The sequence below is a fragment of the Lonchura striata genome, chromosome 4, assembly GCF_046129695.1.
Source record: "Lonchura striata isolate bLonStr1 chromosome 4, bLonStr1.mat, whole genome shotgun sequence".
Taxonomy (NCBI): domain Eukaryota; kingdom Metazoa; phylum Chordata; class Aves; order Passeriformes; family Estrildidae; genus Lonchura; species Lonchura striata.
The window spans coordinates 53,983,637-54,053,982 of NC_134606.1; positions in this window are offsets into that span (position 1 = coordinate 53,983,637).

Genomic DNA, 70,346 nt, shown 5'->3' on the forward strand with positions numbered 1-70,346 from the left:
AAAACTTCGGTGTGGGGTCCATCCTTCGATATAAGGATTTTTTGCATTCAGGTCCCAGCCCAGTGCCAGGGTCCCCAGGGCACAACCTTTGGCTATTTTCCCTGGGAAAGAAAACTCAGCAGTCCAGGTTCCGGATGTCACTTTGTAGGGCTCCCTTGGGTCTATCAGGGCAGCACAAGTTTGAGGTGGGGACAACTTCGGTGTGGGGTCCATCCTTCGATATAAGGATTTTTAGCAGTCAGGTCCCAGCCCAGTGCAAGGGTCCCCAGGGCACATCCTTTGGCCATTTTCCCTGGAAAAGAAAACTCACCAGTCCAGGTTCCTGATGTCAGTTTGTAGGGCTCCCTTGGGTCTATCTGGGCCGCAGAAATTTGAGGAGCGGACAATTTTGGTCTGTTATCCATCCTTCGATAGAGGGATTCTTTTCAGTCAGGTCCCAGCCGAGTGCCAGGGGCCCCAGGGAACATCCTTTGGCCATTTTCCCTGGGAAAGAAAATTCACCAGTCCAGGTTGCTGATGTCAGTTTGTAGGGCTCCCTTGGGTCTATCAGGGCAGCACAAGTATGAGATGGGGACAACTTCAGTCTGGTGTCCATCCTTCGATATAAGGATTCTTTGAAGTCAAGGCCCAGCCGAGAGCCATGGGCCCATGAGCACATTCTTTGGCCATTTTCCCTGGGAAAGAACACTCACCAGTCCAGGTTCCTGATGTCAGTTTGTAGGGCTCCCTAAGGTCTATCAGGGCAGCACAAGTTTGAGGTGGGGACAACTTCGGAGTGGGGCCATCATTCGATATAAGGATTCTTTGCAGTGAGGACCCTGCCCAGGGCCAGGGGCCCCTGGGGACCTTCTTTGGCCATTATCCCTGGGAAAGAACACTCACCAGTCCAGGATCCTGATGTCAGTTTGTAGGGCTCCCTTAGGTCTATCAGGGCAGCACAAGTTTGAGGTGGGGACAACTTCGGTGTGGGGTCCATCCTTCGATATAAGGATTTTTTGCAGTGAGGACCCTGCCCAGGGCCAGGGGCCCCTGGGAACATCCTTTTTCCATTTTCCCTGGGAAAGAAACTCAGCAGTCCAGGTTGCTGATGTCAGTTTGTAGGGCTCCGTTGGGTCTATCAGGGCAGCACAAGTTTGAGGTGGGGACAACTTCGGTGTGGGGTCCATCCTTCGATATAAGGATTCTTTATAGTGAGGACCCTGCCCAGGGCCAGGGGCCCCTGGGCACATCATTTTCCATTTTCCCTGGGAAAGAACACTCACCAGTCCAGGTTGCTGATGTCAGTTTGTAGGGCTCCCTTAGGTCTATCAGGGCAGCACAAGTTTGAGGTGGGTAAAACTTCGGTGTGGGGTCCATCCTTCGATATAAGGATTTTTAGCAGTCACTTCGCAGCTCAGTGCCAGGGTCCCCAGGGCACAACCTTTGGCTATTTTCCCTGGGAAAGAAAACTCAGCAGTCCAGGTTCCGGATGTCACTTTGTAGGGCTCCCTTGGGTCTATCAGGGCAGCACAACTTTGAGGTGGGGACAACTTCGGTGTGGGGTCCATCCTTCGATATAAGGATTTTTAGCAGTCAGGTCCCAGCCCAGTGCAAGGGTCCCCAGGGCACATCCTTTGGCCATTTTCCCTGGAAAAGAAAACTCACCAGTCCAGGTTCCTGATGTCAGTTTGTAGGGCTCCCTTGGGTCTATCTGGGCCGCAGAAATTTGAGGAGCGGACAATTTTGGTCTGTTATCCATCCTTCGATAGAGGGATTCTTTTCAGTCAGGTCCCAGCCGAGTGCCAGGGTCCCCAGGGAACATCCTTTGGCCATTTTCCCTGGGAAAGAAAATTCACCAGTCCAGGTTGCTGATGTCAGTTTGTAGGGCTCCCTTGGGTCTATCAGGGCAGCACAAGTATGAGATGGGGACAACTTCAGTCTGGTGTCCATCCTTCGATATAAGGATTCTTTGAAGTCAAGGCCCAGCCGAGAGCCATGGGCCCCTGAGCACATTCTTTGGCCATTTTCCCTGGGAAAGAACACTCACCAGTCCAGGTTCCTGATGTCAGTTTGTAGGGCTCCCTTAGGTCTATCAGGGCAGCACAAGTTTGAGGTGGGGACAACTTCGGAGTGGGGCCATCATTCGATATAAGGATTCTTTGCAGTGAGGACCCTGCCCAGGGCCAGGGGCCCCTGGGGACATTCTTTGGCCATTTTCCCTGGGAAAGAACACTCACCAGTCCAGGATCCTGATGTCAGTTTGTAGGGCTCCCTTGGGTCTATCAGGGCACCACAAGTTTGAGGTAGGGACAACTTCGGTGTGGGGTGCATCCTTCGATATAAGGATTCTTTGCAGTGAGGACCCTGCCCAGGGCCAGGGGCCCCTGGGGACGTTCTTTGGCCATTTTCCCTGGGAAAGTACACTCGCCAGTCCAGGTTCCTGATGTCAGTTTGTAGGGCTCCCTTGGGTCTATCAGGGCAGCACAAGTTTGAGGTGGGGACAACTTCAGTCTGGTGTCCATCCTTCGATATAAGGATTCTTTGAAGTCAAGGCCCAGCCGAGAGCCATGGGCCCCTGAGCACATTCTTTGGCCATTTTCCCTGGGAAAGAACACTCACCAGTCCAGGTTCCTGATGTCAGTTTGTAGGGCTCCCTTGGGTCTATCAGGGCACCACAAGTTTGAGGTGGGGACAACTTCGGTGTGGGGTGCATCCTTCGATATAAGGATTCTTTGCAGTGAGGACCCTGCCCAGGGCCAGGGGCCCCTGGGGACGTTCTTTGGCCTTTTTCCCTGGGAAAGTACACTCACCAGTCCAGGTTCCTGATGTCAGTTTGTAGGGCTCCCTTAGGTCTATCAGGGCAGCACAAGTTTGAGGTGGGGACAACTTCGGTGTGGGGTCCATCCTTCGATATAAGGATTTTTTGCAGTGAGGACCCTGCCCAGGGCCAGGGGCCCCTGGGCACATCCTTTTTCCATTTTCCCTGGGAAAGAAACTCAGCAGTCCAGGTTGCTGATGTCAATTTGTAGGGCTCCGTTGGGTCTATCAGGGCAGCACAAGTTTGAGGTGGGGACAATTTCGGTGTGGGGTCCATCCTTCGATATAAGGATTCTTTACAGTGAGGACCCTGCCCAGGGCCAGGGGCCCCTGGGCACATCATTTTCCATTTTCCCTGGGAAAGAACACTCACCAGTCCAGGTTGCTGATGTCAGTTTGTAGGGCTCCCTTAGGTCTATCAGGGCAGCACAAGTTTGAGGTGGGGAAAACTTCGGTGTGGGGTCCATCCTTCGATATAAGGATTTTTAGCAGTCACTTCACAGCTCAGTGCCAGGGTCCCCAGGGCACAACCTTTGGCTATTTTCCCTGGGAAAGAAAACTCAGCAGTCCAGGTTCCGGATGTCACTTTGTAGGGCTCCCTTGGGTCTATCAGGGCAGCACAAGTTTGAGGTGGGGACAACTTCGGTGTGGGGTCCATCTTTCGATATAAGGATTTTTTGCATTCAGGTCCCAGCCCAGTGCCAGGGTCCCGAGGGCACATCCTTTGGCCATTTTCCCTGGAAAAGAAATCTCACCAGTCCAGGTTGCTGATGTCAGTTTGTAGGGCTCCCTTGGGTCTATCTGGGCAGCAGAAATTTGAGGAGCAAAAAATTTTGGTCTGCGATCCATCCTTCGATATTGGGATTATGTGCAGTCAGGTGTCAGCCGAGTGCCAGGGGCCCCTGGGCACATCCTTTGGCCATTTTCCCTGGGAAAGAAAATTCACCAGTCCAGGTTGCTGATGTCAGTTTGTAGGGCTCTCTTGGGTCTATCAGGGCAGCACAAGTATGAGATGGGGACAACTTCAGTCTGGTGTCCATCCTTCGATATAAGGATTCTTTGAAGTCAAGGCCCAGCCGAGAGCCATGGGCCCCTGGGCACATTCTTTGGCCATTTTCCCTGGGAAAGAACACTCACCAGTCCAGGTTCCTGATGTCAGTTTGTAGGGCTCCCTTAGGTCTATCAGGGCAGCACAAGTTTGAGGTGGGGACAACTTCGGTGTGGGGTCCATCCTTCGATATAAGGATTTTTTGCAGTGAGGACCCTGCCCAGGGCCAGGGGCCCCTGGGCACATCCTTTTTCCATTTTCCCTGGGAAAGAAAACTCAGCAGTCCAGGTTCCTGATGTCAGTTTGTAGGGCTCCCTTGGGTCTATCAGGGCACCACAAGTTTGAGGTGGGGACAACTTCGGTGTGGGGTCCCTCCTTCGATATAAGGATTCTTTGCAGTGAGGACCCTGCCAGGGCCAGGGGCCCCTGGGCACATCCTTTTTCCATTTTCCCTGGGAAAGAAAACTCAGCAGTCCAGGTTCCTGATGTCAGTTTGTAGGGCTCCCTTGGGTCTATCAGGGCACCACAAGTTTGAGGTGGGGACAACTTCGGTGTGGGGTGCATCCTTCGATATAAGGATTTTTTTCAGTGAGGACCCTGCCCAGGGCCAGGGGCCCCTGGGCACATCCTTTTTCCATTTTCCCTGGGAAAGAAAACTCAGCAGTCCAGGTTGCTGATGTCAGTTTGTAGGGCTCCCTTGGGTCTATCAGGGCAGCACAAGTTTGAGGTGGAGACAACTTCGGTGTGGGTCCATCCTTCGATATAAGGATTTTTTGCAGTCAGGGCCAGGGTCCCCTGGGCACATCCTTTGGCCATTTTCCCTGGGAAAGAAAATTCACCAGTCCAGGTTGCTGATGTCAGTTTGTAGGGCTCCCTTGGGTCTATCAGGGCAGGAAAAGTATGAGATGGGGACAACTTCAGTCTGGTGTCCATCCTTCGATATAAGGATTCTTTGAAGTCAAGGCCCAGCCGAGAGCCATGGGCCCCTGAGCACATTCTTTGGCCATTTTCCCTGGGAAAGAACACTCACCAGTCCAGGTTCCTGATGTCAGTTTGTAGGGCTCCCTTGGGTCTATCAGGGCACCACAAGATTGAGGTGGGGACAACTTCGGTGTGGGGTGCATCCTTCGATATAAGGATTCTTTGCAGTGAGGACCCTGCCCAGGGCCAGGGGCCCCTGGGGACGTTCTTTGGCCATTTTCCCTGGGAAAGTACACTCACCAGTCCAGGTTCCTGATGTCAGTTTGTAGGGCTCCCTTAGGTCTATCAGGGCACCACAAGTTTGAGGTGGGGACAACTTCGGTGTGGGGTCCATCCTTCGATATAAGGATTTTTTGCAGTGAGGACCCTGCCCAGGGCCAGGGGCCCCTGGGCACATCCTTTTTCCATTTTCCCTGGGAAAGAAACTCAGCAGTCCAGGTTGCTGATGTCAGTTTGTAGGGCTCCCTTGGGTCTATCAGGGCAGCACAAGTTTGAGGTGGGGACAACTTCGGTGTGGGGTCCATCCTTCGATATAAGTATTCTTTACAGTGAGGACCCTGCCCAGGGCCAGGGGCCCCTGGGCACATCATTTTCCTTTTTCCCTGGGAAAGAACACTCACCAGTCCAGGTTCCTGATGTCAGTTTGTAGGGCTCCCTTAGGTCTATCAGGGCAGCACAAGTTTGAGGTGGGGACAACTTCGGTGTGGGGTCCATCCTTCGATATAAGGATTTTTAGCAGTCAGGTCCCAGCCCAGTGCAAGGGTCCCCAGGGCACATCCTTTGGCCATTTTCCCTGGAAAAGAAAACTCACCAGTCCAGGTTCCTGATGTCAGTTTGTAGGGCTCCCTTGGGTCTATCTGGGCCGCAGAAATTTGAGGAGCGGACAATTTTGGTCTGTTATCCATCCTTCGATAGAGGGATTCTTTTCAGTCAGGTCCCAGCCGAGTGCCAGGGTCCCCAGGGAACATCCTTTGGCCATTTTCCCTGGGAAAGAAAATTCACCAGTCCAGGTTGCTGATGTCAGTTTGTAGGGCTCCCTTGGGTCTATCAGGGCAGCACAAGTATGAGATGGGGACAACTTCAGTCTGGTGTCCATCCTTCGATATAAGGATTCTTTGAAGTCAAGGCCCAGCCGAGAGCCATGGGCCCCTGAGCACATTCTTTGGCCATTTTCCCTGGGAAAGAACACTCACCAATCCAGGTTCCTGATGTCAGTTTGTAGGGCTCCCTTAGGTCTATCAGGGCAGCACAAGTTTGAGGTGGGGACAACTTCGGTGTGGGGCCATCATTCGATATAAGGATTCTTTGCAGTGAGGACCCTGCCCAGGGCCAGGGGCCCCTGGGGATATTCTTTGGCCATTTTCCCTGGGAAAGAACACTCACCAGTCCAGGATCCTGATGTCAGTTTGTAGGGCTCCCTTGGGTCTATCAGGGCACCACAAGTTTGAGGTGGGGAAGACTTCGGTGTGGGGTCTATCCTTCGATATAAGGATTCTTTGCAGTGAGGACCCTGCCCAGGGCCAGGGGCCCCTGGGGACGTTCTTTGGCCATTTTCCCTGGGAAAGTACACTCGCCAGTCCAGGTTCCTGATGTCAGTTTGTACGGCTCCCTTGGGTCTATCAGGGCAGCACAAGTTTGAGGTGGGGACAACTTCGGTGTGGGGTGCATCCTTCGATATAAGGATTTTTTTCAGTGAGGACCCTGCCCAGGGCCAGGGGCCCCTGGGCACATCCTTTTTCCATTTCCCTGGGAAAGAAAACTCACCAGTCCAGGTTCCTGATGTCAGTTTGTAGGGCTCCCTTGGGTCTATCAGGGCAGCACAAGTTTGAGGTGGGGACAACTTCGGTGTGGGGTCCATCCTTCGATATAAGGATTTTTTGCAGTGAGGACCCTGCCGAGGGCCTGGGGCCCCTGGGCACATCCTTTGGCCATTTTTCCTAGGAAAGAAAATTCACCAGTCCAGGTTCCTGATGTTAGTTTGCAGGGCTCCCTTGGGTCTATCAGGGCAGCACAAGTATGAGATCGGTACAACTTCGGTGTGGGGTCCATCCTTCGATATAAGGATTTTTTGCAGTCCTGGCCCAGCCCAGGGCCAGGGGCCCCTGGGCACATCCTTTGGCCATTTTCCCTGGGAAAGAAAACTCACCAGTCCAGGTTCCTGAGGTCAGTTTGTAGGGCTCCCTTGGGTCTACCTGGGCAGCACAACTTTGAGGAGGGGACAATTTTGGTCTGTAATCCAGCCTTCGATATAGGGATTCTTTACAGTCAGGCCCCAGCCAGGGGCCAGGGGCCCCTGGGCACACCCTTTGGCCATTTTCCCTGGGAAAGAAAACTCAGCAGTCCAGGTTCCGGATGTCACTTTGTAGGGCTCCCTTGGGTCTATCAGGGCAGCACAAGTTTGAGGTGGAGACAACTTCGGTGTGGGGTCCATCCTTCGATATAAGGATTTTTAGCAGTCAGGTCCCAGCCCAGTGCAAGGGTCCCCAGGGCACATCCTTTGGCCATTTTCCCTGGAAAAGAAAACTCACCAGTCCAGGTTCCTGATGTCAGTTTGTAGGGCTCCCTTGGATCTATCTGGGCCGCAGAAATTTGAGGAGCGGACAATTTTGGTCTGTTATCCATCCTTCGATAGAGGGATTCTTTTCAGTCAGGACCCAGCCGAGTGCCAGGGGCCCCAGGGAACATCCTTTGGCCATTTTCCCTGGGAAAGAAAATTCACCAGTCCAGGTTGCTGATGTCAGTTTGTAGGGCTCCCTTGGGTCTATCAGGGCAGCACAAGTATGAGATGGGGACAACTTCAGTCTGGTGTCCATCCTTCGATATAAGGATTCTTTGAAGTCAAGGCCCAGCCGAGAGCCATGGGCCCCTGAGCACATTCTTTGGCCATTTTCCCTGGGAAAGAAAATTCACCAGTCCAGGTTCCTGATGTCAGTTTGTAGGGCTCCCTTGGGTCTATCAGGGCAGCACAAGTTTGAGGTGGGGACAACTTCGGTGTGGGGTCCATCCTTCGATATAAGGATTCTTTGAAGTCAAGGCCCAGCCGAGAGCCATGGGCCCCTGGGCACATTCTGTGGCCATTTTCCCTGGGAAAGAAAACTCACCAGTCCAGGTTCCTGATGTCAGTTTGTAGGGCTCCCTTGGGTCTATCAGGGCAGCACAAGTTTGAGGTGGGGACAACTTCGGTGTGGGGTCCCTCCTTCGATATAACGATTCTTTGCAGTGAGGACCCTGCCCAGGGCCAGGGGCCTCTGGGCACAACCTTTTTCCATTTTCCCTGGGAGAGAAAACTCACCAGTCCAGGTTGCTGATGTCAGTTTGTAGGGCTCCCTTGGGTCTATCAGGGCACCACAAGTTTGAGGTGGGGACAACTTCGGTGTGGGGTCCATCCTTCGATATAAGGATTTTTTGCAGTCAGGGCCAGGGTACCCTGGGCACATCCTTTGGCCATTTTCCCTGGGAAAGAAAACTCACCAGTCCAGGTTCCTGATGTCAGTTTGTAGGGCTCCCTTGGGTCTATCAGGGCAGCACAAGTTTGAGGTGGGGACAACTTCGGTGTGGGGTCCAGCCTTCGATATAAGGATTTTTTGAAGTCAGGGCCAGGGGCCCCCGGGCACATCCTTTGGCCATTTTCCCTGGGAAAGAAAACTCACCAGTCCAGGTTGCTGATGTCAGTTTGTAGGGCTCCCTTGGGTCTATCTGGGCAGCACAAGTTTGAGGTGGGGACAATTTCGGTGTGGGGTCCAGCCTTCGATATAAGGATTTTTAGCAGTCAGGTCCCAGCCCAGTGCCAGGGTTCCCAGGGCACATCCTTTGGCCATTTTCCCTGGAAAAGAATACTCACCAGTCCAGGTTCCTGATGTCAGTTTGTAGGGCTCCCTTGGGTCTATCTGGGCAGCAGAAATTTGAGGAGCAAACAATTTTGGTCTGTTATCCATCCTTCGATATAAGGATTCTTTTCAGTCAGGTCCCAGCCGAGTGCCAGGGGCCCCAGGGAACATGCTTTGACCATTTTCCCTGGGAAAGAAAACTCACCAGTCCAGGTTCCTGATGTCAGTTTGTAGGGCTCCCTTGGGTCTATCAGGGCAGCACAAGTTTGAGGTGGGGACAACTTCGGTGTGGGGTCCATCCTTCGATATAAGGATTCTTTGAAGTCAAGGCCCAGCCGAGAGCCATGGGCCCCTGGGCACATTCTGTGGCCATTTTCCCTGGGAAAGAAAACTCACCAGTCCAGGTTCCTGATGTCAGTTTGTAGGGCTCCCTTGGGTCTATCAGGGCAGCACAAGTTTGAGGTGGGGACAACTTCGGTGTGGGGTCCATCCTTCGATATAAGGATTTTTTGCAGTGAGGACCGTGCCCAGGGCCAGGGGCCCCTGGGCACAAACTTTTTCCATTTTCCCTGGGAAAGAAAACTCAGCAGTCCAGGTTCCTGATGTCAGTTTGTAGGGCTCCCTTGGGTCTATCAGGGCACCACAAGTTTGAGGTAGGGACAACTTCGGTGTGGGGTCCATCCTTCGATATAAGGATTCTTTGCAGTGAGGACCCTGCCCAGGGCGAGGGGCCCCTGGGCACATCCTTTTTCCATTTTCCCTGGGAAAGAAAACTCAGCAGTCCAGGTTCCTGATGTCAGTTTGTAGGGCTCCCTTGGATCTATCAGGGCACCACAAGTTTGAGGTTGGGACAACTTCGGTGTGGGGTGCATCCTTCGATATAAGGATTTTTTTCAGTGAGGACCCTGCCCAGGGCCAGGGGCCCCTGGGCACATCCTTTTTCCGTTTTCCCTGGGAAAGAAAGCTCAGCAGTCCATGTTGATGATGTCAGTTTGTAGGGCTCCCTTGGGTCTATCAGGGCAGCACAAGTTTGAGGTGGGGACAACTTCGGTGTGGGGTCCATCCTTCGATATAAGGATTTTTTGCAGTCAGGGCCAGGGGCCCCCAGGCACATCCTTTGGCCATTTTCCCTGGGAAAGAAAACTCACCAGTCCAGGTTCCTGATGTCAGTTTGTAGGGCTCCCTTGGGTCTATCAGGGCAGCACAAGTTTGAGGTGGGGACAACTTCGGTGTGCGGTCCATCCTTCGATATAAGGATTTTTTGCAGTCAGGGCCAGGGGCCCCCAGGCACATCCTTTGGCCATTTTCCCTGGGAAAGAAAACTCAGCAGTCCAGGTTGCTGATGTCAGTTTGTAGGGCTCCCTTGGGTCTATCAGGGCAGCACAAATTTGAGGTGGGGACAACTTCGGTGTGGAGTCCATCCTTCGATATAAGGAATTTTTGCATTCAGGTCCCAGCCCAGTGCCAGGGTCCCGAGGGCACATCTTTGGCCATTTTCCCTGGAAAAGAAAACTTACCAGTCCAGGATCCTGATGTCAGTTTGTAGGGCTCAACTTGGGTATATCTGGGCAGCAGAAATTTGAGGAGCAAACAATTTTGGTCTGTAATCCAGCCTTCGATATAGGGATTCTTTGCAGTCAGGTCCCAGCCGAGTGCCAGGGTCCCCAGGGAACATCCTTTGGCCATTTTCCTTGGGAAAGAAAATTCACCAGTCCAGGTTGCTGATGTCAGTTTGTAGGGCTCCCTTGGGTCTATCAGGGCAGCACAAGTATGAGATGGGGACAACTTCAGTCTGGTGTCCATCCTTCGATATAAGGATTCTTTGCAGTCAGGTCCTAGCACAGTGCCAGGGGCCCCAGGGCAAACCCTTTGGCCATTTTCCCTGGGAAAGAAAACTCACCAGTCCAGGTTGCTGATGTCAGTTTGTAGGGCTCCCTTGGGTCTAACAGGGCAGCACATATTTTATTTCGGGACAACTTCGGTCTGGGGTCCATCGTTCAATATAAGGAGTCTTTGAAATCAGGGCCCAGCCCAGAGCCAGGGGCCCCTGGGCACATCCTTTGGCCATTTTCCCTGGGAAAGGATACTCACCAGTCCAGGTTCCTGATGTCAGTTTGTAGGGCTCCCTTGGGTCTATCTGGGCAGCACAATATGAGGAGGGGATAACTTCAGTTTAGGGTCCAAACGTCGATATAAATATTCTTTGCAGTCAGGTCCCAGATCTGTGCCCGGGGCCCCTGGGCACATCCTTTGGCCATTTTCCCTGGGAAAGAAAACTCACCAGTCCAGGTTGCTGATGTCAGTTTGTAGGGCTCCCTTGGGTCTATCTGGGCAGCACAATATGAGGAGGGGATAACTTCAGTTTGGGGTCCAAACGTCGATATAAATATTCTTTGCAGTCAGGTCCCAGATCTGTGCCCGGGGCCCCTGGGCACATCCTTTGGCCATTTTCCCTGGGAAAGAAAATTCACCAGTCCAGGTTCCTGATATCAGTTTGTAGGGCTCCCTTGGGTCTATCTGGGCAGCAGAAATTTGAGGAGAGGACAAATTTTGTCTGCGATCCATCCTTCGATGTAAGGATATTTTGCAGTCAGGCCCCAGCCCAGGGGCCACGGGCTTAGGGCACAACCTTTGGCCATTTTCCCTGGGAAACAAAACTCAGCAGTCCAGGTTCCTGATGTCAGTTTGTATGGATCACTTGGGCCTATCTGGGCAGCAGAAATTTGAGGAGGGGACAACTTTAGTCTGCGATCCATCCTTCAATATAAGGATTATTTGGATTCAGGCCCCAGCCCAGTGCCAGGGGCCCCAGGGCACATCCTTTGGCCATTTTCCCTGGAAAAGAAAACTCACCAGTCCAGGTTGCTGATGTCAGTTTGTAGGGCTCCCTTGGGTCTATCTGGGCAGCAGAAATTTGAGGAGCAAACAATTTTGGTCTGTTATCCATCCTTCAATATAGGGATTCTTTGCAGTCAGGTGTCAGCCGAGTGCCAGGGGCCCCAGGGAACATCCTTTGGCCATTTTCCCTGGGAAAGAAAATTCACCAGTCCAGGTTCCTGATGTCAGTTTGTAGGGCTCCCTTGGGTCTATCAGGGCAGCACAAGTATGAGATGGGGACAACTTCGGTGTGGGGTCCATCCTTCGATATAAGGATTTTTTGCAGTGAGGACCCTGCCCAGGGCCAGGGGCCCCTGGGCACATCCTTTTTCCATTTTCCCTGGGAAAGAAAACTCAGCAGTCCAGGTTCCTGATGTCAGTTTGTAGGGCTCCCTTGGGTCTATCAGGGCAGCACAAGTTTGAGGTGGGGACAACTTCGGTGTGGGGTCCCTCCTTCGATATAAGGATTCTTTGCAGTGAGGACCCTACCCAGGGCTAGGGGCCCCTGGGCACAACCTTTTTCCATTTTCCCTGGGAAAGAAAACTCACCAGTCCAGGTTGCTGATGTCAGTTTGTAGGGCTCCCTTGGGTCTATCAGGGCACCACAAGTTTGAGGTGGGGACAACTTCGGTGTGGGGTCCATCCTTCGATATAATGATTTTTTGCAGTCAGGGCCAGGGTACCCTGGGCACATCCTTTGGCCATTTTCCCTGGGAAAGAAAACTCAGCAGTCCAGGTTCCTGATGTCAGTTTGTAGGGCTCCCTTGGGTCTATCAGGGCAGCACAAGTTTGAGGTGGGGACAACTTCGGTGTGGGGTCCAGCCTTCGATATAAGGATTTTTTGAAGTCAGGGCCAGGGGCCCCCGGGCACATCCTTTGGCCATTTTCCCTGGGAAAGAAAACTCACCAGTCCAGGTTGCTGATGTCAGTTTGTAGGGCTCCCTTGGGTCTATCTGGGCAGCACAAGTTTGAGGTGGGGACAATTTCGGTGTGGGGTCCAGCCTTCGATATAAGGATTTTTAGCAGTCAGGTCCCAGCCCAGTGCCAGGGTTCCCAGGGCACATCCTTTGGCCATTTTCCCTGGAAAAGAATACTCACCAGTCCAGGTTCCTGATGTCAGTTTGTAGGGCTCCCTTGGGTCTATCTGGGCAGCAGAAATTTGAGGAGCGGACAATTTTGGTCTGTTATCCATCCTTCGATATAAGGATTCTTTTCAGTCAGGTCCCAGCCGAGTGCCAGGGGCCCCAGGGAACATGCTTTGACCATTTTCCCTGGGAAAGAAAACTCACCAGTCCAGGTTCCTGATGTCAGTTTGTAGGGCTCCCTTGGGTCTATCAGGGCAGCACAAGTTTGAGGTGGGGACAACTTCGGTGTGGGGTCCATCCTTCGATATAAGGATTCTTTGAAGTCAAGGCCCAGCCGAGAGCCATGGGCCCCTGGGCACATTCTGTGGCCATTTTCCCTGGGAAAGAAAACTCACCAGTCCAGGTTCCTGATGTCAGTTTGTAGGGCTCCCTTGGGTCTATCAGGGCAGCACAAGTTTGAGGTGGGGACAACTTCGGTGTGGGGTCCATCCTTCGATATAAGGATTTTTTGCAGTGAGGACCCTGCCGAGGGCCTGGGGCCCCTGGGCACATCCTTTGGCCATTTTTCCTAGGAAAGAAAATTCACCAGTCCAGGTTCCTGATGTTAGTTTGCAGGGCTCCCTTGGGTCTATCAGGGCAGCACAAGTATGAGATCGGTACAACTTCGGTGTGGGGTCCATCCTTCGATATAAGGATTTTTTGCAGTCCTGGCCCAGCCCAGGGCCAGGGGCCCCTGGGCACATCCTTTGGCCATTTTCCCTGGGAAAGAAAACTCACCAGTCCAGGTTCCTGAGGTCAGTTTGTAGGGCTCCCTTGGGTCTACCTGGGCAGCACAACTTTGAGGAGGGGACAATTTTGGTCTGTAATCCAGCCTTCGATATAGGGATTCTTTACAGTCAGGCCCCAGCCAGGGGCCAGGGGCCCCTGGGCACACCCTTTGGCCATTTTCCCTGGGAAAGAAAACTCAGCAGTCCAGGTTCCGGATGTCACTTTGTAGGGCTCCCTTGGGTCTATCAGGGCAGCACAAGTTTGAGGTGGGGACAACTTCGGTGTGGGGTCCATCCTTCGATATAAGGATTTTTAGCAGTCAGGTCCCAGCCCAGTGCAAGGGTCCCCAGGGCACATCCTTTGGCCATTTTCCCTGGAAAAGAAAACTCACCAGTCCAGGTTCCTGATGTCAGTTTGTAGGGCTCCCTTGGATCTATCTGGGCCGCAGAAATTTGAGGAGCGGACAATTTTGGTCTGTTATCCATCCTTCGATAGAGGGATTCTTTTCAGTCAGGACCCAGCCGAGTGCCAGGGGCCCCAGGGAACATCCTTTGGCCATTTTCCCTGGGAAAGAAAATTCACCAGTCCAGGTTGCTGATGTCAGTTTGTAGGGCTCCCTTGGGTCTATCAGGGCAGCACAAGTATGAGATGGGGACAACTTCAGTCTGGTGTCCATCCTTCGATATAAGGATTCTTTGAAGTCAAGGCCCAGCCGAGAGCCATGGGCCCCTGAGCACATTCTTTGGCCATTTTCCCTGGGAAAGAAAATTCACCAGTCCAGGTTCCTGATGTCAGTTTGTAGGGCTCCCTTGGGTCTATCAGGGCAGCACAAGTTTGAGGTGGGGACAACTTCGGTGTGGGGTCCATCCTTCGATATAAGGATTCTTTGAAGTCAAGGCCCAGCCGAGAGCCATGGGCCCCTGGGCACATTCTGTGGCCATTTTCCCTGGGAAAGAAAACTCACCAGTCCAGGTTCCTGATGTCAGTTTGTAGGGCTCCCTTGGGTCTATCAGGGCAGCACAAGTTTGAGGTGGGGACAACTTCGGTGTGGGGTCCCTCCTTCGATATAACGATTCTTTGCAGTGAGGACCCTGCCCAGGGCCAGGGGCCCCTGGGCACAAACTTTTTCCATTTTCCCTGGGAGAGAAAACTCACCAGTCCAGGTTGCTGATGTCAGTTTGTAGGGCTCCCTTGGGTCTATCAGGGCACCACAAGTTTGAGGTGGGGACAACTTCGGTGTGGGGTCCATCCTTCGATATAAGGATTTTTTGCAGTCAGGGCCAGGGTACCCTGGGCACATCCTTTGGCCATTTTCCCTGGGAAAGAAAACTCACCAGTCCAGGTTCCTGATGTCAGTTTGTAGGGCTCCCTTGGGTCTATCAGGGCAGCACAAGTTTGAGGTGGGGACAACTTCGGTGTGGGGTCCAGCCTTCGATATAAGGATTTTTTGAAGTCAGGGCCAGGGGCCCCCGGGCACATCCTTTGGCCATTTTCCCTGGGAAAGAAAACTCACCAGTCCAGGTTGCTGATGTCAGTTTGTAGGGCTCCCTTGGGTCTATCTGGGCAGCACAAGTTTGAGGTGGGGACAATTTCGGTGTGGGGTCCAGCCTTCGATATAAGGATTTTTAGCAGTCAGGTCCCAGCCCAGTGCCAGGGTTCCCAGGGCACATCCTTTGGCCATTTTCCCTGGAAAAGAATACTCACCAGTCCAGGTTCCTGATGTCAGTTTGTAGGGCTCCCTTGGGTCTATCTGGGCAGCAGAAATTTGAGGAGCGGACAATTTTGGTCTGTTATCCATCCTTCGATATAAGGATTCTTTTCAGTCAGGTCCCAGCCGAGTGCCAGGGGCCCCAGGGAACATGCTTTGACCATTTTCCCTGGGAAAGAAAACTCACCAGTCCAGGTTCCTGATGTCAGTTTGTAGGGCTCCCTTGGGTCTATCAGGGCAGCACAAGTTTGAGGTGGGGACAACTTCGGTGTGGGGTCCATCCTTCGATATAAGGATTCTTTGAAGTCAAGGCCCAGCCGAGAGCCATGGGCCCCTGGGCACATTCTGTGGCCATTTTCCCTGGGAAAGAAAACTCACCAGTCCAGGTTCCTGATGTCAGTTTGTAGGGCTCCCTTGGGTCTATCAGGGCAGCACAAGTTTGAGGTGGGGACAACTTCGGTGTGGGGTCCATCCTTCGATATAAGGATTTTTTGCAGTGAGGACCGTGCCCAGGGCCAGGGGCCCCTGGGCACAAACTTTTTCCATTTTCCCTGGGAAAGAAAACTCAGCAGTCCAGGTTCCTGATGTCAGTTTGTAGGGCTCCCTTGGGTCTATCAGGGCACCACAAGTTTGAGGTAGGGACAACTTCGGTGTGGGGTCCATCCTTCGATATAAGGATTCTTTGCAGTGAGGACCCTGCCCAGGGCGAGGGGCCCCTGGGCACATCCTTTTTCCATTTTCCCTGGGAAAGAAAACTCAGCAGTCCAGGTTCCTGATGTCAGTTTGTAGGGCTCCCTTGGATCTATCAGGGCACCACAAGTTTGAGGTTGGGACAACTTCGGTGTGGGGTGCATCCTTCGATATAAGGATTTTTTTCAGTGAGGACCCTGCCCAGGGCCAGGGGCCCCTGGGCACATCCTTTTTCCGTTTTCCCTGGGAAAGAAAGCTCAGCAGTCCATGTTGATGATGTCAGTTTGTAGGGCTCCCTTGGGTCTATCAGGGCAGCACAAGTTTGAGGTGGGGACAACTTCGGTGTGGGGTCCATCCTTCGATATAAGGATTTTTTGCAGTCAGGGCCAGGGGCCCCCAGGCACATCCTTTGGCCATTTTCCCTGGGAAAGAAAACTCACCAGTCCAGGTTCCTGATGTCAGTTTGTAGGGCTCCCTTGGGTCTATCAGGGCAGCACAAGTTTGAGGTGGGGACAACTTCGGTGTGCGGTCCATCCTTCGATATAAGGATTTTTTGCAGTCAGGGCCAGGGGCCCCCAGGCACATCCTTTGGCCATTTTCCCTGGGAAAGAAAACTCAGCAGTCCAGGTTGCTGATGTCAGTTTGTAGGGCTCCCTTGGGTCTATCAGGGCAGCACAAATTTGAGGTGGGGACAACTTCGGTGTGGAGTCCATCCTTCGATATAAGGAATTTTTGCATTCAGGTCCCAGCCCAGTGCCAGGGTCCCGAGGGCACATCTTTGGCCATTTTCCCTGGAAAAGAAAACTTACCAGTCCAGGATCCTGATGTCAGTTTGTAGGGCTCAACTTGGGTATATCTGGGCAGCAGAAATTTGAGGAGCAAACAATTTTGGTCTGTAATCCAGCCTTCGATATAGGGATTCTTTGCAGTCAGGTCCCAGCCGAGTGCCAGGGTCCCCAGGGAACATCCTTTGGCCATTTTCCTTGGGAAAGAAAATTCACCAGTCCAGGTTGCTGATGTCAGTTTGTAGGGCTCCCTTGGGTCTATCAGGGCAGCACAAGTATGAGATGGGGACAACTTCAGTCTGGTGTCCATCCTTCGATATAAGGATTCTTTGCAGTCAGGTCCTAGCACAGTGCCAGGGGCCCCAGGGCAAACCCTTTGGCCATTTTCCCTGGGAAAGAAAACTCACCAGTCCAGGTTGCTGATGTCAGTTTGTAGGGCTCCCTTGGGTCTATCAGGGCAGCACATATTTTATTTCGGGACAACTTCGGTCTGGGGTCCATCGTTCAATATAAGGAGTCTTTGAAATCAGGGCCCAGCCCAGAGCCAGGGGCCCCTGGGCACATCCTTTGGCCATTTTCCCTGGGAAAGGATACTCACCAGTCCAGGTTCCTGATGTCAGTTTGTAGGGCTCCCTTGGGTCTATCTGGGCAGCACAATATGAGGAGGGGATAACTTCAGTTTAGGGTCCAAACGTCGATATAAATATTCTTTGCAGTCAGGTCCCAGATCTGTGCCCGGGGCCCCTGGGCACATCCTTTGGCCATTTTCCCTGGGAAAGAAAACTCACCAGTCCAGGTTGCTGATGTCAGTTTGTAGGGCTCCCTTGGGTCTATCTGGGCAGCACAATATGAGGAGGGGATAACTTCAGTTTGGGGTCCAAACGTCGATATAAATATTCTTTGCAGTCAGGTCCCAGATCTGTGCCCGGGGCCCCTGGGCACATCCTTTGGCCATTTTCCCTGGGAAAGAAAATTCACCAGTCCAGGTTCCTGATATCAGTTTGTAGGGCTCCCTTGGGTCTATCTGGGCAGCAGAAATTTGAGGAGAGGACAAATTTTGTCTGCGATCCATCCTTCGATGTAAGGATATTTTGCAGTCAGGCCCCAGCCCAGGGGCCACGGGCTTAGGGCACAACCTTTGGCCATTTTCCCTGGGAAACAAAACTCAGCAGTCCAGGTTCCTGATGTCAGTTTGTATGGATCACTTGGGCCTATCTGGGCAGCAGAAATTTGAGGAGGGGACAACTTTAGTCTGCGATCCATCCTTCAATATAAGGATTATTTGGATTCAGGCCCCAGCCCAGTGCCAGGGGCCCCAGGGCACATCCTTTGGCCATTTTCCCTGGAAAAGAAAACTCACCAGTCCAGGTTGCTGATGTCAGTTTGTAGGGCTCCCTTGGGTCTATCTGGGCAGCAGAAATTTGAGGAGCAAACAATTTTGGTCTGTTATCCATCCTTCAATATAGGGATTCTTTGCAGTCAGGTGTCAGCCGAGTGCCAGGGGCCCCAGGGAACATCCTTTGGCCATTTTCCCTGGGAAAGAAAATTCACCAGTCCAGGTTCCTGATGTCAGTTTGTAGGGCTCCCTTGGGTCTATCAGGGCAGCACAAGTATGAGATGGGGACAACTTCGGTGTGGGGTCCATCCTTCGATATAAGGATTTTTTGCAGTGAGGACCCTGCCCAGGGCCAGGGGCCCCTGGGCACATCCTTTTTCCATTTTCCCTGGGAAAGAAAACTCAGCAGTCCAGGTTCCTGATGTCAGTTTGTAGGGCTCCCTTGGGTCTATCAGGGCAGCACAAGTTTGAGGTGGGGACAACTTCGGTGTGGGGTCCCTCCTTCGATATAAGGATTCTTTGCAGTGAGGACCCTACCCAGGGCTAGGGGCCCCTGGGCACAACCTTTTTCCATTTTCCCTGGGAAAGAAAACTCACCAGTCCAGGTTGCTGATGTCAGTTTGTAGGGCTCCCTTGGGTCTATCAGGGCACCACAAGTTTGAGGTGGGGACAACTTCGGTGTGGGGTCCATCCTTCGATATAATGATTTTTTGCAGTCAGGGCCAGGGTACCCTGGGCACATCCTTTGGCCATTTTCCCTGGGAAAGAAAACTCAGCAGTCCAGGTTCCTGATGTCAGTTTGTAGGGCTCCCTTGGGTCTATCAGGGCAGCACAAGTTTGAGGTGGGGACAACTTCGGTGTGGGGTCCAGCCTTCGATATAAGGATTTTTTGAAGTCAGGGCCAGGGGCCCCCGGGCACATCCTTTGGCCATTTTCCCTGGGAAAGAAAACTCACCAGTCCAGGTTGCTGATGTCAGTTTGTAGGGCTCCCTTGGGTCTATCTGGGCAGCACAAGTTTGAGGTGGGGACAATTTCGGTGTGGGGTCCAGCCTTCGATATAAGGATTTTTAGCAGTCAGGTCCCAGCCCAGTGCCAGGGTTCCCAGGGCACATCCTTTGGCCATTTTCCCTGGAAAAGAAAACTCACCAGTCCAGGTTGCTGATGTCAGTTTGTAGGGCTCCCTTGGGTCTATCTGGGCAGCAGAAATTTGAGGAGCGGACAATTTTGGTCTGTTATCCATCCTTCGATATAAGGATTCTTTTCAGTCAGGTCCCAGCCGAGTGCCAGGGGCCCCAGGGAACATGCTTTGACCATTTTCCCTGGGAAAGAAAACTCACCAGTCCAGGTTCCTGATGTCAGTTTGTAGGGCTCCCTTGGGTCTATCAGGGCAGCACAAGTTTGAGGTGGGGACAACTTCGGTGTGGGGTCCATCCTTCGATATAAGGATTCTTTGAAGTCAAGGCCCAGCCGAGAGCCATGGGCCCCTGGGCACATTCTGTGGCCATTTTCCCTGGGAAAGAAAACTCACCAGTCCAGGTTCCTGATGTCAGTTTGTAGGGCTCCCTTGGGTCTATCAGGGCAGCACAAGTTTGAGGTGGGGACAACTTCGGTGTGGGGTCCATCCTTCGATATAAGGATTTTTTGCAGTGAGGACCGTGCCCAGGGCCAGGGGCCCCTGGGCACAAACTTTTTCCATTTTCCCTGGGAAAGAAAACTCAGCAGTCCAGGTTCCTGATGTCAGTTTGTAGGGCTCCCTTGGGTCTATCAGGGCACCACAAGTTTGAGGTGGGGACAACTTCGGTGTGGGGTCCATCCTTCGATATAAGGATTCTTTGCAGTGAGGACCCTGCCCAGGGCGAGGGGCCCCTGGGCACATCCTTTTTCCATTTTCCCTGGGAAAGAAAACTCAGCAGTCCAGGTTCCTGATGTCAGTTTGTAGGGCTCCCTTGGATCTATCAGGGCACCACAAGTTTGAGGTTGGGACAACTTCGGTGTGGGGTGCATCCTTCGATATAAGGATTTTTTTCAGTGAGGACCCTGCCCAGGGCCAGGGGCCCCTGGGCACATCCTTTTTCCGTTTTCCCTGGGAAAGAAAGCTCAGCAGTCCATGTTGATGATGTCAGTTTGTAGGGCTCCCTTGGGTCTATCAGGGCAGCACAAGTTTGAGGTGGGGACAACTTCGGTGTGGGGTCCATCCTTCGATATAAGGATTTTTTGCAGTCAGGGCCAGGGGCCCCCAGGCACATCCTTTGGCCATTTTCCCTGGGAAAGAAAACTCACCAGTCCAGGTTCCTGATGTCAGTTTGTAGGGCTCCCTTGGGTCTATCAGGGCAGCACAAGTTTGAGGTGGGGACAACTTCGGTGTGGGGTCCATCCTTCGATATAAGGATTTTTTGCAGTCAGGGCCAGGGACCCCCAGGCACATCCTTTGGCCATTTTCCCTGGGAAAGAAAACTCAGCAGTCCAGGTTGCTGATGTCAGTTTGTAGGGCTCCCTTGGGTCTATCAGGGCAGCACAAATTTGAGGTGGGGACAACTTCGGTGTGGAGTCCATCCTTCGATATAAGGAATTTTTGCATTCAGGTCCCAGCCCAGTGCCAGGGTCCCGAGGGCACATCTTTGGCCATTTTCCCTGGAAAAGAAAACTTACCAGTCCAGGATCCTGATGTCAGTTTGTAGGGCTCAACTTGGGTATATCTGGGCAGCAGAAATTTGAGGAGCAAACAATTTTGGTCTGTAATCCAGCCTTCGATATAGGGATTCTTTGCAGTCAGGTCCCAGCCGAGTGCCAGGGTCCCCAGGGAACATCCTTTGGCCATTTTCCTTGGGAAAGAAAATTCACCAGTCCAGGTTGCTGATGTCAGTTTGTAGGGCTCCCTTGGGTCTATCAGGGCAGCACAAGTATGAGATGGGGACAACTTCAGTCTGGTGTCCATCCTTCGATATAAGGATTCTTTGCAGTCAGGTCCTAGCACAGTGCCAGGGGCCCCAGGGCAAACCCTTTGGCCATTTTCCCTGGGAAAGAAAACTCACCAGTCCAGGTTCCTGAGGTCAGTTTGTAGGGCTCCCTTGGGTCTACCTGGGCAGCACAACTTGGAGGAGGGGACAATTTTGGTCTGTAATCCAGCCTTCGATATAGGGATTCTTTACAGTCAGGCCCCAGCCAGGGGCCAGGGGCCCCTGGGCACACCCTTTGGCCATTTTCCCTGGGAAAGAAAACTCAGCAGTCCAGGTTCCGGATGTCACTTTGTAGGGCTCCCTTGGGTCTATCAGGGCAGCACAAGTTTGAGGTGGGGACAACTTCGGTGTGGGGTCCATCCTTCGATATAAGGATTTTTAGCAGTCAGGTCCCAGCCCAGTGCAAGGGTCCCCAGGGCACATCCTTTGGCCATTTTCCCTGGAAAAGAAAACTCACCAGTCCAGGTTCCTGATGTCAGTTTGTAGGGCTCCCTTGGATCTATCTGGGCCGCAGAAATTTGAGGAGCGGACAATTTTGGTCTGTTATCCATCCTTCGATAGAGGGATTCTTTTCAGTCAGGACCCAGCCGAGTGCCAGGGGCCCCAGGGAACATCCTTTGGCCATTTTCCCTGGGAAAGAAAATTCACCAGTCCAGGTTGCTGATGTCAGTTTGTAGGGCTCCCTTGGGTCTATCAGGGCAGCACAAGTATGAGATGGGGACAACTTCAGTCTGGTGTCCATCCTTCGATATAATGATTCTTTGAAGTCAAGGCCCAGCCGAGAGCCATGGGCCCCTGAGCACATTCTTTGGCCATTTTCCCTGGGAAAGAACACTCACCAGTCCAGGTTCCTGATGTCAGTTTGTAGGGCTCCCTTAGGTCTATCAGGGCAGCAGAAGTTTGAGGTGGGGACAACTTCGGTGTGGGGTCCATCCTTCGATATAAGGATTTTTTGCAGTGAGGACCCTGCCCAGGGCCAGGGGCCCCTGGGCACATCCTTTTTCCATTTTCCCAGGGAAAGAAACTCAGCAGTCCAGGTTGCTGATGTCAGTTTGTAGGGCTCCCTTGGGTCTATCAGGGCAGCACAAGTTTGAGGTGCGGACAACTTCGGTGTGGGGTCCATCCTTCGATATAAGGATTCTTTACAGTGAGGACCCTGCCCAGGGCCAGGGGCCCCTGGGCACATCATTTTCCATTTTGCCTGGGAAAGAACACTCACCAGTCCAGGTTCCTGATGTCAGTTTGTAGGGCTCCCTTAGGTCTATCAGGGCAGCACAAGTTTGAGGTGGGGAAAACTTCGGTGTTGGGTCCATCCTTCGATATAAGGATTTTTAGCAGTCACTTCGCAGCTCAGTGCCAGGGTCCCCAGGGCACAACCTTTGGCTATTTTCCCTGGGAAAGAAAACTCAGCAGTCCAGGTTCTGGATGTCAGTTTGTAGGGCTCCCTTGGGTCTATCAGGGCAGCACAAGTTTGAGGTGGGGACAACTTCGGTGTGGGGTCCATCCTTCGATATAAGGATTTTTAGCAGTCAGGTCCCAGCCCAGTGCAAGGGTCCCCAGGGCACATCCTTTGGCCATTTTCCCTGGAAAAGAAAACTCACCAGTCCAGGTTCCTGATGTCAGTTTGTAGGGCTCCCTTGGGTCTATCTGGGCCGCAGAAATTTGAGGAGCGGACAATTTTGGTCTGTTATCCATCCTTCGATAGAGGGATTCTTTTCAGTCAGGTCCCAGCCGAGTGCCAGGGGCCCCAGGGAACATCCTTTGGCCATTTTCCCTGGGAAAGAAAATTCACCAGTCCAGGTTGCTGATGTCAGTTTGTAGGGCTCCCTTGGGTCTATCAGGGCAGCACAAGTATGAGATGGGGACAACTTCAGTCTGGTGTCCATCCTTCGATATAAGGATTCTTTGAAGTCAAGGCCCAGCCGAGAGCCATGGGCCCCTGAGCACATTCTTTGGCCATTTTCCCTGGGAAAGAACACTCACCAGTCCAGGTTCCTGATGTCAGTTTGTAGGGCTCCCTTAGGTCTATCAGGGCAGCACAAGTTTGAGGTGGGGACAACTTCGGAGTGGGGCCATCATTCGATATAAGGATTCTTTGCAGTGAGGACCCTGCCCAGGGCCAGGGGCCCCTGGGGACATTCTTTGGCCATTTTCCCTGGGAAAGAACACTCACCAGTCCAGGATCCTGATGTCAGTTTGTAGGGCTCCCTTGGGTCTATCAGGGCACCACAAGTTTGAGGTAGGGACAACTTCGGTGTGGGGTGCATCCTTCGATATAAGGATTCTTTGCAGTGAGGACCCTGCCCAGGGCCAGGGGCCCCTGGGGACGTTCTTTGGCCATTTTCCCTGGGAAAGTACACTCGCCAGTCCAGGTTCCTGATGTCAGTTTGTAGGGCTCCCTTGGGTCTATCAGGGCAGCACAAGTTTGAGGTGGGGACAACTTCAGTCTGGTGTCCATCCTTCGATATAAGGATTCTTTGAAGTCAAGGCCCAGCCGAGAGCCATGGGCCCCTGAGCACATTCTTTGGCCATTTTCCCTGGGAAAGAACACTCACCAGTCCAGGTTCCTGATGTCAGTTTGTAGGGCTCCCTTGGGTCTATCAGGGCAGCACAAGTTTGAGGTGGGGACAACTTCGGTGTGCGGTCCATCCTTCAATATAAGGATTTTTAGCAGTCTCGTCCCAGCCCAGTGCCAGCGTCCCCAGGGCACATCCTTTGGCCATTTTCCCTGGAAAAGAAAACTCACCAGTCCAGGTTCCTGATGTCAGTTTGTAGGGCTCCCTTGGGTCTATCTGGGCAGCAGAAATTTGAGGAGCAGACAATTTTGGTCTGTTATCCATCCTTCGATAGAGGGATTCTTTTCAGTCAGCTCCCAGCCGAGTGCCAGGGGCCCCAGGGAACATCCTTTGGCCATTTTCCCTGGGAAAGAAAACTCACCAGTCCAGGTTGCTGATGTCAGTTTGTAGGGCTCCCTTGGGTCTATCAGGGCAGCACAAATTTGAGGTGGGGACAACTTCGGTGTGGGGTCCATCTTTCGATATAAGGATTTTTTGCATTCAGGTCCCAGCCCAGTGCCAGGGTCCCGAGGGCACATCCTTTGGCCATTTTCCCTGGAAAAGAAATCTCACCAGTCCAGGTTGCTGATGTCAGTTTGTAGGGCTCCCTTGGGTCTATCTGGGCAGCAGAAATTTGAGGAGCAAAAAATTTTGGTCTGCGATCCATCCTTCGATATTGGGATTATTTGCAGTCAGGTGTCAGCCGAGTGCCAGGGGCCCCAGGGAACATCCTTTGGCCATTTTCCCTGGGAAAGAAAATTCACCAGTCCAGGTTGCTGATGTCAGTTTGTAGGGCTCTCTTGGGTCTATCAGGGCAGCACAAGTATGAGATGGGGACAACTTCAGTCTGGTGTCCATCCTTCGATATAAGGATTCTTTGAAGTCAAAGCCCAGCCGAGAGCCATGGGCCCCTGGGCACATTCTTTGGTCATTTTCCCTGGGAAAGAACACTCACCAGTCCAGGTTCCTGATGTCAGTTTGTAGGGCTCCCTTAGGTCTATCAGGGCAGCACAAGTTTGAGGTGGGGACAACTTCGGTGTGGGGTCCATCCTTCGATATAAGGATTTTTTGCAGTGAGGACCCTGCCCAGGGCCAGGGGCCCCTGGGCACATCCTTTTTCCATTTTCCCTGGGAAAGAAAACTCAGCAGTCCAGGTTCCTGATGTCAGTTTCTAGGGCTCCCTTGGGTCTATCAGGGCACCACAAGTTTGAGGTGGGGACAACTTCGGTGTGGGGTCCCTCCTTCGATATAAGGATTCTTTGCAGTGAGGACCCTGCCCAGGGCCAGGGGCCCCTGGGCACATCCTTTTTCCATTTTCCCTGGGAAAGAAAACTCAGCAGTCCAGGTTCCTGATGTCAGTTTGTAGGGCTCCCTTGGGTCTATCAGGGCACCACAAGTTTGAGGTGGGGACAACTTCGGTGTGGGGTGCATCCTTCGATATAAGGATTTTTTTCAGTGAGGACCCTGCCCAGGGCCAGGGGCCCCTGGGCACATCCTTTTTCCATTTTCCCTGGGAAAGAAAACTCAGCAGTCCAGGTTGCTGATGTCAGTTTGTAGGGCTCCCTTGGGTCTATCAGGGCAGCACAAGTTTGAGGTGGAGACAACTTCGGTGTGGGTCCATCCTTCGATATAAGGATTTTTTGCAGTCAGGGCCAGGGTCCCCTGGGCACATCCTTTGGCCATTTTCCCTGGGAAAGAAAATTCACCAGTCCAGGTTGCTGATGTCAGTTTGTAGGGCTCCCTTGGGTCTATCAGGGCAGCACAAGTATGAGATGGGGACAACTTCAGTCTGGTGTCCATCCTTCGATATAAGGATTCTTTGAAGTCAAGGCCCAGCCGAGAGCCATGGGCCCCTGAGCACATTCTTTGGCCATTTTCCCTGGGAAAGAACACTCACCAGTCCAGGTTCCTGATGTCAGTTTGTAGGGCTCCCTTGGGTCTATCAGGGCACCACAAGATTGAGGTGGGGACAACTTCGGTGTGGGGTGCATCCTTCGATATAAGGATTCTTTGCAGTGAGGACCCTGCCCAGGGCCAGGGGCCCCTGGGGACGTTCTTTGGCCTTTTTCCCTGGGAAAGTACACTCACCAGTCCAGGTTCCTGATGTCAGTTTGTAGGGCTCCCTTAGGTCTATCAGGGCAGCACAAGTTTGAGGTGGGGACAACTTCGGTGTGGGGTCCATCCTTCGATATAAGGATTTTTTGCAGTGAGGACCCTGCCCAGGGCCAGGGGCCCCTGGGCACATCCTTTTTCCATTTTCCCTGGGAAAGAAAACTCAGCAGTCCAGGTTGCTGATGTCAGTTTGTAGGGCTCCCTTGGGCCTATCAGGGCAGCACAAGTTTGAGGTGGGGACAACTTCGGTGTGGGGTCCATCCTTCGATATAAGTATTCTTTACAGTGAGGACCCTGCCCAGGGCCAGGGGCCCCTGGGCACATCATTTTCCTTTTTCCCTGGGAAAGAACACTCACCAGTCCAGGTTCCTGATGTCAGTTTGTAGGGCTCCCTTAGGTCTATCAGGGCAGCACAAGTTTGAGGTGGGGACAACTTCGGTGTGGGGTCCATCCTTCGATATAAGGATTTTTAGCAGTCAGGTCCCAGCCCAGTGCAAGGGTCCCCAGGGCACATCCTTTGGCCATTTTCCCTGGGAAAGAAAACTCACCAGTCCAGGTTCCTGATGTCAGTTTGTAGGGCTCCCTTGGGTCTATCTGGGCCGCAGAAATTTGAGGAGCGGACAATTTTGGTCTGTTATCCATCCTTCGATAGAGGGATTCTTTGCAGTCAGGTCCCAGCCGAGTGCCAGGGGCCCCAGGGAACATCCTTTGGCCATTTTCCCTGGGAAAGAAAATTCACCAGTCCAGGTTGCTGATGTCAGTTTGTAGGGCTCCCTTGGGTCTATCAGGGCAGCACAAGTATGAGATGGGGACAACTTCAGTCTGGTGTCCATCCTTCGATATAAGGATTCTTTGAAGTCAAGGCCCAGCCGAGAGCCATGGGCCCCTGAGCACATTCTTTGGCCATTTTCCCTGGGAAAGAACACTCACCAGTCCAGGTTCCTGATGTCAGTTTGTAGGGCTCCCTTGGGTCTATCAGGGCAGCACAAGTATGAGATCGGTACAACTTCGGTGTGGGGTCCATCCTTCGATATAAGGATTTTTTGCAGTCCTGGCCCAGCCCAGGGCCAGGGGCCCCTGGGCACATCCTTTGGCCATTTTCCCTCGGAAAGAAAACTCACCAGTCCAGGTTCCTGAGGTCAGTTTGTAGGGCTCCCTTGGGTCTACCTGGGCAGCACAACTTTGAGGAGGGGACAATTTTGGTCTGTAATCCAGCCTTCGATATAGGGATTCTTTACAGTCAGGCCCCAGCCAGGGGCCAGGGGCCCCTGGGCACACCCTTTGGCCATTTTCCCTGGGAAAGAAAACTCAGCAGTCCAGGTTCCGGATGTCACTTTGTAGGGCTCCCTTGGGTCTATCAGGGCAGCACAAGTTTGAGGTGGGGACAACTTCGGTGTGGGGTCCATCCTTCGATATAAGGATTTTTAGCAGTCAGGTCCCAGCCCAGTGCAAGGGTCCCCAGGGCACATCCTTTGGCCATTTTCCCTGGAAAAGAAAACTCACCAGTCCAGGTTCCTGATGTCAGTTTGTAGGGCTCCCTTGGATCTATCTGGGCCGCAGAAATTTGAGGAGCGGACAATTTTGGTCTGTTATCCATCCTTCGATAGAGGGATTCTTTTCAGTCAGGACCCAGCCGAGTGCCAGGGGCCCCAGGGAACATCCTTTGGCCATTTTCCCTGGGAAAGAAAATTCACCAGTCCAGGTTGCTGATGTCAGTTTGTAGGGCTCCCTTGGGTCTATCAGGGCAGCACAAGTATGAGATGGGGACAACTTCAGTCTGGTGTCCATCCTTCGATATAAGGATTCTTTGAAGTCAAGGCCCAGCCGAGAGCCATGGGCCCCTGAGCACATTCTTTGGCCATTTTCCCTGGGAAAGAACACTCACCAGTCCAGGTTCCTGATGTCAGTTTGTAGGGCTCCCTTGGGTCTATCAGGGCACCACAAGTTTGAGGTGGGGACAACTTCGGTGTGGGGTGCATCCTTCGATATAAGGATTCTTTGCAGTGAGGACCCTGCCCAGGGCCAGGGGCCCCTGGGGATGTTCTTTGGCCATTTTCCCTGGGAAAGAACACTCACCAGTCCAGGTTCCTGATGTCAGTTTGTAGGGCTCCCTTGGGTCTATCAGGGCACCACAAGTTTGAGGTGGGGACAACTTCGGTGTGGGGTGCATCCTTCGATATAAGGATTCTTTGCAGTGAGGACCCTGCCCAGGGCCAGGGGCCCCTGGGGATGTTCTTTGGCCTTTTTCCCTGGGAAAGTACACTCAGCAGTCCAGGTTCCTGATGTCAGTTTGTAGGGCTCCCTTAGGTCTATCAGGGCAGCACAAGTTTGAGGTGGGGACAACTTCGGTGTGGGGTCCATCCTTCGATATAAGGATTTTTTGCAGTGAGGACCCTGCCCAGGGCCAGGGGCCCCTGGGCACATCCTTTTTCCATTTTCCCTGGGAAAGAAACTCAGCAGTCCAGGTTGCTGATGTCAGTTTGTAGGGCTCCGTTGGGTCTATCAGGGCAGCACAAGTTTGAGGTGGGGACAACTTCGGTGTGGGGTCCATCCTTCGATATAAGGATTCTTTACAGTGAGGACCCTGCCCAGGGCCAGGGGCCCCTGGGCACATCATTTTCCATTTTGCCTGGGAAAGAACACTCACCAGTCCAGGTTCCTGATGTCAGTTTGTAGGGCTCCCTTAGGTCTATCAGGGCAGCACAAGTTTGAGGTGGGGAAAACTTCGGTGTTGGGTCCATCCTTCGATATAAGGATTTTTAGCAGTCACTTCGCAGCTCAGTGCCAGGGTCCCCAGGGCACAACCTTTGGCTATTTTCCCTGGGAAAGAAAACTCAGCAGTCCAGGTTCCGGATGTCACTTTGTAGGGCTCCCTTGGGTCTATCAGGGCAGCACAAGTTTGAGGTGGGGACAACTTCGGTGTGGGGTCCATCCTTCGATATAAGGATTTTTAGCAGTCAGGTCCCAGCCCAGTGCAAGGGTCCCCAGGGCACATCCTTTGGCCATTTTCCCTGGAAAAGAAAACTCACCAGTCCAGGTTCCTGATGTCAGTTTGTAGGGCTCCCTTGGGTCTATCTGGGCCGCAGAAATTTGAGGAGCGGACAATTTTGGTCTGTTATCCATCCTTCGATAGAGGGATTCTTTTCAGTCAGGTCCCAGCCGAGTGCCAGGGGCCCCAGGGAACATCCTTTGGCCATTTTCCCTGGAAAAGAACACTCACCAGTCCAGGATCCTGATGTCAGTTTGTAGGGCTCCCTTGGGTCTATCAGGGCAGCACAAGTATGAGATGGGGACAACTTCAGTCTGGTGTCCATCCTTCGATATAAGGATTCTTTGAAGTCATGGCCCAGCCGAGAGCCATGGGCCCCTGAGCACATTCTTTGGCCATTTTCCCTGGGAAAGAACACTCACCAGTCCAGGTTCCTGATGTCAGTTTGTAGGGCTCCCTTGGGTCTATCAGGGCACCACAAGTTTGAGGTAGGGACAACTTCGGTGTGGGGTGCATCCTTCGATATAAGGATTCTTTGCAGTGAGGACACTGCCCAGGGCCAGGGGCCCCTGGGGACATTCTTTGGCCATTTTCCCTGGGAAAGAACACTCACCAGTCCAGGATCCTGATGTCAGTTTGTAGGGCTCCCTTGGGTCTATCAGGGCACCACAAGTTTGAGGTAGGGACAACTTCGGTGTGGGGTGCATCCTTCGATATAAGGATTCTTTGCAGTGAGGACACTGCCCAGGGCCAGGGGCCCCTGGGGACGTTCTTTGGCCATTTTCCCTGGGAAAGTACACTCGCCAGTCCAGGTTCCTGATGTCAGTTTGTAGGGCTCCCTTGGGTCTATCAGGGCAGCACAAGTTTGAGGTGGGGACAACTTCAGTCTGGTGTCCATCCTTCGATATAAGGATTCTTTGAAGTCAAGGCCCAGCCGAGAGCCATGGGCCCCTGAGCACATTCTTTGGCCATTTTCCCTGGGAAAGAACACTCACCAGTCCAGGTTCCTGATGTCAGTTTGTAGGGCTCCCTTGGGTCTATCAGGGCACCACAAGTTTGAGGTGGGGACAACTTCGGTGTGGGGTGCATCCTTCGATATAAGGATTCTTTGCAGTGAGGACCCTGCCCAGGGCCAGGGGCCCCTGGGGACGTTCTTTGGCCTTTTTCCCTGGGAAAGTACACTCAGCAGTCCAGGTTCCTGATGTCAGTTTGTAGGGCTCCCTTAGGTCTATCAGGGCAGCACAAGTTTGAGGTGGGGACAACTTCGGTGTGGGGTCCATCCTTCGATATAAGGATTTTTTGCAGTGAGGACCCTGCCCAGGGCCAGGGGCCCCTGGGCACATCCTTTTTCCATTTTCCCTGGGAAAGAAACTCAGCAGTCCAGGTTGCTGATGTCAGTTTGTAGGGCTCCGTTGGGTCTATCAGGGCAGCACAAGTTTGAGGTGGGGACAACTTCGGTGTGGGGTCCATCCTTCGATATAAGGATTCTTTACAGTGAGGACCCTGCCCAGGGCCAGGGGCCCCTGGGCACATCATTTTCCATTTCCCCTGGGAAAGAACACTCACCAGTCCAGGTTGCTGATGTCAGTTTGTAGGGCTCCCTTGGGTCTATCAGGGCAGCACAAGTTTGAGGTGGGGAAAACTTCGGTGTGGGGTCCATCCTTCGATATAAGGATTTTTTGCATTCAGGTCCCAGCCCAGTGCCAGGGTCCCCAGGGCACAACCTTTGGCTATTTTCCCTGGGAAAGAAAACTCAGCAGTCCAGGTTCCGGATGTCACTTTGTAGGGCTCCCTTGGGTCTATCAGGGCAGCACAACTTTGAGGTGGGGACAACTTCGGTGTGGGGTCCATCCTTCGATATAAGGATTTTTAGCAGTCAGGTCCCAGCCCAGTGCAAGGGTCCCCAGGGCACATCCTTTGGCCATTTTCCCTGGAAAAGAAAACTCACCAGTCCAGGTTCCTGATGTCAGTTTGTAGGGCTCCCTTGGGTCTATCTGGGCCGCAGAAATTTGAGGAGCGGACAATTTTGGTCTGTTATCCATCCTTCGATAGAGGGATTCTTTTCAGTCAGGTCCCAGCCGAGTGCCAGGGGCCCCAGGGAACATCCTTTGGCCATTTTCCCTGGGAAAGAAAATTCACCAGTCCAGGTTGCTGATGTCAGTTTGTAGGGCTCCCTTGGGTCTATCAGGGCAGCACAAGTATGAGATGGGGACAACTTCAGTCTGGTGTCCATCCTTCGATATAAGGATTCTTTGAAGTCAAGGCCCAGCCGAGAGCCATGGGCCCCTGAGCACATTCTTTGGCCATTTTCCCTGGGAAAGAACACTCACCAGTCCAGGTTCCTGATGTCAGTTTGTAGGGCTCCCTAAGGTCTATCAGGGCAGCACAAGTTTGAGGTGGGGACAACTTCGGAGTGGGGCCATCATTCGATATAAGGATTCTTTGCAGTGAGGACCCTGCCCAGGGCCAGGGGCCCCTGGGGACCTTCTTTGGCCATTATCCCTGGGAAAGAACACTCACCAGTCCAGGATCCTGATGTCAGTTTGTAGGGCTCCCTTAGGTCTATCAGGGCAGCACAAGTTTGAGGTGGGGACAACTTCGGTGTGGGGTCCATCCTTCGATATAAGGATTTTTTGCAGTGAGGACCCTGCCCAGGGCCAGGGGCCCCTGGGCACATCCTTTTTCCATTTTCCCTGGGAAAGAAACTCAGCAGTCCAGGTTGCTGATGTCAGTTTGTAGGGCTCCGTTGGGTCTATCAGGGCAGCACAAGTTTGAGGTGGGGACAACTTCGGTGTGGGGTCCATCCTTCGATATAAGGATTCTTTATAGTGAGGACCCTGCCCAGGGCCAGGGGCCCCTGGGCACATCATTTTCCATTTTCCCTTGGAAAGAACACTCACCAGTCCAGGTTGCTGATGTCAGTTTGTAGGGCTCCCTTAGGTCTATCAGGGCAGCACAAGTTTGAGGTGGGGAAAACTTCGGTGTGGGGTCCATCCTTCGATATAAGGATTTTTAGCAGTCACTTCGCAGCTCAGTGCCAGGGTCCCCAGGGCACAACCTTTGGCTATTTTCCCTGGGAAAGAAAACTCAGCAGTCCAGGTTCCGGATGTCACTTTGTAGGGCTCCCTTGGGTCTATCAGGGCAGCACAAGTATGAGATGGGGACAACTTCAGTCTGGTGTCCATCCTTCGATATAAGGATTCTTTGAAGTCAAGGCCCAGCCGAGAGCCATGGGCCCCTGAGCACATTCTTTGGCCATTTTCCCTGGGAAAGAACACTCACCAGTCCAGGTTCCTGATGTCAGTTTGTAGGGCTCCCTAAGGTCTATCAGGGCAGCACAAGTTTGAGGTGGGGACAACTTCGGAGTGGGGCCATCATTCGATATAAGGATTCTTTGCAGTGAGGACCCTGCCCAGGGCCAGGGGCCCCTGGGGACCTTCTTTGGCCATTATCCCTGGGAAAGAACACTCACCAGTCCAGGATCCTGATGTCAGTTTGTAGGGCTCCCTTAGGTCTATCAGGGCAGCACAAGTTTGAGGTGGGGACAACTTCGGTGTGGGGTCCATCCTTCGATATAAGGATTTTTTGCAGTGAGGACCCTGCCCAGGGCCAGGGGCCCCTGGGCACATCCTTTTTCCATTTTCCCTGGGAAAGAAACTCAGCAGTCCAGGTTGCTGATGTCAGTTTGTAGGGCTCCGTTGGGTCTATCAGGGCAGCACAAGTTTGAGGTGGGGACAACTTCGGTGTGGGGTCCATCCTTCGATATAAGGATTCTTTATAGTGAGGACCCTGCCCAGGGCCAGGGGCCCCTGGGCACATCATTTTCCATTTTCCCTTGGAAAGAACACTCACCAGTCCAGGTTGCTGATGTCAGTTTGTAGGGCTCCCTTAGGTCTATCAGGGCAGCACAAGTTTGAGGTGGGGAAAACTTCGGTGTGGGGTCCATCCTTCGATATAAGGATTTTTAGCAGTCACTTCGCAGCTCAGTGCCAGGGTCCCCAGGGCACAACCTTTGGCTATTTTCCCTGGGAAAGAAAACTCAGCAGTCCAGGTTCCGGATGTCACTTTGTAGGGCTCCCTTGGGTCTATCAGGGCAGCACAACTTTGAGGTGGGGACAACTTCGGTGTGGGGTCCATCCTTCGATATAAGGATTTTTAGCAGTCAGGTCCCAGCCCAGTGCAAGGGTCCCCAGGGCACATCCTTTGGCCATTTTCCCTGGAAAAGAAAACTCACCAGTCCAGGTTCCTGATGTCAGTTTGTAGGGCTCCCTTGGGTCTATCTGGGCCGCAGAAATTTGAGGAGCGGACAATTTTGGTCTGTTATCCATCCTTCGATAGAGGGATTCTTTTCAGTCAGGTCCCAGCCGAGTGCCAGGGGCCCCAGGGAACATCCTTTGGCCATTTTCCCTGGGAAAGAAAATTCACCAGTCCAGGTTGCTGATGTCAGTTTGTAGGGCTCCCTTGGGTCTATCAGGGCAGCACAAGTATGAGATGGGGACAACTTCAGTCTGGTGTCCATCCTTCGATATAAGGATTCTTTGAAGTCAAGGCCCAGCCGAGAGCCATGGGCCCCTGAGCACATTCTTTGGCCATTTTCCCTGGGAAAGAACACTCACCAGTCCAGGTTCCTGATGTCAGTTTGTAGGGCTCCCTTAGGTCTATCAGGGCAGCACAAGTTTGAGGTGGGGACAACTTCGGAGTGGGGCCATCATTCGATATAAGGATTCTTTGCAGTGAGGACCCTGCCCAGGGCCAGGGGCCCCTGGGGACATTCTTTGGCCATTTTCCCTGGGAAAGAACACTCACCAGTCCAGGATCCTGATGTCAGTTTGTAGGGCTCCCTTGGGTCTATCAGGGCACCACAAGTTTGAGGTAGGGACAACTTCGGTGTGGGGTGCATCCTTCGATATAAGGATTCTTTGCAGTGAGGACCCTGCCCAGGGCCAGGGGCCCCTGGGGACGTTCTTTGGCCATTTTCCCTGGGAAAGTACACTCGCCAGTCCAGGTTCCTGATGTCAGTTTGTAGGGCTCCCTTGGGTCTATCAGGGCAGCACAAGTTTGAGGTGGGGACAACTTCAGTCTGGTGTCCATCCTTCGATATAAGGATTCTTTGAAGTCAAGGCCCAGCCGAGAGCCATGGGCCCCTGAGCACATTCTTTGGCCATTTTCCCTGGGAAAGAACACTCACCAGTCCAGGTTCCTGATGTCAGTTTGTAGGGCTCCCTTGGGTCTATCAGGGCACCACAAGTTTGAGGTGGGGACAACTTCGGTGTGGGGTGCATCCTTCGATATAAGGATTCTTTGCAGTGAGGACCCTGCCCAGGGCCAGGGGCCCCTGGGGACGTTCTTTGGCCTTTTTCCCTGGGAAAGTACACTCACCAGTCCAGGTTCCTGATGTCAGTTTGTAGGGCTCCCTTAGGTCTATCAGGGCAGCACAAGTTTGAGGTGGGGACAACTTCGGTGTGGGGTCCATCCTTCGATATAAGGATTTTTTGCAGTGAGGACCCTGCCCAGGGCCAGGGGCCCCTGGGCACATCCTTTTTCCATTTTCCCTGGGAAAGAAACTCAGCAGTCCAGGTTGCTGATGTCAGTTTGTAGGGCTCCGTTGGGTCTATCAGGGCAGCACAAGTTTGAGGTGGGGACAATTTCGGTGTGGGGTCCATCCTTCGATATAAGGATTCTTTACAGTGAGGACCCTGCCCAGGGCCAGGGGCCCCTGGGCACATCATTTTCCATTTTCCCTGGGAAAGAACACTCACCAGTCCAGGTTGCTGATGTCAGTTTGTAGGGCTCCCTTAGGTCTATCAGGGCAGCACAAGTTTGAGGTGGGGAAAACTTCGGTGTGGGGTCCATCCTTCGATATAAGGATTTTTAGCAGTCACTTCGCAGCTCAGTGCCAGGGTCCCCAGGGCACAACCTTTGGCTATTTTCCCTGGGAAAGAAAACTCAGCAGTCCAGGTTCCGGATGTCACTTTGTAGGGCTCCCTTGGGTCTATCAGGGCAGCACAAGTTTGAGGTGGGGACAACTTCGGTGTGGGGTCCATCTTTCGATATAAGGATTTTTTGCATTCAGGTCCCAGCCCAGTGCCAGGGTCCCGAGGGCACATCCTTTGGCCATTTTCCCTGGAAAAGAAATCTCACCAGTCCAGGTTGCTGATGTCAGTTTGTAGGGCTCCCTTGGGTCTATCTGGGCAGCAGAAATTTGAGGAGCAAAAAATTTTGGTCTGCGATCCATCCTTCGATATTGGGATTATGTGCAGTCAGGTGTCAGCCGAGTGCCAGGGGCCCCTGGGCACATCCTTTGGCCATTTTCCCTGGGAAAGAAAATTCACCAGTCCAGGTTGCTGATGTCAGTTTGTAGGGCTCTCTTGGGTCTATCAGGGCAGCACAAGTATGAGATGGGGACAACTTCAGTCTGGTGTCCATCCTTCGATATAAGGATTCTTTGAAGTCAAGGCCCAGCCGAGAGCCATGGGCCCCTGGGCACATTCTTTGGCCATTTTCCCTGGGAAAGAACACTCACCAGTCCAGGTTCCTGATGTCAGTTTGTAGGGCTCCCTTAGGTCTATCAGGGCAGCACAAGTTTGAGGTGGGGACAACTTCGGTGTGGGGTCCATCCTTCGATATAAGGATTTTTTGCAGTGAGGACCCTGCCCAGGGCCAGGGGCCCCTGGGCACATCCTTTTTCCATTTTCCCTGGGAAAGAAAACTCAGCAGTCCAGGTTCCTGATGTCAGTTTGTAGGGCTCCCTTGGGTCTATCAGGGCACCACAAGTTTGAGGTGGGGACAACTTCGGTGTGGGGTCCCTCCTTCGATATAAGGATTCTTTGCAGTGAGGACCCTGCCAGGGCCAGGGGCCCCTGGGCACATCCTTTTTCCATTTTCCCTGGGAAAGAAAACTCAGCAGTCCAGGTTCCTGATGTCAGTTTGTAGGGCTCCCTTGGGTCTATCAGGGCACCACAAGTTTGAGGTGGGGACAACTTCGGTGTGGGGTGCATCCTTCGATATAAGGATTTTTTTCAGTGAGGACCCTGCCCAGGGCCAGGGGCCCCTGGGCACATCCTTTTTCCATTTTCCCTGGGAAAGAAAACTCAGCAGTCCAGGTTGCTGATGTCAGTTTGTAGGGCTCCCTTGGGTCTATCAGGGCAGCACAAGTTTGAGGTGGAGACAACTTCGGTGTGGGTCCATCCTTCGATATAAGGATTTTTTGCAGTCAGGGCCAGGGTCCCCAGGGAACATCCTTTGGCCATTTTCCCTGGGAAAGAAAATTCACCAGTCCAGGTTGCTGATGTCAGTTTGTAGGGCTCCCTTGGGTCTATCAGGGCAGGAAAAGTATGAGATGGGGACAACTTCAGTCTGGTGTCCATCCTTCGATATAAGGATTCTTTGAAGTCAAGGCCCAGCCGAGAGCCATGGGCCCCTGAGCACATTCTTTGGCCATTTTCCCTGGGAAAGAACACTCACCAGTCCAGGTTCCTGATGTCAGTTTGTAGGGCTCCCTTGGGTCTATCAGGGCACCACAAGATTGAGGTGGGGACAACTTCGGTGTGGGGTGCATCCTTCGATATAAGGATTCTTTGCAGTGAGGACCCTGCCCAGGGCCAGGGGCCCCTGGGGACGTTCTTTGGCCTTTTTCCCTGGGAAAGTACACTCACCAGTCCAGGTTCCTGATGTCAGTTTGTAGGGCTCCCTTAGGTCTATCAGGGCACCACAAGTTTGAGGTGGGGACAATTTCGGTGTGGGGTCCATCCTTCGATATAAGGATTTTTTGCAGTGAGGACCCTGCCCAGGGCCAGGGGCCCCTGGGCACATCCTTTTTCCATTTTCCCTGGGAAAGAAACTCAGCAGTCCAGGTTGCTGATGTCAGTTTGTAGGGCTCCCTTGGGTCTATCAGGGCAGCACAAGTTTGAGGTGGGGACAACTTCGGTGTGGGGTCCATCCTTCGATATAAGGATTTTTAGCAGTCAGGTCCCAGCCCAGTGCAAGGGTCCCCAGGGCACATCCTTTGGCCATTTTCCCTGGAAAAGAAAACTCACCAGTCCAGGTTCCTGATGTCAGTTTGTAGGGCTCCCTTGGGTCTATCTGGGCCGCAGAAATTTGAGGAGCGGACAATTTTGGTCTGTTATCCATCCTTCGATAGAGGGATTCTTTTCAGTCAGGTCCCAGCCGAGTGCCAGGGTCCCCAGGGAACATCCTTTGGCCATTTTCCCTGGGAAAGAAAATTCACCAGTCCAGGTTGCTGATGTCAGTTTGTAGGGCTCCCTTGGGTCTATCAGGGCAGCACAAGTATGAGATGGGGACAACTTCAGTCTGGTGTCCATCCTTCGATATAAGGATTCTTTGAAGTCAAGGCCCAGCCGAGAGCCATGGGCCCCTGAGCACATTCTTTGGCCATTTTCCCTGGGAAAGAACACTCACCAGTCCAGGTTCCTGATGTCAGTTTGTAGGGCTCCCTTAGGTCTATCAGGGCAGCACAAGTTTGAGGTGGGGACAACTTCGGAGTGGGGCCATCATTCGATATAAGGATTCTTTGCAGTGAGGACCCTGCCCAGGGCCAGGGGCCCCTGGGGATATTCTTTGGCCATTTTCCCTGGGAAAGAACACTCACCAGTCCAGGATCCTGATGTCAGTTTGTAGGGCTCCCTTGGGTCTATCAGGGCACCACAAGTTTGAGGTGGGGACAACTTCGGTGTGGGGTCTATCCTTCGATATAAGGATTCTTTGCAGTGAGGACCCTGCCCAGGGCCAGGGGCCCCTGGGGACGTTCTTTGGCCATTTTCCCTGGGAAAGTACACTCGCCAGTCCAGGTTCCTGATGTCAGTTTGTACGGCTCCCTTGGGTCTATCAGGGCAGCACAAGTTTGAGGTGGGGACAACTTCGGTGTGGGGTGCATCCTTCGATATAAGGATTTTTTTCAGTGAGGACCCTGCCCAGGGCCAGGGGCCCCTGGGCACATCCTTTTTCCATTTCCCTGGGAAAGAAAACTCACCAGTCCAGGTTCCTGATGTCAGTTTGTAGGGCTCCCTTGGGTCTATCAGGGCAGCACAAGTTTGAGGTGGGGACAACTTCGGTGTGGGGTCCATCCTTCGATATAAGGATTTTTTGCAGTGAGGACCCTGCCGAGGGCCTGGGGCCCCTGGGCACATCCTTTGGCCATTTTTCCTAGGAAAGAAAATTCACCAGTCCAGGTTCCTGATGTTAGTTTGCAGGGCTCCCTTGGGTCTATCAGGGCAGCACAAGTATGAGATCGGTACAACTTCGGTGTGGGGTCCATCCTTCGATATAAGGATTTTTTGCAGTCCTGGCCCAGCCCAGGGCCAGGGGCCCCTGGGCACATCCTTTGGCCATTTTCCCTGGGAAAGAAAACTCACCAGTCCAGGTTCCGGATGTCACTTTGTAGGGCTCCCTTGGGTCTATCAGGGCAGCACAAGTTTGAGGTGGGGACAACTTCGGTGTGGGGTCCATCCTTCGATATAAGGATTTTTAGCAGTCAGGTCCCAGCCCAGTGCAAGGGTCCCCAGGGCACATCCTTTGGCCATTTTCCCTGGAAAAGAAAACTCACCAGTCCAGGTTCCTGATGTCAGTTTGTAGGGCTCCCTTGGATCTATCTGGGCCGCAGAAATTTGAGGAGCGGACAATTTTGGTCTGTTATCCATCCTTCGATAGAGGGATTCTTTTCAGTCAGGACCCAGCCGAGTGCCAGGGGCCCCAGGGAACATCCTTTGGCCATTTTCCCTGGGAAAGAAAATTCACCAGTCCAGGTTGCTGATGTCAGTTTGTAGGGCTCCCTTGGGTCTATCAGGGCAGCACAAGTATGAGATGGGGACAACTTCAGTCTGGTGTCCATCCTTCGATATAAGGATTCTTTGAAGTCAAGGCCCAGCCGAGAGCCATGGGCCCCTGGGCACATTCTGTGGCCATTTTCCCTGGGAAAGAAAACTCACCAGTCCAGGTTCCTGATGTCAGTTTGTAGGGCTCCCTTGGGTCTATCAGGGCAGCACAAGTTTGAGGTGGGGACAACTTCGGTGTGGGGTCCATCCTTCGATATAACGATTCTTTGCAGTGAGGACCCTGCCCAGGGCCAGGGGCCCCTGGGCACAACCTTTTTCCATTTTCCCTGGGAGAGAAAACTCACCAGTCCAGGTTGCTGATGTCAGTTTGTAGGGCTCCCTTGGGTCTATCAGGGCACCACAAGTTTGAGGTGGGGACAACTTCGGTGTGGGGTCCATCCTTCGATATAAGGATTTTTTGCAGTCAGGGCCAGGGTACCCTGGGCACATCCTTTGCCATTTTCCCTGGGAAAGAAAACTCACCAGTCCAGGTTCCTGATGTCAGTTTGTAGGGCTCCCTTGGGTCTATCAGGGCAGCACAAGTTTGAGGTGGGGACAACTTCGGTGTGGGGTCCAGCCTTCGATATAAGGATTTTTTGAAGTCAGGGCCAGGGGCCCCCGGGCACATCCTTTGGCCATTTTCCCTGGGAAAGAAAACTCACCAGTCCAGGTTGCTGATGTCAGTTTGTAGGGCTCCCTTGGGTCTATCTGGGCAGCACAAGTTTGAGGTGGGGACAATTTCGGTGTGGGGTCCATCCTTCGATATAAGGATTTTTAGCAGTCAGGTCCCAGCCCAGTGCCAGGGTTCCCAGGGCACATCCTTTGGCCATTTTCCCTGGAAAAGAATACTCACCAGTCCAGGTTCCTGATGTCAGTTTGTAGGGCTCCCTTGGGTCTATCTGGGCAGCAGAAATTTGAGGAGCGGACAATTTTGGTCTGTTATCCATCCTTCGATATAAGGATTCTTTTCAGTCAGGTCCCAGCCGAGTGCCAGGGGCCCCAGGGAACATGCTTTGACCATTTTCCCTGGGAAAGAAAACTCACCAGTCCAGGTTCCTGATGTCAGTTTGTAGGGCTCCCTTGGGTCTATCAGGGCAGCACAAGTTTGAGGTGGGGACAACTTCGGTGTGGGGTCCATCCTTCGATATAAGGATTCTTTGAAGTCAAGGCCCAGCCGAGAGCCATGGGCCCCTGGGCACATTCTGTGGCCATTTTCCCTGGGAAAGAAAACTCACCAGTCCAGGTTCCTGATGTCAGTTTGTAGGGCTCCCTTGGGTCTATCAGGGCAGCACAAGTTTGAGGTGGGGACAACTTCGGTGTGGGGTCCATCCTTCGATATAAGGATTTTTTGCAGTGAGGACCGTGCCCAGGGCCAGGGGCCCCTGGGCACAAACTTTTTCCATTTTCCCTGGGAAAGAAAACTCAGCAGTCCAGGTTCCTGATGTCAGTTTGTAGGGCTCCCTTGGGTCTATCAGGGCACCACAAGTTTGAGGTAGGGACAACTTCGGTGTGGGGTCCATCCTTCGATATAAGGATTCTTTGCAGTGAGGACCCTGCCCAGGGCGAGGGGCCCCTGGGCACATCCTTTTTCCATTTTCCCTGGGAAAGAAAACTCAGCAGTCCAGGTTCCTGATGTCAGTTTGTAGGGCTCCCTTGGATCTATCAGGGCACCACAAGTTTGAGGTTGGGACAACTTCGGTGTGGGGTGCATCCTTCGATATAAGGATTTTTTTCAGTGAGGACCCTGCCCAGGGCCAGGGGCCCCTGGGCACATCCTTTTTCCGTTTTCCCTGGGAAAGAAAGCTCAGCAGTCCATGTTGATGATGTCAGTTTGTAGGGCTCCCTTGGGTCTATCAGGGCAGCACAAGTTTGAGGTGGGGACAACTTCGGTGTGGGGTCCATCCTTCGATATAAGGATTATTTGCAGTCAGGGCCAGGGGCCCCCAGGCACATCCTTTGGCCATTTTCCCTGGGAAAGAAAACTCAGCAGTCCAGGTTCCTGATGTCAGTTTGTAGGGCTCCCTTGGGTCTATCAGGGCAGCACAAGTTTGAGGTGGGGACAACTTCGGTGTGGGGTCCATCCTTCGATATAAGGATTTTTTGCAGTCAGGGCCAGGGGCCCCCAGGCACATCCTTTGGCCATTTTCCCTGGGAAAGAAAACTCAGCAGTCCAGGTTGCTGATGTCAGTTTGTAGGGCTCCCTTGGGTCTATCAGGGCAGCACAAATTTGAGGTGGGGACAACTTCGGTGTGGAGTCCATCCTTCGATATAAGGAATTTTTGCATTCAGGTCCCAGCCCAGTGCCAGGGTCCCGAGGGCACATCTTTGGCCATTTTCCCTGGAAAAGAAAACTTACCAGTCCAGGATCCTGATGTCAGTTTGTAGGGCTCAACTTGGGTATATCTGGGCAGCAGAAATTTGAGGAGCAAACAATTTTGGTCTGTAATCCAGCCTTCGATATAGGGATTCTTTGCAGTCAGGTCCCAGCCGAGTGCCAGGGTCCCCAGGGAACATCCTTTGGCCATTTTCCTTGGGAAAGAAAATTCACCAGTCCAGGTTGCTGATGTCAGTTTGTAGGGCTCCCTTGGGTCTATCAGGGCAGCACAAGTATGAGATGGGGACAACTTCAGTCTGGTGTCCATCCTTCGATATAAGGATTCTTTGCAGTCAGGTCCTAGCACAGTGCCAGGGGCCCCAGGGCAAACCCTTTGGCCATTTTCCCTGGGAAAGAAAACTCACCAGTCCAGGTTGCTGATGTCAGTTTGTAGGGCTCCCTTGGGTCTATCAGGGCAGCACATATTTTATTTCGGGACAACTTCGGTCTGGGGTCCATCGTTCAATATAAGGAGTCTTTGAAATCAGGGCCCAGCCCAGAGCCAGGGGCCCCTGGGCACATCCTTTGGCCATTTTCCCTGGGAAAGGATACTCACCAGTCCAGGTTCCTGATGTCAGTTTGTAGGGCTCCCTTGGGTCTATCTGGGCAGCACAATATGAGGAGGGGATAACTTCAGTTTAGGGTCCAAACGTCGATATAAATATTCTTTGCAGTCAGGTCCCAGATCTGTGCCCGGGGCCCCTGGGCACATCCTTTGGCCATTTTCCCTGGGAAAGAAAACTCACCAGTCCAGGTTGCTGATGTCAGTTTGTAGGGCTCCCTTGGGTCTATCTGGGCAGCACAATATGAGGAGGGGATAACTTCAGTTTGGGGTCCAAACGTCGATATAAATATTCTTTGCAGTCAGGTCCCAGATCTGTGCCCGGGGCCCCTGGGCACATCCTTTGGCCATTTTCCCTGGGAAAGAAAATTCACCAGTCCAGGTTCCTGATATCAGTTTGTAGGGCTCCCTTGGGTCTATCTGGGCAGCAGAAATTTGAGGAGAGGACAAATTTTGTCTGCGATCCATCCTTCGATGTAAGGATATTTTGCAGTCAGGCCCCAGCCCAGGGGCCACGGGCTTAGGGCACAACCTTTGGCCATTTTCCCTGGGAAACAAAACTCAGCAGTCCAGGTTCCTGATGTCAGTTTGTATGGATCACTTGGGCCTATCTGGGCAGCAGAAATTTGAGGAGGGGACAACTTTAGTCTGCGATCCATCCTTCAATATAAGGATTATTTGGATTCAGGCCCCAGCCCAGTGCCAGGGGCCCCAGGGCACATCCTTTGGCCATTTTCCCTGGAAAAGAAAACTCACCAGTCCAGGTTGCTGATGTCAGTTTGTAGGGCTCCCTTGGGTCTATCTGGGCAGCAGAAATTTGAGGAGCAAACAATTTTGGTCTGTTATCCATCCTTCAATATAGGGATTCTTTGCAGTCAGGTGTCATCCGAGTGCCAGGGGCCCCAGGGAACATCCTTTGGCCATTTTCCCTGGGAAAGAAAATTCACCAGTCCAGGTTCCTGATGTCAGTTTGTAGGGCTCCCTTGGGTCTATCAGGGCAGCACAAGTATGAGATGGGGACAACTTCGGTGTGGGGTCCATCCTTCGATATAAGGATTTTTTGCAGTGAGGACCCTGCCCAGGGCCAGGGGCCCCTGGGCACATCCTTTTTCCATTTTCCCTGGGAAAGAAAACTCAGCAGTCCAGGTTCCTGATGTCAGTTTGTAGGGCTCCCTTGGGTCTATCAGGGCAGCACAAGTTTGAGGTGGGGACAACTTCGGTGTGGGGTCCCTCCTTCGATATAAGGATTCTTTGCAGTGAGGACCCTACCCAGGGCTAGGGGCCCCTGGGCACAACCTTTTTCCATTTTCCCTGGGAAAGAAAACTCACCAGTCCAGGTTGCTGATGTCAGTTTGTAGGGCTCCCTTGGGTCTATCAGGGCACCACAAGTTTGAGGTGGGGACAACTTCGGTGTGGGGTCCATCCTTCGATATAAGGATTTTTTGCAGTCAGGGCCAGGGTACCCTGGGCACATCCTTTGGCCATTTTCCCTGGGAAAGAAAACTCAGCAGTCCAGGTTCCTGATGTCAGTTTGTAGGGCTCCCTTGGGTCTATCAGGGCAGCACAAGTTTGAGGTGGGGACAACTTCGGTGTGGGGTCCAGCCTTCGATATAAGGATTTTTTGAAGTCAGGGCCAGGGGCCCCCGGGCACATCCTTTGGCCATTTTCCCTGGGAAAGAAAACTCACCAGTCCAGGTTGCTGATGTCAGTTTGTAGGGCTCCCTTGGGTCTATCTGGGCAGCACAAGTTTGAGGTGGGGACAATTTCGGTGTGGGGTCCAGCCTTCGATATAAGGATTTTTAGCAGTCAGGTCCCAGCCCAGTGCCAGGGTTCCCAGGGCACATCCTTTGGCCATTTTCCCTGGAAAAGAATACTCACCAGTCCAGGTTCCTGATGTCAGTTTGTAGGGCTCCCTTGGGTCTATCTGGGCAGCAGAAATTTGAGGAGCGGACAATTTTGGTCTGTTATCCATCCTTCGATATAAGGATTCTTTTCAGTCAGGTCCCAGCCGAGTGCCAGGGGCCCCAGGGAACATGCTTTGACCATTTTCCCTGGGAAAGAAAACTCACCAGTCCAGGTTCCTGATGTCAGTTTGTAGGGCTCCCTTGGGTCTATCAGGGCAGCACAAGTTTGAGGTGGGGACAACTTCGGTGTGGGGTCCATCCTTCGATATAAGGATTCTTTGAAGTCAAGGCCCAGCCGAGAGCCATGGGCCCCTGGGCACATTCTGTGGCCATTTTCCCTGGGAAAGAAAACTCACCAGTCCAGGTTCCTGATGTCAGTTTGTAGGGCTCCCTTGGGTCTATCAGGGCAGCACAAGTTTGAGGTGGGGACAACTTCGGTGTGGGGTCCATCCTTCGATATAAGGATTCTTTGCAGTGAGGACCCTGCCCAGGGCGAGGGGCCCCTGGGCACATCCTTTTTCCATTTTCCCTGGGAAAGAAAACTCAGCAGTCCAGGTTCCTGATGTCAGTTTGTAGGGCTCCCTTGGATCTATCAGGGCACCACAAGTTTGAGGTTGGGACAACTTCGGTGTGGGGTGCATCCTTCGATATAAGGATTTTTTTCAGTGAGGACCCTGCCCAGGGCCAGGGGCCCCTGGGCACATCCTTTTTCCGTTTTCCCTGGGAAAGAAAGCTCAGCAGTCCATGTTGATGATGTCAGTTTGTAGGGCTCCCTTGGGTCTATCAGGGCAGCACAAGTTTGAGGTGGGGACAACTTCGGTGTGGGGTCCATCCTTCGATATAAGGATTTTTTGCAGTCAGGGCCAGGGGCCCCCAGGCACATCCTTTGGCCATTTTCCCTGGGAAAGAAAACTCACCAGTCCAGGTTCCTGATGTCAGTTTGTAGGGCTCCCTTGGGTCTATCAGGGCAGCACAAGTTTGAGGTGGGGACAACTTCGGTGTGGGGTCCATCCTTCGATATAAGGATTTTTTGCAGTCAGGGCCAGGGGCCCCCAGGCACATCCTTTGGCCATTTTCCCTGGGAAAGAAAACTCAGCAGTCCAGGTTGCTGATGTCAGTTTGTAGGGCTCCCTTGGGTCTATCAGGGCAGCACAAATTTGAGGTGGGGACAACTTCGGTGTGGAGTCCATCCTTCGATATAAGGAATTTTTGCATTCAGGTCCCAGCCCAGTGCCAGGGTCCCGAGGGCACATCTTTGGCCATTTTCCCTGGAAAAGAAAACTTACCAGTCCAGGATCCTGATGTCAGTTTGTAGGGCTCAACTTGGGTATATCTGGGCAGCAGAAATTTGAGGAGCAAACAATTTTGGTCTGTAATCCAGCCTTCGATATAGGGATTCTTTGCAGTCAGGTCCCAGCCGAGTGCCAGGGTCCCCAGGGAACATCCTTTGGCCATTTTCCTTGGGAAAGAAAATTCACCAGTCCAGGTTGCTGATGTCAGTTTGTAGGGCTCCCTTGGGTCTATCAGGGGAGCACAAGTATGAGATGGGGACAACTTCAGTCTGGTGTCCATCCTTCGATATAAGGATTCTTTGCAGTCAGGTCCTAGCACAGTGCCAGGGGCCCCAGGGCAAACCCTTTGGCCATTTTCCCTGGGAAAGAAAACTCACCAGTCCAGGTTGCTGATGTCAGTTTGTAGGGCTCCCTTGGGTCTATCAGGGCAGCACATATTTTATTTCGGGACAACTTCGGTCTGGGGTCCATCCTTCAATATAAGGAGTCTTTGAAATCAGGGCCCAGCCCAGGGCCAGGGGCCCCTGGGCACATCCTTTGGCCATTTTCCCTGGGAAAGGAAACTCACCAGTCCAGGTTCCTGATGTCAGTTTGTAGGGCTCCCTTGGGTCTATCTGGGCAGCACAATATGAGGAGGGGATAACTTCAGTTTACGGTCCAAACGTCTATATAAATATTCTTTGCAGTCAGGTCCCAGATCTGTGCCCGGGGCCCCTGGGCACATCCTTTGGCCATTTTCCCTGGGAAAGAAAACTCACCAGTCCAGGTTGCTGATGTCAGTTTGTAGGGCTCCCTTGGGTCTATCTGGGCAGCACAATATGAGGAGGGGATAACTTCAGTTTGGGGTCCAAACGTCGATATAAATATTCTTTGCAGTCAGGTCCCAGATCTGTGCCCGGGGCCCCTGGGCACATCCTTTGGCCATTTTCCCTGGGAAAGAAATTTCACCAGTCCAGGTTCCTGATATCAGTTTGTAGGGCTCCCTTGGGTCTATCTGGGCAGCAGAAATTTGAGGAGAGGACAAATTTTGTCTGCGATCCATCCTTCGATGTAAGGATATTTTGCAGTCAGGCCCCAGCCCAGGGGCCACGGGCTTAGGGCACATCCTTTGGCCATTTTCCCTGGGAAACAAAACTCAGCAGTCCAGGTTCCTGATGTCAGTTTGTATGGATCACTTGGGCCTATCTGGGCAGCAGAAATTTGAGGAGGGGACAACTTTAGTCTGCGATCCATCCTTCAATATAAGGATTATTTGGATTCAGGCCCCAGCCCAGTGCCAGGGGCCCCAGGGCACATCCTTTGGCCATTTTCCCTGGGAAAGGAAACTCACCAGTCCAGGTTGCTGATGTCAGTTTGTAGGGCTCCCTTGGGTCTACCTGGGCACCACAAGTATGAGATGGGGACAACTTCAGTCTGGGGTCCATCCTTCGATATAAGGATTCTTTGCAGTCAAGGCCCAGCCCAGGGCCAGGGGCCCCTGGGCACATCCTTTGGCCATTTTCCCTGGGAAAGAAAACTCACCAGTCCAGGTTGCTGATGTCAGTTTGTAGGGCTCCCTTGGGTCTACCTGGGCAGCACAACTTTGAGGAGGGGAGAACTTCTGTTTGGGGTCCAAACTTTGATATAAGGATTCTTTGCAGTCAGGTCCCAGCCCAGTGCCAGGGGCCCCAGGGCAAATCCTTTGGCAATTTTCCCTGGGAAAGAAAACTCACCAGTCCAGGTTGCTGATGTAAATTTTTAGGGCTCCATTGGGTCTAACAGGGCAGCAGAAATTTGAGGAGGGGACGACTTTGGTCTGTGATCCATCCTTCGATGTATGGATTCTTTACAGTCAGGCCCCAGCCCAGAGCCAGGGGCCTCTTGGCCAATACTTGGCCATTTCCCCTGGGAAGGAAAAATCACCAGTCCAGGTTCCTGATATCATTTTGAAGTGCTCCCATAAAACTGGCTGGGCGGCACAAGTTTGAGCTTTCTCCCTGCGAGACACACTGGCAAAGCTTTTCACTATGATGCAGTCTAGTGCAGAGGCACACTACGGCTCTCCGGAGCTGTCCGAAGCCAAGCGCCGGTGGCCGGCGTCTTTCGGCTGAAGCTGCGCTTCGGAGCGTACGGCTGCCGCTCCGCTATTGTGTGCGCGAAGCAGCCGCTTCTCCTGCTCCGGGAGCCGGACAGAGCGGTAGCTTGTACGAGGGCGAAGAACGTTGCCGCAGGGAGACGACATTGAGTGCACAGCCTTGCGACTGCTAGAGGACGGTGGCTAACGCTCCCTGCCTCTTCAATGCACTGCTGGCATGCTTTATTGAAGGTGTTCCGAGACAACTTTCCTGGGTTTTGACTTCGTCCTGATGAAGCCCCTCTTGGGAAATTGGTGCTCGTCCCCGAAGGCTCGAGATGCAGAGAACTCGATGGCAGCTGCCGAAATGAAGGACTCCGTTGAAATGTGGAGAAGCAAGAACGTAGACAAGCGCCTTGTGTTTGGGAGTCAGCAGCTGCTGGACTTTTGCCATTGCTTTCACTGTGCACTGAATGCCCGGACGGCATGTGCACGCTACAACAACGAGCTAGGCAGGAGTGGGCAGAAGAAAAAAGGCTTCAGACAGCAGCTTACATATTACCATGGAAAGGGCAGTGTTTTTGGAGTGTGCAGTAAAATCGTGTTTCTGGACAAGGGAGGCATAAGTGCGCTGCGCTCCTAAGCTATCTCCCTGCGAGACACACTGACAAAGCTTTTCGTTATCATGCAGTCTAGTGCAGACGCACACTACGGCTCTCCGGAGCTGTCCGAAGCCAAGCGCCGGTCGCCGGCGTCTTTCGGCTGAAGCTGCGCTTCGGAGCGTACGGCTGCCGCTGCGCTCTTGTGTGCGCGAAGCAGCCGCTTCTCCTGCTCCAGGAGCCGGACAGAGCGGTAGCTTGTACGACGGCGAAGAACGAAGCCACAGAGCACCGGGCTTTTGCGCGCACCCTAAGGACTGCTAGTGGACCGTGGTGGCCGCTCGCCTGCCTCTTCAATTCCATTCTAGCATACTTATGGAAGGTGTTGCAGGACAATTTTCCTGAGTTTTGAATTCCTCTTGATGCAGCCCCTCCTAGGAAACTCGTGCTCGTCCTCTGAGTTTCCGAGTGCAGAGACCTCGATGGCAGCTGCAGAAATGAAGGGCTGCGTTGAGTTGTCGAGAAGCAAGAACATAGCCAGCGCCTTGTGTTTGGGACTCAGCAGCTGCTGGACTTTTGCCATTGCTTTCACTGTGCACTGAATGCCAGGACGGCATGTGCACGTTAAAACAACGAGCTGGGCAAGAGCAGGAAGGGAGCACGGGCATCAGAGAGCATCTGGCATCTTGCCCTGGAAAGGTCAGTGTTTTTGGAGTGTGCAGTAAAATCGTGTTTCTGGACAAGGGAGGCATAAGTGCGGTGCGCTCCTAAGCTATCTCCCTGCGAGACACACTGCCAAAGCTTTTCGTTATCATGCAGTCTAGTGCAGACGCACACTACGGCTCTCCGGAGCTGTCCGAAGCCAAGCGCCGGTCGCCGGCGTCTTTCGGCTGAAGCAGCGCTTCGGAGCGTACGGCTGCCGCTCCGCTGTTGTGTGCGCGAAGCAGCCGCTTCTCCTGCTCCGGGAGCCGGACAGAGCGGTAGCTTGTACGACGGCGAAGAACGAAGCCGCAGAGCACCGGGCTTTTGCGCGCACCCTAAGGACTGCTAGTGGACCGTGGTGGCCGCTCGCCTGCCTCTTCAATTCCATTCTAGCATACTTATGGAAGGTGTTCCAGGACAATTTTCCTGAGTTTTGAATTCCTCTTGATGCAGCCCCTCCTAGGAAACTCGTGCTCGTCCTCTGAGTTTCCGAGTGCCGAGACCTCGATGGCAGCTGCAGAAATGAAGGGCTGCGTTGAGTTGTCGAGAAGCAAGAACATAGCCAGCGCCTTGTGTTTGGGAGTCAGCAGCTGCTGGACTTTTGCGATTGCTTTCACTGTGCACTGAATGCCAGGACGGCATGTGCACGTTAAAACAACGAGCTGGGCAAGAGCAGGAAGGGAGCACGGGCATCAGAGAGCATCTGGCATCTTGCCCTGGAAAGGGCAGTGTTTTTGGAGTGTGCAGTAAAATCGTGTTTCTGGACAAGGGAGGCATAAGTGCGCTGCGCTCCTAAGGTATCTCCCTGCGAGACACACTGCCAAAGCCTTTCGTTATCATGCAGTCTAGTGCAGACGCACACTACGGCTCTCCGGAGCTGTCCGAAGCCAAGCGCCGGTGGCCGGCGTCTTTCGGCTGAAGCTGCGCTTCGGAGCGTACGGCTGTTGTGTGCGCGAAGCAGCCGCTTCTCCTGCTCCGGGAGCCGGACAGAGCGGTAGCTTGTACGAGGGCGAAGAACGAAGCCGCAGAGCACCGGGCTTCTGCGCGCACCCTAAGGACTGCTAGTGGACCGTAGTGGCCGCTCGCCTGCCTCTTCAATTCCCTTCTTGCATGCTTTATTGAAGGTGTTCCAGGACAATTTTCCTGAGTTTTGAATTCCTCTTGATGCAGCCCCTCCTAGGAAACTCGTGCTCGTCCTCTGAGGCTCCGACATGCAGAGACCTCGATAGCAGCTACAGAAATGAAGGGCTGCGTTGAGTTATCGAGAAGCAAGAACATAGCCAGCGCCTTGTGTTTGGGAGTCAGCAGCTGCTGGACTTTTGCGATTGCTTTCACTGTGCACTGAATGCCAGGACGGCATGTGCACGTTATAACAACGAGCTGGGCAAAGAGTAGCCGAAAGATCACGGCCGTCAGAAAGCAGCTTAATATTGCCCTGGAAAGGGCAGTGTTTTTGGAGTGTGCAGTAAAATCGTGTTTCTGGACAAGGGAGGCATAAGTGCGGTGCGCTGCTACGCTATCTCCCTACGAGACACACTGCCAAAGCTTTTCGCTATGTTGCAGTCTAGTGCAGACGCACACTACGGCTCTCCGGAGCTGTCCGAAGCCAAGCGCCGGTCGCCGGCGTCTTTCGGCTGAAGCTGCGCTTCGGAGCGTACGGCTGCCGCTGCGCTCTTGTGTGCGCGAAGCAGCCGCTTCTCCTGCTCCGGGAGCCGTACAGAGCGGTAGCTTGTACGAGGGCGAAGAACGTTGCCGCAGGGAGGCGACATTGTCTGCACAGCCTTGGCACTGCGAAAGGACGGTGGCTAAAGCTCCCTGCCTTTTCAATGCACTGCTGGCATGCTTTATTGAAGGTGTTCCGAGACAAATTTCCTGGGTTTGACTTCGTCCTGATGCAGGAGGTGGAATCAGATGGTGTTTGGGATACTTCCTTCGATGTTTGGATATCTTAAGGTCGGCCATCTGCTCAAGGACAGGGGCCTCCAGACACATACTCTGTCCCTTTTCCCTGACATTTAAAACACACCAGTCCAGGTTCCTGATGTCAGTGTGTAGGGCTCACTTGGGTCTATCTGGGCAGTACAAGTATGAGATGGGGACAACTTCAGTCTGGGGTCCATCCTTCAATATAAGGATTTTTTGCATTCAGGCCCCAGCCCAGGGCCAGGGGCCCCAGGGCACATCCTTTGGCCATTTTCCGTGGGAAAGAATACTCAGCAGTCCAGGTTGCTGATGTCAGTTTGTAGGGCTCCCTTGGGTCTATCTGGGCAGCACAACTTTGAGGAGGGGACAACTTAGGTCTGCGATCCATCCTTCGACATAAGGATTCTTTGCAGTTAGGTCCCAGCCGAGTGCCAGCGGCCCCAGGGAACATCCTTTGGCCATTTTCCCTGGGAAAGAAAGCTCACCAGTCCAGGTTGCTGATGTCAGTTTGTAGGGCTCCCTTGGGTCTAACAGGGCAGCAGAAGATTTAGGAGGGGACAATTTTGGTCTGTGATCCATCCTTAGATATAGGGATTCTTTACAGTCAGGTCCGAGCCCAGGGCCAGGGGCCCTTGGGCACATCCTTTGGCCATTTTCCCTGGGAAAGAAAACTCACCAGTCCAGCTTGCTGATGCCAGTTTGTAGGGCTCACTTGGGTCTATCTGGGTAGCACAACTTTCAGGAGGGGACAACTTCGGTCTGGGGTGCGTCCTTCGATATAAGGATTTTTAGCAGTCAGGTCCCAGCCCAGTGCCAGGGTCCCCGGGGCACATCCTTTGGCCATTTTCCCTGGGAAAGAAAACTCACCAGTCCAGGTTCCTGATGTCAGTTTGTAGGGCTCCCTTGGTTCTATCAAGGCAGCAGAAATTTGAGGAGCGGACAAGTTTGGTCTGCGATCCATCCTTCGATATAGGGATTCTTTGCAGTCAGGTCCCAGCCGAGTGCCAGGGGCCCCAGGGAACATCCTTTGGCCATTTTCCCTGGGAAAGAAAATTCACCAGTCCAGGTTCCTGATGTCAGTTTGTAGGGCTCCCTTGGGTCTAACAGGGCAGCACAAGTTTTAGGAGGGGACAACTTCGGTCTGGGGTCCATCCTTCGATATAGGGATTATTTACAGTCAGGACCCAGCCAGGGGCCAGGGGCCCCTGGGCACATCCTTCGGCCATTTTCCCTGGGAAAGAAAATTCACCAGTCCAGGTTCCTGATGTCAGTTTGTAGGGCCCCCTTGGGTCTATCAGGTCAGCACAAGTTTGAGTAGGGGACAACTTCAGTCTGGGTTCCATCCTTCGATATAAGGATTATTTGAAATCAGGACCCAGCCCAGTGCCAGGGTCCCCGGGGCACATCCTTTGGCCATTTTCCCTGGGAAAGAAAACTCACCAGTCCAGGTTCCTGATGTCAGTTTGTAGGGCTCCCTTGGTTCTATCAAGGCAGCAGAAATTTGAGGAGCGGACAAGTTTGGTCTGCGATCCATCCTTCGATATAGGGATTCTTTACAGTCAGGTCCGAGCCCAGGGCCAGGGGCCCTTGGGCACATCCTTTGGCCATTTTCCCTGGGAAAGAAAATTCACCAGTCCAGGTTGCTGATGTCAGTTTATAGGGCTCCCTTGGGTCTAACAGGGCAGCCGAAGTTTTAGGAGGGGACAACTTTGTTCTGTGATCCATCCTTCGATATAGGGATTCTTTACAGTCAGGTCCGAGCCCAGGGCCAGGGGCCCTTGGGCACATCCTTTGGCCATTTTCCCTGGGAAAGAAAACTCACCAGTCCAGGTTGCTGATGCCAGTTTGTAGGGCTCACTTGGGTCTATCTGGGTAGCACAACTTTCAGGAGGGGACAACTTCGGTCTGGGGTGCGTCCTTCGATATTAAGGATTTTTAGCAGTCAGGTCCCAGCCCAGTGCCAGGGTCCCCGGGGCACATCCTTTGGCCATTTTCCCTGGGAAAGAAAACTCACCAGTCCAGGTTCCTGATGTCAGTTTGTAGGGCTCCCTTGGCTCTATCAAGGCAGCAGAAATTTGAGGAGCGGACAAGTTTGGTGTGTGATCCATCCTTCGATATAGGGATTCTTTGCAGTCAGGTCCCAGCCGAGTGCCAGGGGCCCCAGGGAACATCCTTTGGCCATTTTCCCTGGGAAAGAAAATTCACCAGTCCAGGTTCCTGATGTCAGTTTGTAGGGCTCCCTTGGGTCTAACAGGGCAGCACAACTTTGAGGAGGGAACAACTTCGGTCTGGGGTCCATCCTTCGATATAGAGATTCTTTGCAGTCAGGTCCCAGCCGAGTGCCAGGGGCCCCAGGGAACATCCTTTGGCCATTTTCCCTCTGAAAGAAAACTCACCAGTCCAGGTTCCTGATGTCAGTTTGTAGGGCTCCCTTGGGTCTATCAGGGCAGCACATCTTTGAGGAGGGGACAACTTCGGTCTGCGATCCATCCTTCGATATAAGGATTTTTTGCAGTCAGGGCCCAGCCCAGTTCCAGGGGCCCCTGGGCACATCCTTTGGCCATTTTCCCTGGGAAAGAAAACTCACCAGTCCAGGTTGCTGATGTCAGTTTGTAGGGCTCCCTTGGGTCTAACAGGGCAGCAGAAGTTTTAGGAGGGGACAACTTTGGTGTGTGATCCATCCTTCGATATAGGGATTCTTTACAGTCAGGTCCGAGCCCAGGGCCAGGGGCCCCTGGGCACATCCTTTGGCCATTTTCCCTGGGAAAGAAAACTCACCAGTCCAGGTTGCTGATGCCAGTTTGTAGGGCTCACTTGGGTCTATCTGGGTAGCACAACTTTCAGGAGGGGACAACTTCGGTCTGGGGTGCGTCCTTCGATATAATGATTTTTTGCAGTCAGGACCCAGCCCAGTGCCAGGGTCCCCGGGGCACATCCTTTGGCCATTTTCCCTGGGAAAGAAAACTCACCAGTCCAGGTTGCTCTTGTCAGTATGTAGGGCTCCCTTGGGTCTATCAAGGCAGCAGAAATTTGAGGAGCGGACAAGTTTGGTCTGCGATCCATCCTTCGATATAGGGATTCTGTGCAGTCAGATCCCAGCCGAGTGCCAGGGGCCCAGGGAACATCCTTTGGCCATTTTCCCTCTGAAAGAAAACTCACCAGTCCAGGTTCCTGATGTCAGTTTGTAGGGCCCCCTTGGGTCTATCAGGTCAGCACAAGTTTGAGTAGGGGACAACTTCAGTCTGGGTTCCATCCTTCGATATAAGGATTATTTGCAATCAGGACCCAGCCCAGTGCCAGGGTCCCCGGGGCACATCCTTTGGCCATTTTCCCTGGGAAAGAAAACTCACCAGTCCAGGTTCCTGATGTCAGTTTGTAGGGCTCCCTTGGTTCTATCAAGGCAGCAGAAATTTGAGGAGCGGACAAGTTTGGTCTGCGATCCATCCTTCGATATAGGGATTCTTTGCAGTTAGGTCCGAGCCCAGGGCCAGGGGCCCTTGGGCACATCCTTTGGCCATTTTCCCTGGGAAAGAAAATTCACCAGTCCAGGTTGCTGATGTCAGTTTGTAGGGCTCCCTTGGGTCTAACAGGGCAGCCGACGTTTTAGGAGGGGACAACTTTGGTCTGTGATCCATCCTTCGATATAGGGATTCTTTACAGTCAGGTCCGAGCCCAGGGCCAGGGGCCCTTGGGCACATCCTTTGGCCATTTTCCCTGGGAAAGAAAACTCACCAGTCCAGGTTGCTGATGCCAGTTTGTAGGGCTCACTTGGGTCTATATGGGTAGCACAACTTTCAGGAGGGGACAACTTCGGTCTGGGGTGCGTCCTTCGATATAAGGATTTTTAGCAGTCAGGTCCCAGCCCAGTGCCAGGGTCCCCGGGGCACATCCTTTGGCCATTTTCCCTGGGAAAGAAAACTCACCAGTCCAGGTTCCTGATGTCAGTTTGTAGGGCTCCCTTGGCTCTATCAAGGCAGCAGAAATTTGAGGAGGGAACAACTTCGGTCTGGGGTACATCCTTCTATATAGGGATTATTTACAGTCAGGACCCAGCCCGGGGCCAGGGGCCCCTGGGCACATCCTTTGGCCATTTTCCCTGGGAAAGAAAACTCACCAGTCCAGGTTCCTGTTGTCAGTTTGTAGGGCTCCCTTGGGTCTATCTGGGCAGCAGAAATTTGAAGAGTGGACAATTTTGGTCTGCGATCCATCCTTCGATATAAGGACTTTTTGCAGTCAGGGCCCAGCCCAGTTCCAGGGGCCCCTGGGCACATCCTTTGGCCATTTTCCCTCTGAAAGAAAACTCACCAGTCCAGGTTCATGATGTCAGTTTGTAGGGCTCCCTTGGGTCTATCAGGGCAGCACAACTTTGAGGAGGGGACAACTTCGTTCTGCGATCCATCCTTCGATATAAGGACTTTTTGCAGTCAGGGCCCAGCCCAGTTCCAGGGGCCCCTGGGCACATCCTTTGGCCATTTTCCCTGGGAAAGAAAACTCACCAGTCCAGGTTGCTGATGTCAGTTTGTAGGGCTCCCTTGGGTCTAACAGGGCAGCAGAAGTTTTAGGAGGGGACAACTTTGGTCTGTGATCCATCCTTCGATATAGGGATTCTTTACAGTCAGGTCCGAGCCCAGGGCCAGGGGCCCTTGGGCACATCCTTTGGCCATTTTCCCTGGGAAAGAAAACTCACCAGTCCAGGTTGCTGATGCCAGTTTGTAGGGCTCACTTAGGTCTATCTGGGTAGCACAACTTTCAGGAGGGGACAACTTCGGTCTGGGGTGCGTCCTTCGATATAATGATTTTTAGCAGTCAGGTCCCAGCCCAGTGCCAGGGTCCCCGGGGCACATCCTTTGTCCATTTTCCCTGGGAAAGAAAACTCACCAGTCCAGGTTGCTCTTGTCAGTATGTAGGGCTCCCTTGGGTCTATCAAGGCAGCAGAAATTTGAGGAGCGGACAAGTTTGGTCTGCGATCCATCCTTCGATATAGGGATTCTTTGCAGTCAGGTCCCAGCCGAGTGCCAGGGGCCCCAGGGAACATCCTTTGGCCATTTTCCCTGGGAAAGAAAATTCACCAGTCCAGGTTCCTGATGCCAGTTTGTAGGGCTCCTTTGGGTCTAACAGGGCAGCACAAGTTTTAGGAGGGGACAACTTCGGTCTGGGGTCCATCCTTCTATATAGGGATTATTTACAGTCAGGACCCAGCCAGGGGCCAGGGGCCCCTGGGCACATCCTTTGGCCATTTTCCCTGGGAAAGAAAACTCACCAGTCCAGGTTGCTGATGCCAGTTTGTAGGGCTCACTTGGGTCTATCAGGGCAGCACAACTTTGAGGAGGGGACAACTTCGGTCTGCGATCCGATGCTTTGATATAAGGATTTTTAGCAGTCAGGTCCCAGCCCAGTGCCAGGGTCCCCAGGGCACACCCTTTGGCCATTTTCCCTGGGAAGGAAAACTCACCAGTCCAGGTTGCTGATGTCAGTTTGTAGGGCTCCCTTGGGTGTATCTGGGCAGCACAAGTATGAGATGGGGACAACTTCAGTCTGGGGTCCTTCCTTCGATATAAGGATTCTTTGCAGTCAAGCCCCAGCGGAGGGCCATGGGCCCCTGGGCACATCCTTTGGCCATTTTCCCTGGGAAAGAAAACTCACCAGTCCAGGTTCCTGATGTCAGTTTGTAGGGCTCCCTTGGGTCTATCTGAGCAGCAGAAATTTGAAGAGTGGACAATTTTGGTCTGCGATCCATCCTTCGATATAGGGATTCTTTGCAGTCAGGTCCCAGCCGAGTGCCAGGGGCCCCAGGGAACATCCTTTGGCCATTTTCCCTGGGAAAGAAAACTCACCAGTCCAGGTTCCTGATGTCAGTTTGTAGGGCTCTCTTGGGTCTATCAGGGCAGCAGAAATTTTAGGAGGGGACAACTTCGGTCTGGGGTCCATCCTTCGATATAGGGATTTTTTACAGTCAGGACCCAGCCCAGGTCCAGGGGCCCCTGGGCACATCCTTTGGCCATTTTTCCTAGGAAAGAAAATTCACCAGTCCAGGTTCCTGATGTTAGTTTGTAGGGCTCCCTTGGGTCTATCAGGGCAGCACAAGTATGAGATGGGGACAACTTCGGTCTGGGGTCCATCCTTCGATATAAGGATTTCTTGCAGTCACGTTCCAGCCCAGGGCCAGGGGCCCCTGGGCACATCCTTTGGCCATTTTCCCTGGGAAAGAAAACTCACCAGTCCAGGTTCCTGATATCAGTTTGTAGGGCTCCCTTGGGTCTACCTGGGCAGCACAACTTTGAGGAGGGGACAATTTTGGTCTGTAATCCAGCCTTCGATATAGGGATTCTTTACAGTCAGGCCCCAGCCAGGGGCCAGGGGCCCCTGGGCACATCCTTTGGCCATTTTCCCTGGGAAAGAAAACTTACCAGTCCAGGTTCCTGATGCCAGTTTGTAGGGCTCCCTTGGGTCTATCTGGGTAGCACAACTTTCAGGAGCGGACAACTTCGGTCTGGGGTCCATCGTTCGATATAAGGAGTTTTAGCAGTCAGGTCGCAGCTCAGTGCCAGGGTCCCCAGGGCACAACCTTTGGCTATTTTCTCTGTGAATGAAAACTCACCAGTCCAGGTTGCTGATGTCACTTTGTAGGGCTCCCTTGGGTCTACCAGGGCAGCACAAGTTTGAGATGGGTACAACTTCAGTCTGGGGTCCATCCTTCGATATAAGGATTTTTAGCAGTCAGGTCCCAGCCCAGTGCCAGGGTCCCCAGGGCACATCCTTTGGCCATTTTCCCTGGAAAAGAAAACTCACCAGACCAGGTTGCTGATGTCAGTTTGTAGGGCTCCCTTGGTTCTATCTGGGCAGCAGAAATTTGAGGAGCAAACAATTTTGGTCTGTTATCCATCCTTCAATATAGGGATTCTTTGCAGTCAGGTGTCAGCCGAGTGCCAGGGGCCCCAGGGAACATCCTTTGGCCATTTTCCCTGGGAAAGAAAATTCACCAGTCCAGGTTCCTGATGTCAGTTTGTAGGGCTCCCTTGGGTCTATCAGGGCAGCACAAGTATGAGATGGGGACAACTTCGGTGTGGGGTGCATCCTTCGATATAAGGATTTTTTGAAGTGAGGACCCTGCCCAGGGCCAGGGGCCCCTGGGCACATCCTTTTTCCATTTTCCCTGGGAAAGAAAACTCACCAGTCCAGGTTGCTGATGTCAGTTTGTAGGGCTCCCTTGGGTCTATCAGGGCACCACAAGTTTGAGGTGGGGACAACTTCAGTCTGGGGTCCATCCTTCGATATAAGGATTTTTAGCAGTCATGTTCCAGCCCAGGGCCAGGGTCCCCAGGGCACATCCTTTGGCCATTTTCCCTGGAAAAGAAAACTCACCAGACCAGGTTGCTGATGTCAGTTTGTAGGGCTCCCTTGGTTCTATCTGGGCAGCAGAAATTTGAGGAGCAAACAATTTTGGTCTGTTATCCATCCTTCAATATAGGGATTCTTTGCAGTCAGGTGTCAGCCGAGTGCCAGGGGCCCCAGGGAACATCCTTTGGCCATTTTCCCTGGGAAAGAAAATTCACCAGTCCAGGTTCCTGATGTCAGTTTGTAGGGCTCCCTTGGGTCTATCAGGGCAGCACAAGTATGAGATGGGGACAACTTCGGTGTGGGGTGCATCCTTCGATATAAGGATTTTTTGCAGTGAGGACCCTGCCCAGGGCCAGGGGCCCCTGGGCACATCCTTTTTCCATTTTCCCTGGGAAAGAAAACTCACCAGTCCAGGTTCCTGATATCAGTTTGTAGGGCTCCCTTGGGTCTATCAGGGCACCACAAGTTTGAGGTGGGGACAACTTCGGTGTGGGGTCCATCCTTCGATATAAGGATTTTTTGCAGTGAGGACCCTGCCCAGGGCCAGGGGCCCCTGGGCACATCCTTTTTCCATTTTCCCTGGGAAAGAAAACTCAGCAGTCCATGTTGATGATGTCAGTTTGTAGGGCTCCCTTGGGTCTATCAGGACAGCACAAGTTTGAGGTGGGGACAACTTCGGTGTGGGGTCCATCCTTCGATATAAGGATTATTTGCAGTCAGGGTGTTGTGGTTTGATACGGAAAGATAATTTTTTTCGGAAGGAAGAGGTCAATTTAGATATTGACTAATTGAAAGTAGACACGCTTTTGAGAACACAGAGGGGTTGAAAGCAGAATTCTCAGGGGAACTCGTTTTCTTTGGTTCCGGTCAGCGTGCAGTACAGACCTTCCCCCGCCCAGCCACGAGCTGGGTGGGGGAGGGGAAGCTTTCATGGCCTGAGAAAGGTAGGCCGAAAGCTCCAAGGGTGGTGAAAGGACTGGAACCGGGTTGGCTTTTGCAGATGGAAGGGTGGAAGAAATTTGGGATGTTTCTATTTCTCCTCCCAGAGTTCCTCTCCCGAGAGGGAGAGAGAAAGCCGCAAGGAAGGAGGAGCGGGGGGGAGCTGCTGCAAGGTGCTTAGTGTGTGGGAGTTGCTGGATGTTTGGGCATCGAGCTATTTTGGGAGTTCGGACTTTTAACCTTTTCTTGAGAAATGAAAGCTTTGTGAATTTTTCTTTCCCCTCTTCGGTTTGAAAGAGAGGAAGAGGGACACCTTGAACCCTGGGATGTTAGAAGGAGGAATTCTGGATGGGAGGGGGACAAGGAGTGGCTTTTGGCTGGACTTTTTCGTGTTAGCCACAACTTGAACTAAATCTTTTCTGTCAAGAGAGACTGTGTTTTGGGAGGATGCCAGTGAGTCAAGAGACCTGCTTCAGCTGAGAAAAAGACAAAAGTGAAGTGAACAGAGAAAAGGTTAGGGGGTTTGTGGTGGCGCCCCCTTGCCCTAGAAAGGAATGAGAAGAGAAGAAGATCTCTGTTCTTGAGCTCTCGGCTCCAGGGGAAAATGGGGGGGACTGCGGTCTCAAACAATGAAAAACTGAACTGTTGTTTTCTCCCCTCTTGCCAGGGCATCCTTGAAAGGAAAAATCCTAAAGGCAGTGACCATCCATGCATTGGTGGTGAGAGCACTGTGCATGGAAAGGGACAACTTCGGTGTGGGGTCCCTCCTTCGATATAAGGATTCTTTGCAGTGAGGACCCTGCCCCGGGCAAGGGGCCCCTGGGCACATCCTTTTTCCATTTTCCCTGGGAAAGAAAACTCAGCAGTCCATGTTGATGATGTCAGTTTGTAGGGCTCCCTTGGGTCTATCAGGACAGCACAAGTTTGAGGTGGGGATAACTTCGGTGTTGGGTCCATCCTTCGATATAAGGATTTTTTGCAGTGAGGACCCTGCCCAGGGCCAGGGGCCCCTGGGCACATCCTTTTTCCATTTTCCCTGGGAAAGAAAACTCAGCAGTCCATGTTGATGATGTCAGTTTGTAGGGCTCCCTTGGGTCTATCAGGACAGCACAAGTTTGAGGTGGGGACAACTTCGGTGTGGGGTCCATCCTTCGATATAAGGATTATTTGCAGTCAGGGCCAGGGGCCCCCAGGCACATCCTTTGGCCATTTTCCCCGGGAAAGAAAACTCAGCAGTCCAGGTTCCTGATGTCAGTTTGTAGGGCTCCCTTGAGTCTATCAGGACAGCACAAGTTTGAGGTGGGGACAACTTCGGTGTGGGGTCCATCCTTCGATATAAGGATTTTTTGCAGTCAGGGCCAGGGGCCCCCGGGCACATCCTTTGGCCATTTTCCCTGGGAAAGAAAACTCACCAGTCCAGGTTCCTGATGTCAGTTTGTAGGGCTCCCTTGGGTCCATCAGGGCAGCACAAGTTTGAGGTGGGGACAACTTCGGTGTAGGGTCCATCTTTCGATATAAGGATTTTTTGCATTCAGGTCCCAGCCCAGTGCCAGGGTCCCGAGGGCACATCCTTTGGCCATTTTCCCTGGAAAAGAAAACTCACCAGTCCAGGTTGCTGATGTCAGTTTGTAGAGCTCCCTTGGGTCTATCTGGGCAGCAGAAATTTGAGGAGCAAACAATCTTGGTCTGCGATCCATCCTTCGATATTGGGATTATTTGCAGTCAGGTGTCAGCCGAGTGCCAGGGGCCCCAGGGAACATCCTTTGGCCATTTTCCCTGGGAAAGAAAATTCACCAGTCCAGGTTGCTGATGTCAGTTTGTAGGGCTCTCTTGGGTCTATCAGGGCAGCACAAGTATGAGATGGGGACAACTTCAGTCTGGTGTCCATCCTTCGATATAAGGATTCTTTGAAGTCAAGGCCCAGCCGAGAGCCATGGGCCCCTGGGCACATTCTGTGGCCATTTTCCCTGGGAAAGAAAACTCAGCAGTCCAGGTTGCTGATGTCAGTTTGTAGGGCTCCCTTGGGTCTAACAGGGCACCACAAGTTTGAGGTGGGGACAACTTCGGTGTGGGGTCCATCCTTCGATATAAGGATTCTTTGCAGTGAGGACCCTGCCCCGGGCCAGGGGCCCCTGGGCACATCCTTTTTCCATTTTCCCTGGGAAAGAAAACTCAGCAGTCCATGTTGATGATGTCAGTTTGTAGGGCTCCCTTGGGTCTATCAGGACAGCACAAGTTTGAGGTGGGGACAACTTCGGTGTTGGGTCCATCCTTCGATATAAGGATTTTTAGCAGTCAGGTCCCAGCCCAGTTCCAGGGTCCCCGGGGCACATCCTTTGGCCATTTTCCCTGGGAAAGAAAACTCATCAGTCCAGGTTCCTGATGTCAGTTTGTAGGGCTCCCTTGGCTCTATGAAGGCAGCAGAAATTTGAGGAGCGGACAAGTTTGGTCTGCGATCCATCCTTCGATATAGGGATTCTTTGCAGTCAGGTCCCAGCCGAGTGCCAGGGGCCCCAGGGAACATCCTTTGGCCATTTTCCCTGGGAAAGAAAATTCACCAGTCCAGGTTCCTGATGTCAGTTTGTAGGGCTCCCTTGGGTCTAACAGGGCAGCACAACTTTGAGGAGGGGACAACTTCAGTCTGGGGTCCAACCTCCTATATAGGGATTATTTACAGTCAGGACCCAGCCCGGGGCCAGGGGCCCTTGAGCACATCCTTTGGCCATTTTCCCTGGGAAAGAAAACTCACCAGTCCAGGTTCCTGATGTCAGTTTGTATGGCTCCCTTGGGTCTATCTGGGCAGCAGAAATTTGAAGAGTGGACAATTTTGGTCTGCAATCCATCCTTCGATATAGGGATTCTTTGCAGTCAGGTCCCGGACGAGTGCCAGGGGCCCCAGGGAACATCCTTTGGCCATTTTCCCTGGGAAAGAAAACTCACCAGTCCAGGTTCCTGATTTCAGTTTGTAGGGCTCTCTTGGGTCTATCAGGGCAGCAGCAATTTTAGTAGGGGACAACTTCGGTCTGGGGTCCATCCTTCGATATAGGGATTCTTTACAGTCAGGACCCAGCCCAGGTCCAGGGGGTCCTGGGCACATCCTTTGGCCATTTTTCCTAGGAAAGAAAATTCACCAGTCCAGGTTGCTGATGTCAGTTTGTAGGGCTCCCTTGGGTCTATCAGGGCAGCACAAGTATGAGATGGGGACAACTTCGGTCTGGGGTCCATCCTTCGATATAAGGATTTCTTGCAGTCATGTTCCAGCCCAGGGCCAGGGGCCCCTGGGCACATCCTTTGGCCATTTTCCCTGGGAAAGAAAACTCACCAGTCCAGGTTCCTGATATCAGTTTGTAGGGCTCCCTTGGGTCTACCTGGGCAGCACAACTTTGAGGAGGGGACAATTTTGGTGTGTAATCCAGCCTTCGATATAGGGATTATTTACAGTGAGGACCCAGCCAGGGGCCAGGGGCCCCTGGGCACATCCTTTGGCCATTTTCCCTGGGAAAGAAAACTCACCAGTCCAGGTTCCTGATGCCAGTTTGTAGGGCTCCCTTGGGTCTATCTGGGTAGCACAACTTTCAGGAGCGGACAACTTCGGTCTGGGGTCCATCGTTCGATATAAGGAGTTTTAGCAGTCAGGTCGCAGCTCAGTGCCAGGGTCCCCAGGGCACAACCTTTGGCTATTTTCTCTGTGAATGAAAACTCACCAGTCCAGGTTCCTGATGTCAGTTTGTAGGGCTCCCTTGGGTCTATCAGGGCAGCACAAGTATGAGATGGGGACAACTTCGGTGTGGGGTCCATCCTTCGATATAAGGATTTTTTGAAGTGAGGACCCTGCCCAGGGCCAGGGGCCCCTGGGCACATCCTTTTTCCATTTTCCCTGGGAAAGAAAACTCAGCAGTCCAGGTTGCTGATGTCAGTTTGTAGGGCTCCCTTGGGTCTATCAGGGCAGCACAAGTTTCAGGTGGTGACAACTTCGGTGTGGGGTCCATTCTTTGATATAAGGATTCTTTGCAGTGAGGACCCTGCCCAGGGCCAGGGGCCCCTGGGCACATCATTTTCCATTTTCCCTGGGAAAGAAAACTCACCAGACCAGGTTGCTGATGTCAGTTTGTAGGGCTCCCTTGGGTCTATCAGGGCACCACAAGTTTGAGGTGGGGACAACTTCGGTGTGGGGTCCATCCTTCGATATAAGGATTATTTGCAGTCAGGGTGTTGTGGTTTGATACGGAAAGATAATTTTTTTCGGAAGGAAGAGGTCAATTTAGATATTGACTAATTGAAAGTAGACACGCTTTTGAGAACACAGAGGGGTTGAAAGCAGAATTCTCAGGGGAACTCGTTTTCTTTGGTTCCGGTCAGCGTGCAGTACAGACCTTCCCCCGCCCAGCCACGAGCTGGGTGGGGGAGGGGAAGCTTTCATGGCCTGAGAAAGGTAGGCCGAAAGCTCCAAGGGTGGTGAAAGGACTGGAACCGGGTTGGCTTTTGCAGATGGAAGGGTGGAAGAAATTTGGGATGTTTCTATTTCTCCTCCCAGAGTTCCTCTCCCGAGAGGGAGAGAGAAAGCCGCAAGGAAGGAGGAGCGGGGGGGAGCTGCTGCAAGGTGCTTAGTGTGTGGGAGTTGCTGGATGTTTGGGCATCGAGCTATTTTGGGAGTTCGGACTTTTAACCTTTTCTTGAGAAATGAAAGCTTTGTGAATTTTTCTTTCCCCTCTTCGGTTTGAAAGAGAGGAAGAGGGACACCTTGAACCCTGGGATGTTAGAAGGAGGAATTCTGGATGGGAGGGGGACAAGGAGTGGCTTTTGGCTGGACTTTTTCGTGTTAGCCACAACTTGAACTAAATCTTTTCTGTCAAGAGAGACTGTGTTTTGGGAGGATGCCAGTGAGTCAAGAGACCTGCTTCAGCTGAGAAAAAGACAAAAGTGAAGTGAACAGAGAAAAGGTTAGGGGGTTTGTGGTGGCGCCCCCTTGCCCTAGAAAGGAATGAGAAGAGAAGAAGATCTCTGTTCTTGAGCTCTCGGCTCCAGGGGAAAATGGGGGGGACTGCGGTCTCAAACAATGAAAAACTGAACTGTTGTTTTCTCCCCTCTTGCCAGGGCATCCTTGAAAGGAAAAATCCTAAAGGCAGTGACCATCCATGCATTGGTGGTGAGAGCACTGTGCATGGAAAGGGACAACTTCGGTGTGGGGTCCCTCCTTCGATATAAGGATTCTTTGCAGTGAGGACCCTGCCCCGGGCAAGGGGCCCCTGGGCACATCCTTTTTCCATTTTCCCTGGGAAAGAAAACTCAGCAGTCCATGTTGATGATGTCAGTTTGTAGGGCTCCCTTGGGTCTATCAGGACAGCACAAGTTTGAGGTGGGGATAACTTCGGTGTTGGGTCCATCCTTCGATATAAGGATTTTTTGCAGTGAGGACCCTGCCCAGGGCCAGGGGCCCCTGGGCACATCCTTTTTCCATTTTCCCTGGGAAAGAAAACTCAGCAGTCCATGTTGATGATGTCAGTTTGTAGGGCTCCCTTGGGTCTATCAGGACAGCACAAGTTTGAGGTGGGGACAACTTCGGTGTGGGGTCCATCCTTCGATATAAGGATTATTTGCAGTCAGGGCCAGGGGCCCCCAGGCACATCCTTTGGCCATTTTCCCCGGGAAAGAAAACTCAGCAGTCCAGGTTCCTGATGTCAGTTTGTAGGGCTCCCTTGAGTCTATCAGGACAGCACAAGTTTGAGGTGGGGACAACTTCGGTGTGGGGTCCATCCTTCGATATAAGGATTTTTTGCAGTCAGGGCCAGGGGCCCCCGGGCACATCCTTTGGCCATTTTCCCTGGGAAAGAAAACTCACCAGTCCAGGTTCCTGATGTCAGTTTGTAGGGCTCCCTTGGGTCCATCAGGGCAGCACAAGTTTGAGGTGGGGACAACTTCGGTGTAGGGTCCATCTTTCGATATAAGGATTTTTTGCATTCAGGTCCCAGCCCAGTGCCAGGGTCCCGAGGGCACATCCTTTGGCCATTTTCCCTGGAAAAGAAAACTCACCAGTCCAGGTTGCTGATGTCAGTTTGTAGAGCTCCCTTGGGTCTATCTGGGCAGCAGAAATTTGAGGAGCAAACAATCTTGGTCTGCGATCCATCCTTCGATATTGGGATTATTTGCAGTCAGGTGTCAGCCGAGTGCCAGGGGCCCCAGGGAACATCCTTTGGCCATTTTCCCTGGGAAAGAAAATTCACCAGTCCAGGTTGCTGATGTCAGTTTGTAGGGCTCTCTTGGGTCTATCAGGGCAGCACAAGTATGAGATGGGGACAACTTCAGTCTGGTGTCCATCCTTCGATATAAGGATTCTTTGAAGTCAAGGCCCAGCCGAGAGCCATGGGCCCCTGGGCACATTCTGTGGCCATTTTCCCTGGGAAAGAAAACTCAGCAGTCCAGGTTGCTGATGTCAGTTTGTAGGGCTCCCTTGGGTCTAACAGGGCACCACAAGTTTGAGGTGGGGACAACTTCGGTGTGGGGTCCATCCTTCGATATAAGGATTCTTTGCAGTGAGGACCCTGCCCCGGGCCAGGGGCCCCTGGGCACATCCTTTTTCCATTTTCCCTGGGAAAGAAAACTCAGCAGTCCATGTTGATGATGTCAGTTTGTAGGGCTCCCTTGGGTCTATCAGGACAGCACAAGTTTGAGGTGGGGACAACTTCGGTGTTGGGTCCATCCTTCGATATAAGGATTTTTAGCAGTCAGGTCCCAGCCCAGTTCCAGGGTCCCCGGGGCACATCCTTTGGCCATTTTCCCTGGGAAAGAAAACTCATCAGTCCAGGTTCCTGATGTCAGTTTGTAGGGCTCCCTTGGCTCTATGAAGGCAGCAGAAATTTGAGGAGCGGACAAGTTTGGTCTGCGATCCATCCTTCGATATAGGGATTCTTTGCAGTCAGGTCCCAGCCGAGTGCCAGGGGCCCCAGGGAACACCCTTTGGCCATTTTCCCTGGGAAAGAAAATTCACCAGTCCAGGTTCCTGATGTCAGTTTGTAGGGCTCCCTTGGGTCTAACAGGGCAGCACAACTTTGAGGAGGGGACAACTTCAGTCTGGGGTCCAACCTCCTATATAGGGATTATTTACAGTCAGGACCCAGCCCGGGGCCAGGGGCCCTTGAGCACATCCTTTGGCCATTTTCCCTGGGAAAGAAAACTCACCAGTCCAGGTTCCTGATGTCAGTTTGTATGGCTCCCTTGGGTCTATCTGGGCAGCAGAAATTTGAAGAGTGGACAATTTTGGTCTGCAATCCATCCTTCGATATAGGGATTCTTTGCAGTCAGGTCCCGGACGAGTGCCAGGGGCCCCAGGGAACATCCTTTGGCCATTTTCCCTGGGAAAGAAAACTCACCAGTCCAGGTTCCTGATTTCAGTTTGTAGGGCTCTCTTGGGTCTATCAGGGCAGCAGCAATTTTAGTAGGGGACAACTTCGGTCTGGGGTCCATCCTTCGATATAGGGATTCTTTACAGTCAGGACCCAGCCCAGGTCCAGGGGGTCCTGGGCACATCCTTTGGCCATTTTTCCTAGGAAAGAAAATTCACCAGTCCAGGTTGCTGATGTCAGTTTGTAGGGCTCCCTTGGGTCTATCAGGGCAGCACAAGTATGAGATGGGGACAACTTCGGTCTGGGGTCCATCCTTCGATATAAGGATTTCTTGCAGTCATGTTCCAGCCCAGGGCCAGGGGCCCCTGGGCACATCCTTTGGCCATTTTCCCTGGGAAAGAAAACTCACCAGTCCAGGTTCCTGATATCAGTTTGTAGGGCTCCCTTGGGTCTACCTGGGCAGCACAACTTTGAGGAGGGGACAATTTTGGTCTGTAATCCAGCCTTCGATATAGGGATTATTTACAGTGAGGACCCAGCCAGGGGCCAGGGGCCCCTGGGCACATCCTTTGGCCATTTTCCCTGGGAAAGAAAACTCACCAGTCCAGGTTGCTGATGCCAGTTTGTAGGGCTCCCTTGGGTCTATCTGGGTAGCACAACTTTCAGGAGCGGACAACTTCGGTCTGGGGTCCATCGTTCGATATAAGGAGTTTTAGCAGTCAGGTCGCAGCTCAGTGCCAGGGTCCCCAGGGCACAACCTTTGGCTATTTTCTCTGTGAATGAAAACTCACCAGTCCAGGTTCCTGATGTCAGTTTGTAGGGCTCCCTTGGGTCTATCAGGGCAGCACAAGTATGAGATGGGGACAACTTCGGTGTGGGGTCCATCCTTCGATATAAGGATTTTTTGAAGTGAGGACCCTGCCCAGGGCCAGGGGCCCCTGGGCACATCCTTTTTCCATTTTCCCTGGGAAAGAAAACTCAGCAGTCCAGGTTGCTGATGTCAGTTTGTAGGGCTCCCTTGGGTCTATCAGGGCAGCACAAGTTTCAGGTGGTGACAACTTCGGTGTGGGGTCCATTCTTTGATATAAGGATTCTTTGCAGTGAGGACCCTGCCCAGGGCCAGGGGCCCCTGGGCACATCATTTTCCATTTTCCCTGGGAAAGAAAACTCACCAGACCAGGTTGCTGATGTCAGTTTGTAGGGCTCCCTTGGGTCTATCAGGGCACCACAAGTTTGAGGTGGGGACAACTTCGGTGTGGGGTGCATCCTTCGATATAAGGATTTTTTTCAGTGAGGACCCTGCCCAGGGCCAGGGGCCCCAGGGCACATCCTTTTTCCATTTTCCCTGGGAAAGAAAACTCAGCAGTCCATGTTGATGATGTCAGTTTGTAGGGCTCTCTTGGGTCTATCAGGACACCACAAGTTTGAGGTGGGGACAACTTCGGTGTGGGGTCCATCCTTCGATATAAGGATTATTTGCAGTCAGGGTCAGGGGACCCCAGGCACATCCTTTGGCCATTTTCCCTGGGAAAGAAAACTCAGCAGTCCAGGTTCCTGATGTCAGTTTGTAGGGCTCCCTTGGGTCTATCTGGGCAGCACAAGTTTGAGGTGGGGACAACTTCGGTGTGGGGTCCATCCTTCGATATAAGGATTTTTTGCAGTGAGGACCCTGCCCAGGGCCAGGGGCCCCTGGGCACATCCTTTTTCCATTTTCCCTGGGAAAGAAAACTCACCAGTCCAGGTTGCTGATGTCAGTTTGTAGGGCTCCCTTGGGTCTATCAGGGCAGCACAAGTTTGAGGTGGGGACAACTTCGGTGTGGAGTCCCTCCTTCGATATAAGGATTCTTTGCAGTGAGGACCCTGCCCCGGGCCAGGGGCCCCTGGGCACATCCTTTTTCCATTTTCCCTGGGAAAGAAAACTCAGCAGTCCATGTTGATGATGTCAGTTTGTAGGGCTCCCTTGGGTCTATCAGGGCAGCACAAGTTTGAGGTGGGGACAACTTCGGTGTGGGGTCCATCCTTCGATATAAGGATTATTTGCAGTCGGGGCCAGGGGCCCCCAGGCACATCCTTTGGCCATTTTCCCCGGGAAAGAAAACTCACCAGTCCAGGTTCCTGATGTCACTTTGTAGGGCTCCATTGGGTCTATCAGGGCAGCACAAGTTTGAGGTGGGGACAACTTCGGTGTTGGGTCCATCCTTCGATATAAGGATTATTTGCAGTGAGGAGCCTGCCCAGGGCCAGGGGCCCCTGGGCACATCCTTTTTCCATTTTCCCTGGAAAAGAAAACTCAGCAGTCCATGTTGATGATGTCAGTTTGTAGGGCTCCCTTGGGTCTATCAGGACAGCACAAGTTTGAGATGGGGACAACTTCGGTGTGGGGTCCATCCTTCGATATAAGGATTATTTGCAGTCGGGGCCAGGGGCCCCCAGGCACATCCTTTGGCCATTTTCCCCGGGAAAGAAAACTCACCAGTCCAGGTTCCTGATGTCAGTTTGTAGGGCTCCCTTGGGTCCATCAGGGCAGCACAAGTTTGAGGTGGGGACAACTTCGGTGTGGGGTCCATCCTTCGATATAAGGATTATTTGCAGTCAGGGCCAGGGGCCCCCGGGCACATCCTTTGGCCATTTTCCCTGGGAAAGAAAACTCACCAGTCCAGGTTCCTGATGTCAGTTTGTAGGGCTCCCTTGGGTCCATCAGGGCAGCACAAGTTTGAGGTGGGGACAACTTCGGTGTAGGGTCCATCTTTCGATATAAGGATTTTTTGCATTCAGGTCCCAGCCCAGTGCCAGGGTCCCGAGGGCACATCCTTTGGCCATTTTCCCTGGAAAAGAAAACTCACCAGTCCAGGTTGCTGATGTCAGTTCGTAGAGCTCCCTTGGGTCTATCTGGGCAGCAGAAATTTGAGGAGCAAACAATCTTGGTCTGCGATCCATCCTTCGATATTGGGATTATTTGCAGTCAGGTGTCAGCCGAGTGCCAGGGGCCCCAGGGAACATCCTTTGGCCATTTTCCCTGGGAAAGAAAACTCACCAGTCCAGGTTGCTGATGTCAGTTTGTAGGGCTCTCTTGGGTCTATCAGGGCAGCACAAGTATGAGATGGGGACAACTTCAGTCTGGTGTCCATCCTTCGATATAAGGATTCTTTGAAGTCAAGGCCCAGCCGAGAGCCATGGGCCCCTGGGCACATTCTGTGGCCATTTTCCCTGGGAAAGAAAACTCACCAGTCCAGGTTGCTGATGTCAGTTTGTAGGGCTCCCTTGGGTCTATCAGGGCACCACAAGTTTGAGGTGGGGACAACTTCGGTGTGGGGTCCATCCTTCGATATAAGGATTTTTTGCAGTGAGGACCCTGCCCAGGGCCAGGGGCCCCAGGGCACATCCTTTTTCCATTTTTCCTGGGAAAGAAAACTCAGCAGTCCATGTTGATGATGTCAGTTTGTAGGGCTCTCTTGGGTCTATCAGGACAGCACAAGTTTGAGGTGGGGACAACTTCGGTGTGGGGTCCATCCTTCGATATAAGGATTATTTGCAGTCAGGGCCAGGGGACCCTAGGCACATCCTTTGGCCATTTTCCCTGGGAAAGAAAACTCAGCAGTCCAGGTTCCTGATGTCAGTTTGTAGGGCTCCCTTGGGTCTATCTGGGCAGCACAACTTTGAGGTGGGGACAACTTCGGTGTGGGGTCCATCCTTCGATATAAGGATTTTTTGCAGTGAGGACCCTGCCCAGGGCCAGGGGCCCCTGGGCACATCCTTTTTCCATTTTCCCTGGGAAAGAAAATTCACCAGTCCAGGTTGCTGATGTCAGTTTGTAGGGCTCCCTTGGGTCTATCAGGGCAGCACAAGTTTGAGGTGGGGACAACTTCGGTGTGGAGTCCCTCCTTCGATATAAGGATTCTTTGCAGTGAGGACCCTGCCCCGGGCCAGGGGCCCCTGGGCACATCCTTTTTCCATTTTCCCTGGGAAAGAAAACTCAGCAGTCCATGTTGATGATGTCAGTTTGTAGGGCTCCCTTGGGTCTATCAGGGCAGCACAAGTTTGAGGTGGGGACAACTTTGGTGTTGGGTCCATCCTTCGATATAAGGATTTTTTGCAGTGAGGACCCTGCCCAGGGCCAGGGGCCCCTGGGCACATCCTTTTTCCATTTTCCCTGGAAAAGAAAACTCAGCAGTCCATGTTGCTGATGTCAGTTTGTAGGGCTCCCTTGGGTCTATCAGGACAGCACAAGTTTGAGGTGGGGACAACTTCGGTGTGGGGTCCATCCTTCGATATAAGGATTATTTGCAGTCGGGGCCAGGGGCCCCCAGGCACATCCTTTGGCCATTTTCCCCGGGAAAGAAAACTCACCAGTCCAGGTTCCTGATGTCAGTTTGTAGGGCTCCCTTGGGTCCATCAGGGCAGCACAAGTTTGAGGTGGGGACAACTTCGGTGTGGGGTCCATCCTTCGATATAAGGATTTTTTGCAGTCAGGGCCAGGGGCCCCCGGGCACATCCTTTGGCCATTTTCCCTGGGAAAGAAAACTCACCAGTCCAGGTTCCTGATGTCAGTTTGTAGGGCTCCCTTGGGTCCATCAGGGCAGCACAATTTTGAAGTGGGGACAACTTCGGTGTAGGGTCCATCTTTCGATATAAGGATTTTTTGCATTCAGGTCCCAGCCCAGTGCCAGGGTCCCGAGGGCACATCCTTTGGCCATTTTCCCTGGAAAAGAAAACTCACCAGTCCAGGTTGCTGATGTCAGTTCGTAGAGCTCCCTTGGGTCTATCTGGGCAGCAGAAATTTGAGGAGCAAACAATCTTGGTCTGCGATCCATCCTTCGATATTGGGATTATTTGCAGTCAGGTGTCAGCCGAGTGCCAGGGGCCCCAGGGAACATCCTTTGGCCATTTTCCCTGGGAAAGAAAACTCACCAGTCCAGGTTGCTGATGTCAGTTTGTAGGGCTCCCTTGGGTCTATCAGGGCAGCACAAGTTTGAGGT